Raw genomic sequence first — 72,089 nt, 5'->3', positions numbered from 1 at the left:
CCTCCAGAGGGGGCATTAGTTAAGGAGCATGGGAGAATTTTCTGGGGTGTTAGAAATGTTCAGTTCAGATGTCTGTAAGTTCACACACCCGAGAACACGTACACACACACACACACACACACACACACACACACACACACACACAGAGTATTTGACTTCCGATTCATGAAGAGGTCTGGGAGCGGAAAGGATGGAGGGTCTATTCCATAAATACAGACCAACTGGATCAATGATTTAAGAAAGGATACAGCCCGATGACTAGCCAGGGTCCTTTTAGTCTGTCTGCTCTGTAACTTCTCATTAGAAACACATTTTATCTTGATTCCAAGAAAAACTTAATTTATTTCATCCTTTTCCTTACCCTTTGAAAGGGACTGAGTGCTCTCAACAAGCACAAGTTAATTTAGAGGGCTGTGTTGGAGGGGATGTAATAATCTGCCCAGGTTTCAAGTTACTCAAACTCCAAATCTGAGCCTCCTGAGTCCCACAGGTTTTCCTGTTTATATTCAGACAGAGACAGTGGGGAGGTGCGGGCTGCAGTTCTGACTAAGCCAGGCCCAATTTCAGCCCCTGCAGAACACACTCGTTCTGGAAACGTGATTGCTACTCTGTCTCCAAAGAGAAATGATACCTGACTGAAAAGTTGAAACCTCTCTTCATGAATCTCCAGTTTGTTTGTTTTTATAAAAGGGAACCTTTCGGTAAGTGACTGAGACTGCACAAGGATCTTGGCAATCTGCTGAGCTTTCTTTGGCAGGACTCATGGAAGGTTCACCTTCGATGCATCCGATGCTCTCACTTTACCTTATGTAATCTTTGTATCAATCTGCAAGGTAGGTCTTATTGTCCCCATTTTCCTGATGGGAAAAGTGAAGCTCAGAATGATTAGGCCACCTGTGCAAGGTCCCTTAACCAGTATCCTCACCACTGAGGGCCTGCCTCCGTTTTCAGAAAGCATGGCCCCAAGGACCATTAACCTATGCTGCTGTGGGAGTTGTTCCCCACAGGGCTGTCATCCACACGAGCAAACTAGAAATTGATGCTGACCGGACTGAAGAACTGCAGCAAGATGGAAGGAAACATTCCAGTGCGTGGATACAATTGTCAGTGATCCCCATGGTCTGAAGAACTCTGAATTGACGAGCTTCGTTAAGTAAGATGAGCAGTGAGTCACTCAGGGGTCCAAGTAATTCCATGGAACAAGAACCGTGACTTATCATTTATAAGTCCTTTAAATATGCCAGATCTTTAATAAAATATATGTATATTTTTACTTCAGAGAGAGGAAGGGAGAGGAAGAGAGAGATAGAAATATCAACAATGAGAGAGAATCATTGGTCGGCTGCCTCCTGCATGCCGCAAACTGGGAATCAAGCCCACAACCCAGGCATGTGCCCTGACTGGGAATCGAACCGTGACCTCCTGGTTCATAGGCTGACACTCAATCACTGAGCAACAGCTGCTGGGCTGCCAGCCCTTTTCAAATGAGAGGTCTAGTCACTTTCACAGCAAGGAGTAAATGAAAATGCCCAAGAATAAAAGCACAAAGAAGACAAGAAAGGAGGAAAAGTACTAGCCATCTTCATGCGGACCTTTCTACTCATTCTATTTCTTAAAATCTTTAATTCATCATGGAGAGGGAAGAGGTACCTCCCCACTTTACAGATAAGAAAGTCAAAGTTCAGAGACAAGGAAGAATTATACTCTACTATAAGGAAATGGGTGCATTGGCATAGCATCATTGATCAACCTCAGCCATTCTTTTTTTGGTGATAGTGGATAATTTATCGTACCAACTTGAGCTTTGGGTTTCTGGCCTAATAAATAACGTATCATTTAGGATGCTATGGGTTACATGTAATAGAAAACTCAAATGAAAATGGCTTACACAATAAGGAACTTATCTCACCAAGTAAGAAGTTCCAAGGTCAGGTATCTTCAGGCTTAATTTATTCAGTAAGTCAATGACACCCAGGTTCTTCCCAAGCCTCCGTTCTGCCAATCTCAGAATGTCGGCTTTGTCTCCGTCTGGCTGCCCTCGGGGTCCTAGGATGGCTGCCACAGAACCAAGTGTGGCATCAGCATAATATTCAGAGGAATAAGAATTTGTTCTCAAACCCCATTTTCAAGAACTGAGTCACAGACCCCTCTCTAAACCAATCACTGCCAAGGAGAACTGGACTGTTATGGGTCACTCAGACCAATCAGGATTTCACCCTGAAGTAAATCCACACAGGGAGCAATAGATTCCCAGACAAAATCAAGTCAGTTACTCCCAAGACAGAAGTTTACTGGGTAACATTTGAGTGTCATGTAAATGGGACATATATAAAAAATTATTTGTTCCTTGTCTAAAAATTAAAATTTAACTGGATACCTTTTATTTTTACTTGCTAAATCTGACAGACCTACTTTAGAGTTGCCAAGAAGATTAAAGAGGAGAAAAATGTATGGGGAGGAAAATTCCATCTTCTGTAAGAAGTGGCCCTGAGTCTTTATTTAAATTTGGTGAAAAGGATGACAGGACTTTTATAAAAACACAAAACAAAACTGTGAGGGGGGTAATTAGGTCATTCCATTGGCGCTCTCCTGAATGGAATTAGTGCATTTACAGAAGAGACCCCAGCACTCTCGCGCCATCTTTCTGCCTCATCAGCACCCAACCACAGGGACTCTCTAACCCACACGTGTCAAACACAAGGCCCGCGGGCCAAATCCATCCCGCCAGGCCTTGCAATGTGGCCCGCACCGCGCTGTCATCACTGCACTCCGCTACGTTCCCATCACAGTGACAGTTTATGACTGTTCAGTAAACCATTCGGCCCGCGATTTAGGCTGGATTTTAGATTTTGGCCCCTTCTCTGATTGAGTTCGACACCCCTACTCTAACCTCTCAGACTTCCAGCTCTAGAACTGTGAGAATTAGATTTCTGTGGCTGACAGGCCACCCAATTTATGGTGCTTTGTTTTAACTCACACATACATTTACCTCTCAAAGTCAACCATACACTTCTCTCCGGCACCCCTCTCATCAACGAATACCACACTGCGACTTCCCTTGCACCCATCCTGAGAATGTCCATGCCAAGGGTGCTTTTGTACCAGAGCACCCACGCTGCCAGTCTCCACAGCACACTGTCCACCAGTGCCAACCTACTCCCTCCTCTTTTTGAAAGAAAAGAAAAAGAAGAAAGAAAAAAAAAGCCCTCCCTCGGCATGTTCAATTCACCATCAGCTCATCAAGCAGGTCCTGACATGTTTAAATATCAGTTTAGGTGTGTGCTGTTGTGATTTATAAAAATAAATATACATTTGTTCTTCATCCTATTCTGGGTCCAGAGCACAATGAAGGTGTCTTTTGTTATGTGAATAAATGTCTTTGGGAAAGCTCCTAGGCCACCTAAGAATGGAGCTTGCTCCCCTCCCCACACACACACACACACACACACACACACACACACACACACACACAAGCAACCACGTGATTAGAGGGTTAGAACTTTCAGTCCCTCCCTCTAGGGAGGGAGAGGGGCTGATGGTTGAGTCTTATCACAATGGCCAATGTTTAATCCAACCTCCCTGGGGAGTGAAGCCTCCTAAGAAACCCAAAAGGATGGATGAACAAAATGGAAATTTGGAAGCGTGGTGCACACAGAAACAAGACTTGTCTCACTTGAACTAAAGCTCCTAAACATGAATTTTACTGCCTCGGAGGGTTTGGAGTTTCTCAGATCAAGTTTCTAATGAAGCATTTCTTGTGCTTCTAAATGTTTTAGATTTGAAGGTTGTCAAGATCATCACCATGACAACTCGAATCAGTACTGCTATTGCTGCTTTGTTTCCTTTATGAGGAAAACCTAGTCTTAGGAAAACACTGAAGGCCTGACCCGCCCCAACCCTCCCGCTCCCCCCTCTGCCCCCATTGGCTGCTTTATATCATTCTGATCAGATATGGTTGAACAGGAGCATTGGGCTTTTTATTTTCTTTCTCACAGCTCTTCTGACAGGATCCAGGCAACCAAAACATTGGAAGAATTTTCTGAGTTAATGGTACTTGACAATATGAAATTGTACAAAATACTTTTATGTAATTTGAATTTCTTGAAAACCTCTGCAGCAGGAGACAGCAATTATAAATATCTCCCTTAAACACTAGGGGCTGCATTAAACATACAAAACAAGTGACTTAATTCTAAACAGAAAAAAATGCAGAAAAAGGAATTTTTTGTTTTGTTTAGACATAGCTAAAGAGATGAACAGTGGTAGAATAGATCACCATCATCTCTCACACTAGACGTGTCTCATGACTCTTAGCATGTAAATTATCTTTCACAAACCCAGACATTCGGCAAGCATAAAAGTTACATTTCAGAGGGCTAAGAGGTGGGCTCTGAAGGAAAACAATTTCACAAGAGAATCCTTATCTCGGTATATAAAATATCTGGAAATTATGAAAAACCGAGCATGGCTGAATTTAATTACAAGAGCGTTGTCTCAACCTGATTTATTTCTTAAGTAGGTTCTTTGTGTAGCTCCTTTGAAAGCCCAGAGAAACCATGCACAGCATGCTCCTCAGAAAACAGTGTATTTTTACAGCCAAGAGATTGTCTTTGTTTTCCATTTGCAAAGATGGGGCTTATAATCTCCTTTGCTTTCACAAGACCATAGTGTTCAAATGAACTCAAACTCAACAAATAGATTTTGACCACCAGCAGTGAGCCAGGCCGCCAGCGAGACTGTGCAAGATTAGAATGGTAAGACTCACCGCGAAGACCTCGAAGGGCAATGTGACCACACTGTGTCTGGCTACCCCACAGCAGGTCACATGGATAAGGCACCAGAAGTGCTGCCCTAAGCTACCACCTACTTCTACCAATGATATAAACACAGAGCAACCAAGGTTCTAGGGACATTTGGAATATTTTCGTGACTCCTAATTTTCATATACAGAGTGGCCAGACTATTATGATCTCTGAACACATAATAATCTGGCCATTCAATATATATATATATTAGAGGCCCAGTGCATGAATTTGTGCATGGGTGGGTCCAACCAGTCTGGCCAGGGGGAGGAGACATGGGCAGTTGGCCAGCCTGCCTGCTGGTTGAACTCCTGATGGAGGGGATAATTTTCATATTAGCCTTTTATTTATAGGATATACAATACATTGAGTGGCCAGATTATTATTCGTTGAGATCATAATAATCTGGCCACTCAGTGTATAAGAAGATCAGAGGCATTCAACTTCCTCATTGCAGAAAACAAGGCTTTTCTTTTTCTTTTTGTTATAGCATCAGCCATTAACTGGTATCTCTTAGTGACAGTGGGGAAAGGCGTGAAATGAGAATAGAGCCACAATGTCTAATAACGAGTCACCTTACTAACTGTAGATGAGAAGTTTCCATACAGACCCAGGGAAACTGGAGGATGAAGCTAGGCTGTAGAAAGATAAGATGCCTCAATGGGTCCATGACTCAGAAAAGAAATACATATTGAGAACAGACCCAGGACAGGACACACTTGGATTTGGATTCTGTGCCCCGACCCAGACCCCCTCCGGTAGTTTTTCTCAGGAAGCTGACCATTCTCCAGTCCCAGGAACGGGCTGATCTGTTTGTAATATCACAGCAGATTGGCCTCCTTGTTAGAGACCCTGAGCTCCTAAAGGCCGGATGCAGACCCTCTCCTCTCCTTTCCATGTTACACTCACAGCTGCATGCAGCTATCTCCTCCCTCGTGTGTATGATCAGCCAACTGGCTCCGGGGCAGAGCAGAACTTCTGCCCTGGCATACTGCCCACATTAGTGGAATAAATGCCCAGATAGGATTCAACTCTGCGTCTGCTTAGTTTGGCTCCAGTAGTGACAGGGGCCTCGGACCCACTGTATCCGCTTTCGCCAGGTCTCATACAACACAGAGGTCACCCACCGGAGGGGGGCGGGAGGACTGTCAGGTCACCCATCGGAAGGTGATGGGAGGACTGTCAGGTCACCCACCCAAGGGGGGCGGGAGGACTGTCAGGTCACCCATCAGAGGGGGTCGGGAGGACTGTCTAGGTCACCCACCGGAGGGTGGCGGGAGGACTGTCAGGTCACCCACCAGAGGGTGGCGGGAGGACTGTCAGGTCACCCACCAGAGGGGGGCGGGAGGACTGTCAGGTCACCCACCGGAGGGGGGCGGGAGGACTGCAGTGGGTTGCATGGAGGATCCACCAAAAACGCCCGGCCACTCGCAAGCTGTGAATGTGACCTTGTCTGGAAAAAGCGTCCTTGCCGACGTGCAGTAGCCGCCCCTTATCCTCGGGGGACACTCTCCAAGGCCCCCCAGTGGATGCCCGAAAGCACAGAGAGAGCCAAGCCCTCCTCCTGCTGTGTTTTCCTCTCCACACGCCTAGGGCAGGGTCTACCTTATACATGAGGCGAAGAAGATACTCCTAACCTAAGGTGACCAGCGTCCCGCTTTTTAACCATCTGTCCCGCGGCACTTTTCTAAAACGCCGCGGGACAAAATGTCTGGTCACCTTATCCGAACCACCACCAGGAATAAAACAGAACCCGAACAACAGCGTCCTGTGATGACAGCTGTAGGAACGCGGCCTCCTCCTGTCAAAACGCACTCACCCTGGCTGGCGCTGGGGATGCCGGGAGGTGATGGCCGCGTGCCGGACGGAGCGAGGCGGGAGGCATGGCCCCCAGGCTGCTCAGGGCCTTCTTCCCTCAGGCAGCGAGCGAGGTCCGGCTCCTCGGGGGCGTGTCCGAATTGCCTGCATCTCCACACTCGCTTTTTGAGGCCATTAATATGGAAAACACGGGTCACTTCGACGCCAGAGACCCGATCTGGTCACGGGGACTCTCGCTCAGGCGACAAGGCTGAGCCACAGCCCAGGCCTCGCGAGATTTCATCACGCTCCTCAGAACGGCGGGAGATTTAAAACTCACAAGTTCTTTCCGGAATTTTCCACTCAGTGTTTCCGGGGCCTCAGTGGGCTGCGGGCCCCTGAAATTGCAGCCAAGTGAGACTGCAGATCCCAGGGTGGATGGTGGGGAGCCGTCGCCAGGTGCGATCACCCAGGGGAGGAGGGCCCTGGACCCCAGCATGAGTGCGTGTCCTTGGAAGAGCGGAGAACGGGAGGTCAGAGTCGGAGGCAGAGACTGGGTGGAGCAGCCACAGGCACGCACGCCTGGAGCCAGGACCTCACTGAGGGGAGGAAGGACACTCCCCTGGAGACCTCGGAGGGGGCATGGCTCTGCTGACTCCTTGGCTTCCAGCCTCCTGGACCGCAAGAACCAGTTCCTGCTGTTGGAAGCCTCCCGTCTGTGCTGATCTGGTACAGCAGCCCCAGGAAACGAATCCAAGGGCCATGTGACTCTGAGAGGCAATTTGGGCCGAAACCAAAATGGTTTCTGGGAAGACCTCTGATCAGGACAAGAGTCATCACACTCTCCAAGCCAGCGGTGAAAGGAGAAGCTCTGACGTGAGAGGGTGGCCCAGACCCATGGGCGGGACATGAAGGGCAAAGGAGACTGCCTGCCCCCATTGTGTTCCTGCCAAAAGCTTCTTCTTTTTTTAATTAATATATTTTTATTGATTTTTTTACAGAGAGGAAGATAGAGGGATAGAGTCAGAAACATCCATGAGAGAGAATCATCGATCAGCTGCTTCTTGCACAGCCCCCACTGGGGATGTGCCCACAACCAAGGTACATGCCTTTGACCGGAATCGAACCTAGGACCTTCCAGTCCGCAGACCGACGCTCTAGCCACTGAGCCAAACCGGTTTTGGCAGAGTTGAGCTTCTTTTTTTTTTTTCTTTTTTTTTTTTTAATATATTTTATTGATTTTTGTACAGGGAGGAAGGGAGAGAGATAGAGAGTTAGAAACATCGATGAGAGAGAGTCATCGATCAGCTGCCTCTTGCACACCCCCTACTGGGGATATGCCCGCAACCAAGGTACATGCCCTTGACCGGAATCGAACCCGGGGCCCTTCAGTCCCCAAGCCGACGCTCTATCCATTGAGCCAAACCGGTCCCGGCAGAGTTGAGCTTCTTAATGGCTTCTCCCAACAGCACAAAGGAAGGAGCCAGCCTGCACCCTCTATATTTCCTGTACCATCTCTATGTATTGAGCCTTGAGATGCATGAGGAACTGTGATAGGACCTGAGGCACCAGGGTGAACAAGACAAGCCTATCTTCAAGGACAGTGTCTGGTGGGAGGACTAGATAGGGACCCAGACAAATGGGCTGCAGCGTGGTAAGTGTTATGGGAGCCCAAGGGTAGAGTTCCTGCTCTGGAGGGGGGCAACCTGGAGGCATAAGCCAGGCTTCAAACTGCATGTGCAAAGGCACAGAAACAGATCACAGTGCACAAGTGACCACAGTCTGTCCAGAATGTCTGCAAAGTGAGCAGGAATCCACAGGTGCTGGAATAGGAAGGCTAGACCTGGCCCCGGGCAGGTAGGGGCCTTGGACTAGGAAGTCTGGAAGGAAAGGATAGAGGGAGGCGGAAGAAAAGAAAAACAGAAGAGGAAAACAGGGACTATATTTTAGAGATGGTGGCAGAGGCAGGAGAAACTGAGAAATGAGAGGCTAAGCACTTTTGCCCAGGGCCCTATAATAAGTTAGGAATAGACTAGGACAATGGTCAGCAAACTCATTAGTCAACAGAGCCAAATATCAACAGTACAACGGTTGAAATTTCTTTTGAGAGCCACATTTTTTAAAAATATACTTTATTTTTTACAGAGAGGAAGAGAGAGATAGAGAATTAGAAACATCGATGAGAGAGAATCATCGACCAGCTGCCTCTTGCACACCCCCTACTGGGGATGTGCCCACAACCAAGGTCCATGCCCTTGACCGGAATCGAACCTGAGACCTTTCAGCCTGCAGGCCGACGCTCTATCCACTGAGCCAAACCGGTTTTGGCTGAGAGCCACATTTTTTAAACTTAAAGGTCTTCTAGCGCCACTTCTTCAAAATAAACTCGCCCAGGCCGTGGTATTTTGTGGAAGAGCCACATTCAAAGGGCCAAAGAGCCGCATGTGGCTCGAGAGCTGCAGTTTGCTGACTACAGGACTAGGGTATATATGCATTGGTAACGACATTTCCCAAATCTCAGTGGTTAAAACAAAGGTTTTCCACTCAGGCTCCCTTCCATCCATCACAAGTTGGCAGGGGACTTGGCTCCACAGCGCCCTCGCCTGGGGACTCAGGCTGATAGGCCCTCTTTTACAATCATTTGTGAAGTGACAGAGGGAAAGAAATGAGCAAATTGGGCACTGGCTCTTAGATTTCTTCCCAGAAATGCCACAGCCCTTCTGCCCACCTCCCATCAGCCAAAGCAAGTTGTGTGGCTGGGACTGACTTTAAGGAGGTGGGAAATGCAACCAGCCATGGGCCAGAAGAGGAAATTGGACATTTGGGGCAAACGCAAACCCTAATGTCTACCATTTTGGTGGAGCGACAATTTGCACCCAGGCCTCCTAAATACTCAATCCACACTCTGCTCTCATTCTCTCTGTCAACTCATCATTTTGGAGACAAAAGAAATAGAGAACAAGGGAAATTTTATTAATTGGGTTCTTCATTCCAGGCTACATGCAAATTAGCCTAACTAAATGACTTGCAAATTTGGTCTTAGGCCTCTCTCAGGGTCACTAATATATTGCCCCAAATATCTGTCACTCAAACTCTGGTTCTAATGCAGCCTATGTTCACAAACCAACCCCTATGAGGTGTGTTGCATAAGTTTCTACAAAATGACCCCCAAATCAACCAATATAAGGAAAGGAATTTTAGGTCATTTTTTCTTCGCAAATATTAGTTTGGATTTTCAAAAGAAACAATGGCTACTCAGAATATATTTATTTGGCACATTTGTTCCCAAGCAAAGTGAAGTCATGTTTAAATCCTCTACAAGATAGGCTGGGAGGGGAGAACAGCTTAATTTCAACAACAAAATTAACCCAACGTAAAATGCAGAAGAGATAAACCCTGCAGGAATATGCATATCTCCCATGTATCTCACTGTGTTCCTGTGAGGAGCTGAGAATTCGTTAATAACCCTCTTTCAATGAGAGGGAGTGAAATCCCAGCGTGGTCTGAAAGCCCAGCTTGAAGGCCTGGTTCAGTGACATCCCATGTGACTTCTGTGGGGCCTGGTGGGAGCAGCCTGGATTTGAGGATCTCACCCATCAGCGTTGGCATGTTCTAGCTGTCACTTTAGGCAACTCACCAACCCCCTTTGACATCACTTTCTCCTTCGTGGTGTGAGGGCCACCATCATGGGGTTGTTGCAAGGAATGAATGCATTTGACAATCCAAGAATAGTCCCTACATCAGGAAGGACAAATAGGTTTCAGTTATTGTGAACTCCAACTGCCTGGAGCACCGTGTTAAGGATTCTGGTGACAATGCATCTAGATTCAAGGAAAGCACCACTGAACTGGGGTGATGACAGGGATAGGGGCTGATGGCCTAGGAAAGTCTGTTCATTTCCTTTTCCCTTTCCCAACTCTACAGTATTAAAGAGAACCCTCTGTTATGAGACTTAGACCCAGTTCAGAAGTCTGTGCCAAAATGGGGCTTCATTGGAAGGATGCTGGAATATCTCAGAGAACTGAAGACTTGTAGGAACCAGGAGAGCAGTCCAGTGGGCTCAGGGACAGGAACCAAATCATTGTCAGGATGCAGATGCTCAGGCTCTCCCTCTCCCCTCTCGTTTCGTGTCTCCCCTCTCCCCTTTCCTCTGGAAATTTATTCATAACCGACCTACAGTAGTAAATCCTCATACCAAAGTGGTTTTCCAAGAGGGCTGGGGGTGACGAGTGAAGAAGGGGAACCATAAACAAATTCTGTTCATTCTTTTTTAAATTTTTTTTTCAATTACAATTGATGTACATTACACTGGTTTCAGGTGAACAACAGTGTACATTTATTATTAGATATTTATGTAACTTACAAAGCGATCATTCTGACATTTCAAGTACGCCCCCCTGGCACCATGCAGAGTTATTACAACATTACTGACTACATTCCTTATGCTGTGCTTTACATCCCCATGACTATTCTGTAACTACAGCTTTATTATTTTGAAAAGAAAATCTGTGCTCTCCTCGTGCAGGTTGAGAATTCCCAGAGAGAAAGGATTAAAATGTGAAATACCGCCACCCCGGGAGAGGAGCCTGCAGAGGAAGCAAGCTCCTCAGGTCCTTGGCAGCCGACCCCAGCTTTGAGTGTAAACATCAGGGTTTGGCCTAATGCCAGCACTCCTGGGACTTGGGTGACTTTTAAACACCAGCAACAAAGACTGGCTTGTCTTTTTATTGTTTTACTAGAGGCCCAATGCACGAAATTCTTGCACTGGGGGGAGGAGGGGCAGGGTCCCTCAGCCCAGCCTGCGTCCTCTCACAGTCCAGGACCCCTCAGGGGATGTCCGCCTGCCGGCTTAGACCTGCTCCCCACGCTAAGCCGGCAGTTGGACATCCCTGCCACAGTCCAGGACCCCTCACTCCGTATCACCCACGTTCTCACTGCTCCATAGTGCTGCCACTGAGGCAGGAGACTCCCAACACCACCGCTGCGTTTGCCAGCCATGCGACAGCTTCTGGCAGTGTCACTCCCCGTGTTGAGCGTCTGCCCCTTGGTGGTCGGTGCACGTCATAGCTACGGGTTGTTACGCTGGTCGGTCGATTTGCATATTAGGCTCTTACTATATAGGATGTTAGTGGATGTAGCAGGCATAGAGATGCAGCCCTCAGAACCTGCTTTAAGAATAGATTTGCTTTCTAGCTGCAAAAAGGTGATTATCTGGTACCTCTAGCTGTTAATTCCTACAGGGTGGGCCTCGTCTCTCCAGCCTGGGCCTCAGTCTTCTCAGGGCAGCCAATGACCGAGAAAGAACAGAGCATCTAACAGGGAGAGAAAGTGCGAGATGGCCCTCTAGTGACGCGGAAGGAAGAGACAGTTGGGGGCAAGCCCACAGGAATGCCAACTTTTTAAACTGCAACACCTACCACTCCAGTGGCTTCTTTTGAGGGTGGCATTCTTTGTCCCCCAAGTTAAAAAAGAAAAAGAAACAAATATAAAGAGGCTGGGAGGATTTCTTATTTTAAATGATCTAGATCACGTGTCAAACACAAGGCCCGCGGGCCAAATCCGTCCCGCCAGGCCTTGCAATGTGGCCCGCACCGCGCTGTCATCACTGCACTCCGCTGCGTTTCCATCACAATGACAGTTTATGACTGTTCAGTAAACCATTCGGCCCGCGATTTAGGCTGAATTTTAGATTTTGGCCCCTTCTCTGATTGAGTTCGACACTCCTAATCTAGATTCTAGAGAATGAAAAGACAAGCCAGAATAGGAGAAAGGAAATGTACAAAACACATATCTGATAAAGGACTTATATTCAGAACCTATATTAACCCCCTTTTTAAAAAATATATATTTTATTGATTTTCCACAGAGAGGAAGGGAGAGGGATAGAGAGCTAGAAACGTTGATGAGAGAGAAACATCGACCGGATGCCTCCTGCACACCCCCCACCGGGGATGTGCCTGCAACCAATGTACATGCCCTTGACCAGAATCGAACCTGGGACCTTTTAGTTCACAGGCCGACGCTCTATCCACTGAGCCAAACCAGTTTCAGCAGAACCTATATTAACTCTTAAAACTCAACAAGAAAACCCATTTTTTTTCAATATGGGCAACAAATCTGAACAGACACTGCCCCCCAGAAGGTATATGGATGGCAAATAAGCAGACAAAAAGATGGTCAATATTATTTCTCCGTACAGAAACTAATAAACAGACCACATGGTCACTGCAGCTGGAGCTCATTCCCTGCTGGTATTGCAAAATGGAAGTCATTTTGGAAGACAGTTGAGCAGTTTTTTTAATAAAATACTAAAGGCCCAGTGCATGAAATTCGTGCACAGGTACGGTCCCTAGGCCTGGCCTACAATCAGGGCCATCTTCCCCAGATGCCAGCAGCTGGCTCCACCCCCAGCTGCCACCCATCCCCAATTCCCTGTTCACCATCAGGTGATCAGAGCCTGCTGGCCGGGGAGAGGAACCATCCTTCAAACCGCCAGGCAGTACCCTTCAGTGTCAAGGTCATGAAAGACTGAGAAACTGTCACAGGTGGGAGTCGTTTAAAGAACCATTAATGACTAAATAAATGCAATGTGGTATCTGGATTTGATCCAGGAACTGAAGAACATTAGTGGAAAAACAAGTGAAAACCAAGTCAAGTCTGCTGTTTAATAAATAGCAGCATATCCATGTGAGTATCTGAGTTTTAACAGATGTGCTATAGTTTACATAAGGTGTTAACATTAGGGGAAGCAGAGGGAAGAGGATAGAGAGTAAATATGAAATTATTATATTGATAAAATAAAAAGGTTTAAAAAAATGTATAGGGAAGCCACAACAGCATGGTTGTACTTAAAATTAAGAAAGGGACTTACAGAAGATTATACACATTTTCTCAGTAATTGATTACCATCAGTTTATTTGTAAACATAGTATATGTGTCAATAATCAAATTGACAACACTTTATACATTTCATATTTAATATCATACCAGAAAACAATCCACTGTACTTAGTTACAATTTTGGTACTTTAAAATCTTTAAATACAAACTGTATTTGAAACACTGAACATAAAAGAGAAAGATTAATAACAGAAAACTAAATACATCAAATAAAAGAAACCAATATTTAAAAAAAAAAAAACACACAAAATCATCTGATTACATACTTAAAAGGGAGGAAGTCAGATGATCATCTTTTTTTAATAACGAAGTTGTGGTTCTTTAGACCCACTTGAGGTGAAATTGTGTCACACTAAATTCCATGTCCTTCCTGATTCTTTTTTTCTCTTAGTTTCCAAGGAATGTTTGCCATGGTTTAAGCTACATTACAGGGGGGAAGAAATGGGAGGTAGCAAAAGCCAATGAAATTACTTTAAACATCTGCAAAAAAATATTTCACAGATCATCTTTGGAAAATAATAAAGTCTGTATTTTACATTTACCTTTATGCTGAAATGGATCAATACTTGTAAGATTTAAGAGATGCATCTTTACAGGAGATAAAATATAAATGAGACAAAGCCAAATTCATAAAGCAAAGCACAAAGCAGCCTGCACATTTTGCTAACAGCTATAAAAATGCAGACCACCTGCCTGGCCTGCCCAGGCTAATGGTGCTTAGTGGTTAGTGTGCTAGGCTCTGCACCAAAGGGTCGCTGGTTCAATTCGCGGTCAAGGGCACATACCTGGATTGCAGGTGCAGTCCCCAGCCCTGGCCAGGATGCATGCAGAAGGCAACCTATAGATGTGTCTCTCTTACATAGATGTTTCTCTCTCTATCCTTCCTAAAAATCAATGGAAAAAATATCAATGGGTAAGGATTAACCAAAAATAAAATAAAATAAAAAAAGACTGCCCTCCTTAAAAATGAGGTTTTCAGCTGGGAACCAGAATCTTTCCTTATTCACAGGAGAAACCAAAGCGAGCCACATGCTTTTTCAGTACTTTCCCTAAAATTCATGATCATTTTTGGGTTCTATTTCTTTCTTCCATTATTTCTCAAAGGAAATGCAGCAGCAAATCACTCCCACATTTTAAGTTTTAAATTCACCAACAACTGAGTTCACTGCCAACAAGTACAAATAACTGATTCTTTATTAGTGTACATGTCACTACAATAGACTTAGACTGGTAATACAGGAATAAATAAAATAACTACAGTTAATTCAAACAAAGCAAATGAGATTAAAGAGCCCTGATCAAATGAAATACTTTCAACTTTTGGTTGAAAAACTGTAAGTTACATACATACCTAATAGCACTAGGAATGTCCAATATCAACTATTGGGGAGAATGAGTGATTCACAGTCATAAGAAATTATTTTAATAGTATGTATTTTTCCTTTTATAGACAATTATTAGATACACTGATTTCTACCTCATAAGAGAAAGTAGAAAACTAAAAGTTAACTGCATTTACCTAAACATGGCACTGACTTGCCACAGGTAACCTGCTCCAAAGGATTCAATTCTGTGGGTAGGCCATGGGCTAAATGCTATGTTAACAGTTTTTAAAAAGGCATATATTTCCAGAAGTATGTTGAAATCCACAAATGTCAGTTCTATAAATAATAAGAATTATCAGCAAAAATATTTAGGCTTTAACATTCCCAAATTGTCTAATGCCTTAAGTGTTTTAGATATATGTTCTTTGACCAGTTCATTTGGTTACAGTTTTAAACTAGCAAACCGTTATCCTAGGAGAAGAGCTAAACTAAACTATAACACTGTACAAACTTCCCAAGGTAACTTGAAAAATCTAAAAAGTGATTCCAATTATCCTAATATTTGAGACACTAAAAGAATCAATGACTCAAGAAACATTTTTAAATTACTCAATTTTCCTTTATCATTTCCTCCCCAAACTATTCACATAAATTTAAGATCCAAACTGCCTAAGAATAGGTCTTCAAAGTAGGCTTTTCACTAAAATATTTTGATCAGAAGACATAGCTTTAATGCTTCTCTTATATAATTCTAACCTAAAATCACAACCCTTGGTTTGAGAATATAAAATTCAATTTCATAACAATTAATTGGTAACACTACAAACAAAAACAAGTCACGGTGAAAATGTGCAGCAGCCACAGCTACAAGAATGGAAAATAAATTCTATTTTTCCAGAAAGACTCTATGAAAATATAAAGTCCAAAGTGAGTGACAACAGAAGTCCACATATAAATGTTTAAAAATAGAATGCTTTCCAAAGCTTCTCATGAGATGTCAATGTAGAGTCAGAGTAGGAGTTAAGACCTTCTAAATCAAGGGTAAGTTATACAGAACAATGCTGATTTACATACTTTCAACAATGTTCAACTGATATACATAATTTACAGACAGCCACAGGAATTCATAATGCCCCATCACATCATTTCTCAGGACTGGGTGTGTATGTTTCATAGTTTTGCTACTTGAAGTACCAAGAAGCCTTTGCAGAGGAAGAGTTCCCCTCTTCCCATGATCCCCTACAGAGTAAGTAACAAAATATAAAACTAAACAAGATTTACGTTTGATACCCTAACATATAAAATTACCACTGCAATATTCATAGTGACTGCTTATAAACCTAACAGTCATCATAAAGCCTATAAAGTATATCCTGTTTATAAAAGAAATGCAGATTGTCTCAAGGTAAAAAATACAGTGCAGGCTGCTACAAAGCTCTTGGTTGCATTGGGAAGTGCAACGATGAGGAAAACTTCAGAGACCATGAACGTGCTCCCCAAACTTTGAACATCGGGTAAGCATGAATTGCACGGCAGCGGCAGGATACTTTTTTAGTGGCTGGCACTATAAAGCTAATCTTAAGAAAGAAAAAAGGCAGAAAGTGTGAGCAACAAATGGTGTAACCAAATCATTGCATATGGAGACTAGCAATACGCAGTGAGGAAGGTGACCGTCCACTCCATTCTGATAAGATGCCATCTTTAAATACTAAGTTCTTTGCAGGCAGTGGGACTCCCAGATCTGCTTGGGATGACTGGGAGAGCAAACTTGAAAAGCTGGCCTCTGTGTGAATATCCAGTGTTGAAGCACCTTCCTAAAAGATCAGAAACAAGAGAAAAATTCTGTATTCTACATGTTACCAAACCACTTAGTATAGCTAGTGAGAAAAATAGACTTTGATTAATGGAGAAATGTTTATGGAATGCAAAGCACTAATGGAGATGCAAAGACTTACCTCACAAACACAAAATAATCAATGAGAGGTATTAGCATATGCAGAAATGACTACCACAAGTTAAACTATGCTAAGTGCTTTGAAATGAATAGAAATACTAGGCTATGAGACTATGGCATAAGAAGAGGTTAGTTCTCAGACAATCTCTAAAAACCCTCACGCAGCATTAAGCGCCAGGACAGCCCACCCACTCCCAGGGCTCTCACAGGCATATAACCAGACCGCCCCAAGAACTCCGAGCTCAAACATGCCCTGACATTTGCTCTCAGGTGCTGCACCACACGTGTCACACCTACCACGTCCCTTATTCCCCACATCAAGCTACTCAGGAATATGAGAATCTCTCGATTCCTCCCTTCCTGCCACACCCTCAATATTTTCCTCGCATTTAACTAATCACTAAGTTCTGTCAATCAACCTCCAACATGGATTTCAAAATAATTTACCTTAATCACCATACCCACTGCCAGTTTAGGCCAGGGGCCTCCAAAGTGGGGTACTCATTGCAAAATGGGATATGGTACTACGAAGATTTTTAAATCTTCTACCTACTTATTGCATTTTTTAAGAATTTCTGTTTGTATATGTTTTATAATATACAGAATTTATTGGTATAACATGTAATAAACAAACCTATATTGTGGATACCTACAAAATTGTAGTTTTGTGGATTTTTTTAATGAGAAAGGCTGCTACTGACATCTCTCATTTGGGCTAATAGTCTCCAAACTAATTTTACTTCTATGCTTGCCCATTTTTAATCTATTCTCTAATCTTTAAAGAAATAATGTAATTCTCTGTTCAAGTCTTTAATTCACTCAGCATAAACCACAAATGCTTTAATACATTCTAGAAGGCCATCCCCATCCCTCTGGCCACTGCCACCATTTCACGAGGCTTCTGAAACTCTGGCCTTCTGTTTTCTTGACACAGGACCTTTGTGCCTGCTAAGCTCTGCTGGAATACTCTTTTCCATCCTTTAGGTTTCAGATTATATAGCATCTCTACCTATTTGAAGGTCTAGCTTTGGAACCCATCAGATTTGAAGGAGCCCGACTCCTTCAAAGTACCTACTGAAATAGACGTTTACTTGACTAGTGTCTTGTAAAATCCTCTCAGCTCCTCTAGTGTCTTAGAGATCATTGTTTACCCAGCACCTGGTAAAGGGTCTGGCATGGAGGAGACACAAGTATTTATTGAAAGAATGAATGAAACAAAGCTCTAAAATATTAATTTCATAATATTAGATCAGATATTCCATTCTAGTTTATCTATAAATTAAATCTAGGATATCCTTTCCTCTGTTGGGACACAGGACACAAAAGGTCTAGAGCACTGGTTTTCACTACCACAACAGACAATGGCGCTCACTGCAGTTATTAATGGAGTACTGGACTCAAGAACCAGCACATCGTACGATGCATGGCCTGTAACAGCTGCTTTCCACACTCCTGCTGAATGAAGCACTGGCACACAACAGAGTCCAAGCTTTAGAGCCAGAAGACCTGGCTCGTGAACTCAGGTGCAAGTCAGTTTACTTCCTGAATCTTGATGTCTTTGTGTATAAATTTAAATTAATGCTTGTTTCATGTCTTACTGCAGTGGAGATTCAAAGCAAACATGGAAGTGTTTTGCATTTAAAGCTCTACACCAATACCATTTGGATCTTCTGGTTTATTACCTGGAATGAGTGAACAAAATTAAGGACTCGTAGAGAAAGTTTTCTACTGGAATGTAAGAGGTTTTGAAGGCTGAAAAAAAGGGAGGAGAGTTTAGTACAAACATAATGACAGGAGTTTAATTTTACTAATTTCAAAACATTTATATCGGCATATAAATCCTGATTAACCACATTAAAATTTTTTAAAAACCAATTTCAATGGTTCTCATCAATGAAATTTGTGCCTCTCTTAATAATAGGGAGTAACAGAACATAAAAAGACTATTTTGAAATAAAACATCATAAATTATCAAAAATTAAAATTTATTATTATAAGGTTTAAACTGCTAGCAAATATAAATGTTTACTAAATAAACCTTTTTAAATAAAAATGTATGTACTTGGAAGGATAAAGTCTGACATATTTAACATACATCAACCCACCAAATTAAATATTTTTCAAATATATAAATAGGTAACAATTATAGTGACAATCTTTAAAGATGTAGCATTTTTATTTTATTCATGTCTTATTTTATTTTCAGAGGACAGTTATTAAAAATTACTTGTCACCCTAGCCAGTTTGGCTCAATGGATAGAGATTCAGCCCTGGACCTAAGAATCCCAGGTTCGAATCTGATCAAGGGCACATACCTCCTCCAGTCAGAGCATGTGCAGGACACAACTAGTTGATGTGTCACTCTTACATCCATGTTTCTCTCTGTCTTTCCCCCTCCCTTCTATTCTCTCTAAAAATCAGTAGAAAAATATCCTCAGGTGAGGATTAACATAAGTAAATAAATAACTTGTCTAATGTGTACTTTTAATTTTCTGATATAAGCTATCAATACATTAAGCCAGTTAAATGATCAGTAAATATCACCTCTCCAAATTACCCACTATGACAATCAGATTCAATGATGATCTTTTCTAATTAACCCAGTCAGTCTCAGAGTCTTTACAACACTATCTCTTGGCAGCCATGACCAATGGATCAGAGTTGTCATACATGTCATCTCTGGTAGGTAAAAATGCTCATTTTAGGAAATGTGGAAATTAAAGACAACTTTGAAAGTCAGCCATAATTCCACAAGACATAATCACTATTAAAATAACATAACTTGAGTGTGTGTTTGTTGAGTAAGAGAAGTCCACAAAAAATTCTCTACAGACATTTACGTATTTTTAAAAAACCAGGCTCATACTCTCAGGAGCATTCTTGGTTTACCACACTCTCACCAAATTTGGGTAACTAAGTAAATCCTATCTAATAAAAAGGCAATATGCTAATTGACTATCACACCCTCACAAAGATGGCAGCGCCCACAGCCAATAAGGAGGGAGTATGCTAATTGACTGTCATACCCTCAAAGATGGCGACACCCAGTCCTCAGCCCCGTTGGGGTGACAGGCGCATGGCACGATGAGGCCTGCCCCCAGGCAGCTGTTCCACACACCTGCCAGTCTCCTAAAGCCCCCCAGCTGCCCTGGGCTAGCCCGAGGTGCAGGCAAGCCTCAGATGTAGGCTGCCCAGCTGCCCAGGGCCAACCGAGGCTCAGGTAACCAGGGCTGGCTGAGGCTTGCACTGCTGGCAGTGGCAGCAGCAGAGGTTTGATGGGAGTGTCATCTTTCCCTGATCACGGGATCACCTCTCGCCCCTGGGGGCTCCCAGACTGAGAGAGGGCAGGCTGGGCTGAGAGACCCCCTGCCTCCAGCGCATGAATTTTCATGCACCGGGCCTCTAGTATAATTATAATTAACCAAAACATGTGCCTAAAATGTTTGCACGTGCCTAATTTCTGAGGTATAGAAGTTTAATTTTGAAAATATAGCAAACTTTATTTAATAAACAAATATAAACAGGTAATTACTATGTTTATGTATAAAATAAAAGAAAGATATAGCAAATATTACTGACTTGAAAGTCTCATAGATGAAAAGACAACAATGAATATAAACACTTACCTCTCTTTCCTGCAAAGGCCATGGGTAGCAATTTTTCTACAAACTTTCCGGTTTAATTCAGAACTAAACAATGGAATTCCAAAGCACAGCTCGAGAGGAACCCAATCTGCTTCTGTTGTGGCAACTATAAAAGGACATGTAAACTTATTAGTCATGCATAAATTTATATATTATAACTGACGGAGGTTTCTTAATTTAGGTCCATGGATTTTCATAGATTCCTCTCACCCACCAATGGGCTGAGCAGAAGAAAGAACTCGGGAGAGGGAAGGAGTGTGAGTGAATCTCTAAAATAGGAAATAATATTTTTTGAGGATGTATATGCTTCTGAGAAAGCACTAGTTTTCATCAGATGTTCAAAGTGGACTTTTACCCAATCGAAAGATATCTACAAAATGAGAGAATTAACCGAAATATTTAACAAAGGAAAAATAAAACTTAAGTCACTATTCTCATGTCGTATTTTAATAGTATTTTACTATTCTAAATATACAAACATGTTTGCTAGAAAATTCTTATTACAAGATCCATTATGGACAAATGACATCCAAATGACTTAACAAAAAAGTTAAGCCCTGGCTGGTGTGGCTCAATGGATAGAGCGCCAGGCTGTGGACTGGAGGGTCCCAGGTTTGATTCTGGTTAAGGGCACATATCCAAGTTTCAGGCTTGATCCCCAGTAGGGGGCAGGCAGGAGGCAGACAATCAATAATACTCTCTCATCATTGATGCTTCTATCTCCCTTCCTCTCTGAAATCAATAAAAATATATTTTTTAAAAGATTGCAAATAATTTTTAAAACCTCACCAGAGTTTTGTTTAGTTGCTAAATCTGCAGTTGCCTCCTCAATGACCATTTCAAACGACTCTGTACTTCCATTTACATCTGAGCCAGAAGCCAAATCAGGTTCACCTTGTAATTTAAGGACAAACACAAATATTAAGAATCTAGTAGTTGGCATAAGTTGTCAATAAATCAGATCTAACATAAAACTGGATTCAGGCAACAGAAATGGCAATGGAAAACAATGAATAATCCTTAACCTTAAAACAGTAGGTCTCAACTGGGGGATAATTTTGTCCCCTAAGGGACACTAGGCAATGTTTGGAGACAGGTTTTGTTGTCATGAATGAGAGCAGGGATGCCACTGATATTTAATGATGCTAAACATGCTACAATGCACAGAGCAGCCCCACAACAAAGCACAGAACGTAAATAGGTTGTAAAAACAAGGATTCAAATGGCAGAAGAGAAGATTAGACTGTCAGCTCACTACTAAAGTCATTTCTACCCCATTGAAATTCGCAGTCTGATTACATAGTTTCTCTTCAAAATTCTTTTTGACTTCCCTTTGGACTTTCAGCACAGAAGATGCTCCTACAGCTCACCTACTTCTCTACTCTCACCTATTTCTGCCCAATAGATCCTTTCTTTCGGCTGCCACAAGCTACTCTATTCCCTGATTCCCTCTGCCTGAAAGGCTGCTACCTTCCACATAAACAACAATCATCTTTTGTGTAGGTAACTCCTCATTATTCAAAATTCAGTCCAAACTTTCCATTCCGTTAGAGGCCTTCTCTGACAGCTCAGCCATCCTACTGTAAGCTAAAGCAGAGCCCTATCTCAGTGTCCGAACACAGCACAGCAGCCTGATTTACTTGCTTGTCTCCCTCTCTAGGGTATAATTCCTCAGGTCTTACAAATTTAAATGTCTCCAGCATCTAAGCAGACGGTCCGTAAATGTCTGTGGAATGAATGAAATAAAACATGGCAGCTAGAGCAGATATGCCTTGAAATGACTGTTTAACTCCATAGCCTTCTTCTCTGGAAAATGCCCCTGTGATACTTGGCAGTCAACTGTTGAAAACTGCCTATTACTCAGCCATAAAATATCTACTATGTCAAAAATCAAAAGTTACCCAAATTCTCTGGCCAAAAGTAAATGGACCACAAATGGATACCTAACTCAGAGAGCCAACCCAATCCACTGGGTGGCTAGCAATAATTATTTTCTCACAATTTCAAAGTAAGAGGCTCAAGGAATAGTCAATTGACAACAGACAATTGAACTGAAATGTTTCCTAGAGTCATAGACCAGAGCTGGTACCATGGCAACCACAGCCAAATTACAAGCCAGAATTAGGTCAGAGCAGAAACAATTAGTAAGCATGAAAAGGTAATTGGAAAATAAAATTTTAAATTAAAAAATAAAGAAAAAGAGGCCCTAGCTGGTTTGGCTCAGTGGATACAGCGTAGGCCTGCGGACGGAAAAGTCAGGGTTCGATTCTGATCAAGGACATGTATCTCGGTTGCAGGGTCCTCCTTGGACCAGGTCCAGGTAGGGGCTCATGCAGAAGGCAACCAATCGATGTATTCTCTCACATCAATATTTCTCTCTGTTTTTCTTTCTCTCTTCCACTCTCTCCAAAAATCAGAGGAAAAGTATCCTTGGGTGAGGATTAAAAAAAGAAAAAGAAAGAAAAAGATATCTAAGGAAAACTAGCCATAATCAATATGCAGAATAGATGAGATATAAAGAAAGAGAATGAGGCCAGGAAAGCTAAGCAGAAAATGATTGCTTCAAGGACCAGGACTCAGACTGAAGTCCTGGTCCTTGCAGATAATAAAAAAAGAGAGAAGGGGAGAAATGGATATGAGATATTTTTCCAACGATTAATTCACAGAACTTGGAAACAACTGGGCAGAGTAGAAAAGGAATACGGTGACAGAGATAGGACTCTGGCCCGGGTAACTGAGACAATGGTGCCTCCACAGAAAGAGAAAGGTCAAAAGGAAAGAACTGGAGACAGCTTTACTGAGAGACTAAAACTTTGAAACCATCATCACATAAAGGAAGTTAAGTTAAAGCCTATAAACATAGATATGACAGTAAAGAACTAAAACCTGATAACCTTTCTGTATTCCAACCCCACCCAGGTCATCACTTCTGTAGTGATGCACTTAATGTTCTCTCCATTTTGAACAACTGATACTTGTCCAAATGATGTCACAGAATATTTTCTCATACTTCAGTGAAAAAGCATTAAGTGTTAAATAATTCAACATCCCCACAAAGGTCTCAGTGCTTTTAAATAATTAGGTTGTGATTAACTAAATACCAGTGATCTTAATTCAAAACCCAACTATTGACTAACCTCTCTCATCAGAAGCATCACTGAGTTTTCTGCTTGCAAGTTGGCTCGAAGCATTCAACATGGTGATATAGCCACAAAAATGCTGCAAGTCCACCTTAGTCCTTAATATTTCCAATGCTTTATGAACACCCATATTGACACGAGTAAACTCTAAGAACAAAGAGTTGACATCAAATGATAAGTGAATAGTTTTGTAAAATATCACAACATGAAACACTTAAAAATATTTTTATTAAACAATTCTTAAAATTACTTTTATACTTTAATCTATCAAGATTGATTCCAATGAAGAAATATCTGTAAAAAAAGGATGGTATGTGTGTGTGTGTGTGTGTGTATATATATATATATATATATATATATATATATATATATATAATGTTTATAGCCTTCAGAAGGTATTTGTTAGATCAGAAGCAAATAGTCCGTGGTAAATTCTCTAAGTGTCTATTTGTACTTTTATTCTCCATCAAATGCTTATTTGGTGGGCTTCTACCAGGAAATTTATTAAATTCACATATTTTTGAAATTAAAGCTAATATACTTGAAATTACCGTATTTTTCGGACCATAAGACGCACTTTTTCCCCCCCAGAAGTGGGGGGGAAAAGTCCCTGCGTCTTATGGTCCAAATATAGCCTACACATATACTTTAAAAAAAAAAGTTTTTTTACTTGCCCGGCTCTGTGTGGTCTCTGTGTGCTTGCCTGGCTCTAAAATGGTTCTAAATGCTGCTGTTTACTTTACAGGGTTGATTACATGTGTTTATGACTGTGATGTTGGGTTTTAATGCACATAAAATATTTTAGGACACTATTTGTTTCAGAATCTTTTTTTCTTCATTTCCCTTCTCTAAAAACTGGTGCGTCTTATGGTCCGGAGCGTCTTATGGTCCGAAAAATACGGTATGTCCTAATGAATTATTTAAGTTTTAACTCAAGTTCTTACCCATGAACTTACAAAAGAGAAAGATGCTCTATATCCAAATATGGAGATTTCTCTTTTTTGTAATTCACAATAATATCCCAAGGCAAGGGAACTATCAATTAGTTCTTGAGATTTTCTACATTTTATTGTCCTATGGTCTCTACCCTGTATCCTCAGGTGAACATTTCCCCCCACAGGATTTATAAAGTATCAGAGGAGTAAATAGCAAAGTTTAGTTGCAGACAAGTACTTATTTCTGAAAAAATGGCTATTTTGGGGAAGAGAGAACTCTCTTCTCTACATTTTGTACACACTCACAACAGCCAAAAGAAAGCACTTAATTTCAGACGTGAGGCTCCCCAGTCTGGCTGTGAGAAAAGACGACAATATCTATAAAAAATCCTATCTATGCCTTTCCTTGCTTTAGGGGGTGGGGGCAGTGGTGAGCAACCTTTTGAAAGAACAGTAAATATGGGGTAACTTAGGTTAAATTACTTGAACCATTCACTGCTCTCTTGAATTCCAAGCAATGAGATTCTAAAAAACAGAAAAATAGGGTACAGAACAGCAGTTTTACATGGAGCAGGAAACATAAGTGCTATGTAAATATATGCAAAATTTTAATCAGTATTTTTCTTCATAATGTATATATTTTCTTAATATTCAACAGAGAAAAAGTATATTCTCTATTAGACAAAAGGAAGAACGAACTGGCTGTTACAGAACTTCTCTGCATCTTTATCAAGTACGAGACTGCACAGCCAAATCCAGGAGCCAACATTAACCAGGACTTTCCCCTTGGTGCTAACCAGCTAATTTAGCTCAAACTACAATCCACTCAAATCCTCTCGTCAGCAAAAATAAAATTTAACAGCAAAAAAATACATGCAAGTGCTCTATAAACTGTGAAGTTGGAGACAAATGTTTATTAGGACCCATTTCTACAATAATTTAAAAAGCCCCCAAAAGAAAACCAGTGTGTAGCATGAGGGGTGACCAACTTTCTAAACATCTTTCAAAGCATAAAATCTTCCCTATTACTTGCTTCAAATAATAAGCAATAAAAAGAAAAGGAAAGACTAAACATTCGGAAAACCTAGTCTTCCCCGTGGGTAGACACCTATGTATTTTCTTCATCTCCAAGACACTCGCATTCCTCCATAGGCCCTACGTGATTCTTACACTATTGGTTCTTTGTGGGAAAAGGCATATGACAGAAAACTACCTTTGGCCAATATTCTTTAAAAACAAAATGGTAACATTCTAGAACTTCAGAAATTTAAGCATTCATTTCCTGCAAAGTTTTCCACCACACCGGTGACAAAGATTAATGATAAAGAAATCAAATAGATACAAATCAGAAGTGAGGTACCTCCTTGTAGTTCTGTCTCATCAAATGGAAATGGTATGTGGACAGTTTCTCCTGTCCCGTGGAAGCCATGTCCCTAAAGGTGAAGAAACAAAAGTTGAAAGGTGTATGAGAAAACGACATTTCCAACAATTGACATTAAAGCACTAAATAAGACTGTGCCACGTGGTGGTATGTTCCATTAAAGTGCTTTAAACAATTTTCTATTTTTCTCCAGCAAGCAAAGACAATCTTAAATATATATGAATCTATAAGGTAATGTGTCTCAAATAGAGTGCATGGGCTAAATTTTAAAAAGGAAGGTAATTTAACAGGCAACTCAGGCATCAGCCAAGTGGAGACTGAATGAAATCAAGTGTTGGTCCCTAAAGACCACATATTATATATGAAATGCCAGGAATAGGGTCTAGAGAGAAGAAATAGATTAGTATTGTTTAGGATGTGGGGGCTGGGAGAATAAGGGAGTGAGAACTAAAGGTGCAGATTTTTGAGATGATGAAAATGTTCTAAAACTGAATATGGTGGCCTTGGCTAGTGTGGCTTAATGGGGTGAGTGTTGTCCCATGAACAGAGAGGTCGCCCATTCGATTCATGGTCAGGGCACATGCCAGGGTTTTGGGCTTGATCCACAGTAGGGGTTGGGAAGGGGCAGCTGATCAATGTTTCTCTCTCCCTCTCCCTTCCTCTCTAAAAATCAATAAAAATTATTAATTAAAAAAAGGTGATGGCTGCAGGTATGTGTAATGACAGTAGTCTGCTTTATCCATGGGGATACATTCCAAGACCACTAGTGGATACCTGAAACCAAGGATGGTACTGAACTCTAAATATATTATATATTTTTCCTATTTATACATACATACCCACGATAAAGTTTAGTTTATAAATTAGGTCCAGTAAGAGACTAACAATAATAACTAGTAATAAAATAGATTATAATAATATAATATAACAAAACTTATGTGTATGTTCTCTCTCTCCCTCTCACTGATAATCAAGTCAGCTACTAAGTGGCTATAGCAGGTAGCATACACAGGTGTGGATATGCTGGGCAAAGGGATGATGCATTCCCCACGAGGAATGGAGCAGGACAACTCCAGACTTCATCACACTACTCCGAATGGCATGTAATTTAAATCTATGTATTACTTATTTCTGGAATTTCCCATTGAATATTTTCAGACCATGGTAGACCCTAGGTAACTGAAACCACAGAAAGTGGAACCACGCAAAAGAAGAACTAATATATACTGAAAAAAAAACAATGAACTGTACAATATAAATGGTTGAATTGTATGCTATATGAGTTCTCTTAATAAAGCTATTTCTAAAAGAAAAAATACAGCCACAAGGGTAACAAAAGGTGAGGCTAGAATTCAAAGTTGAGTCTAACTTCAAAGTCCATGTTGCACTGCCAGCCAAAGAACAGACTGAAACCCAGATCTGATTCTTTATGTTTCAGCTTCACAAATTTCTAATTACTGACATCTGATTGCAATTCAGCAGATAGACAAATTACAATTTTTAAAAGAAAAAAACAAAATGGATTGATTCAAATAAAGTAACTGTACCTGAATCAAAACCGCCGAATGTGTTAAAGCATCGTTCAACATTGTGAGCACATTTGATGTAGGTACTACCCCAGGATCATGACCCCAAGATGTTATTAGTAATCGATCATAACCCTATGGGAAAGAAATGAGTAAGATAAAATGGCACTTAGAAATATGGACAAAAAATTAAGAAAGTTATCTATAATGCCACTTACTAATTTCTAATATGTAACTATTCTAATATATAACTATATAATAGAAATATTAAGATGTTATTAATATCTTCACCCAAAATAATTAAAACAAACAAACCTCACACAACATACCTGGAAAATATCTGGCAGTTTTCGAAGTCTTGTACCTTTGGACAGCAAAAGAGATGGTGGTCCCTGCCCAGTGACATGGTAAATGTACAGTTTAAACCAGACAGAACTGACTTCTGGGATAGCTGGTCCAATATGCTGTAACAATAAAGCAGGTAAAGATGAAATATTTGGCTAAAAAAGCCAAATTTCCCAAGTAACCAAGCATAGTCATATTAAAAGCTAATTCCTCATATAAATGGTCATTGCTATTATCCTTATGAAAATCACTTTTAAATACTCTGTCCAAATAGTTTCACTTTTGTGCTGGAACTGAGAAAGTACATCTTATCCCTGCAGTTAGAGGATGGACTTTCAAGGACCACCAAGTTCTGAATCTGGGCTTCATCCCCCCAGCCATATCACCCTCTAACATTACTTAATGCTCTCTATTCTCTTTTTGCTCTTTTATAATGTAGCAATAAAACATCTACCTTATAGGGACATTGTAGTGTTGTTTAAAAAGTTTAAAATAGCACCTGGTATGTAGTAAGCTTTATATGAAAATGTTTTGTCATTATTAATCAATCACAAGCAATTTCTCTCAAAAGGGACTGTCCTCCCATTCATTTACAGTTCATGAACTATTATGTCTAGAGGTTGCATTAAAGAATAGGAGTATGGAGTGGAGTGGTACTGGAGATAGCAAGCGAAGAATTATAAAAAAAAAGTTGGTGAATGCAAACCTATAACAACTCCAGTTGAATAGAGGACAAATGTGGGGTTGGGTGTGCTCTGAGGCAGCTAGATCAGCACAGGCAACAAAATCACCCCTATAAAAAAAATCCCTTCCTTTCTTCACCATTAAACCTTGCACGGCTAGGAAACCAGGCAGGATGTAACACTGAAAAAGAGTAACACAATCCCCACTCTTTGAAAATGCTACAGACCCAATGCCCTTGCCAAGTATACAAATCCACAGAACTGACTTATTTTTTAAAAGTAAAAGCTGGAAGTCACAGTAAATTTTAAAGATAACCAAAATTCTACTTCCTTTCCAGTACAATTGTTTCTTTTCCATTTATTCAGTATCATAGCTCCATTTCTAAAGCATTCTATTTTTCCTATATAAATTTATCTTATTCCTCAAGGCAATCCAGACTCCCCTCTCAGAGCATCCAAAAATATTCTCTTTAGAAGACTTCATTCAAGAAGAAAACTTTAATCTGTTGTCTCAAGTCACCAGATGATAAATAAATAAAATGTATCCATTATACTTCACAAATTGAACATAACATCTTACAACAGCATAAAATACAAAACTGCTTTCTGAGTCAGCAATTTGAATCAGGTATCTGCAAACTGAGACCTAACCCAGAAAGACTGTTAAACCTCTTCTTCAAGTCACCGCGAGTACGAATGAACTGACAGCCCCGGCCTTCTGCCAAGTGGGTCTTTACCTGAGGGGTGCAGCTGCTGATGGGCCGAATCTCATTGGTGAGAGGAGCCATGGAGACAAGTAGTGTGTAATTTTTGTTTAGAACTCTGCTGCAAGTTGCAGGGTCCAAACCAAGAAGGCTTTCACAGCGTAAGAGATCCAGAGGAAAACCTGGATTATGGCCAAGCACACAAAGAGAACGAAAGACTGACAATATGAAACAAAAATGCCCAAGACAGAATACTGATTACCTATCTTTATGGACCAGCAGTCTAGGCACATATTTCTAACTGCGGATCTCCTATTCCTAAACTAAATTCAGAACTTGGCTGAGACGCTCTCTGTAGAGACTGGGAGTTGGGGGAGGGAAGGACACAGCTTTCCGGTGGCACTCAGGCTTTCACGGTGCCATTGAACCGGGGTGGCTGGGATGAAGAGGAAGAACGGCAAAGCAAGCACTTTTTAAAAAGGGAAAGGTAGCCTAAGGGAACACCAGGAGATAGTTGTCTTTGGATCAGGAATAAAGACTATTAGCTTTAAATCTTAAAAGTATCTTCTTAGCGGTCCCTTAGGACATTTGGAACTTTTAATATTCTATCTTTAAAAAAAAAAAAAAAAAAAAAAAAAAAAAAAGGACTATTTTCTCAAAAAATAGGCAATGTCATAAAAGACCAAAAAAAAAAAAAAAAAAAAAAAAAGGTTATGGATTTGAAAGAATGAGTGAAATTAAAGAATTCTCAAAATCCCATGATGCAACTCTTGTGAATGTCCAAGGACTTGAGCCAAATGCTTACATTGGTGTTCAAGCCATTCCACCTTTTAAAAACAAACATTCCTGGATGCCATTCCTCAACATAGAACCCACTGAATCAGAATCTGAAATTTTGGTACCATCAGTTCAACTCTGGTTGGGTGCACTCCCCACCTATCACAACACTGAGAGTGCACCCTAAGGCAACAGCCTCGGGAATTCACCAATTGATAAAAATTGTCACTACTTTTACTCTTTAAAAAGAGGCTATCTGTTCCCGGTCTATATCCTAAAGTAAAGTACTTTAGTAAATAAACATTCCAGTAGCATTTGAATAAGGAACTCCTATTTACTGTTTTTAATGCAATGGAATCTTTCATTCTTGAAATTTTATGCTTCCTAATACATTTACCGCAATTTTGCATCAGAACCAATGAGGGGTGAAGAGATGCCTATTCTAAATTCCACCCAGCTACTTAAACAATCGACACTCCCAACACTGTAGGTACTCATCAGATTTAAATACTACAAATGTCAGTGGCACATAAGAGAGGAGAAATAGTAAAATAAGAAACAGTTGACAAGAAAAGAAATTCACATGACAAGCCTTTAGTTATAAGTTCAATATACTTATAAAAATCTATTAAGTAAATGATGATTAAATAATAGGCATGACCTATTTAATTTCTTAGAAAGAACTTCCATAGGATCATGTCTTCAAAATCAAGTATATAACTCATACCATAACTGGGCTGGTCTGGCTGTGCAGTTTGTGCAACTAGATCTTTATTGTGACGAAGAAATAGTATCGTGTTTCTCAGAGTAAGTGCATGGTCAAAATATCTCTGTGCTTCCCCTTCACCAGTGCTCTGAACCTAAACCAAGAGAAAATAAAATTTACAACAAATATCATTCTTATGCCATTCATTCTAACATACCCTATATAATAAAAGGCTAATATACCAATTGACTAAACAGCAGAATGACAGGTCGCTATGACACATACTGACCACCAAGGGGCAGATGCTCAATGCAGGAGCTGCCCGCTGATGGTCAGTGTGCTCCCAGAGAGGGAGCACTGCTTAGCCAGAAGCCCCTCCTGCCTCTGTGGCAGTCGGACATCCCCAAAGGGATCCCAGACTGAGAGAGGGCCCAGGTCGGGCCGAGAAACCCCACTCCCCCTCAAGTGCATGAATTTTGTACACTGGGCCTCTAATAACTATATAAGAGAGATATTAAGACATTACTAAAAATTATTAAATAAAAAATTTTCCCAAACACTACTGAAACAAATATTAACCTCAATCTCTACTAATTTTCCATTTCACTACATCTTTCAAGAGAACAGAATTACCCCAACAAGGAAAACTAACAATTTTAGCAAGCTAATAATGCTAAATCATAGCATTATATAAATTGTATGTCTCATGTATGATTCAAATAAGTATTTAAAAACCTCTAAGATATACATTTGGTTTCATTCAGTAAAGTACGCCAGTCCATAGTTACCAATTAAGCCTCTAATTCTCATCACCCTCTTCACAATTTTGCATCACTCATTACAAGGGACAATAGGTATGTAATTCAACGTAATTGTTCACCATTGCTAAAAAATACAACTTGAATTCATTCAACAAGGATTTACTGAGTCCCTCTAATGTGCTCTGTGCTATGACCTGTCTACGAAGTGAGAACAGAGTGCTGAGAACAAAGCCCTGTCTTGACTGGGCTTACATTTCAATGCATGTCCATCTAAATTCTCTAAACATCCGATTAAATAACACAGCATTCATGATTAAAGTACAAAAGGTACCATAATTACTAGTCAGGAAACAGATTAGGTACACGAACTTTTTGCATTAAGAGCAGTAGACAGAATAAAATATCCAGGTCATGGAAACAGAAAGGCAATCAAGATTCAGAGCTCAGCGAAACCAGTGCTGTCCTCATAGGAAAAAAGGTGGTTAAGAGCAAATACAGGGTGGGCTAAAGTAGGTTTACAGTTGTGAGTACATGAAGCACAGAGTTTATTCTTTTTTTTAATAAATCTTTATTGTTCAGATTATTACAGTTGTTCCTTTCCCCCCCCCATAACTTCCCTCCACCCAGTTCCCACCCCACCCTCTGCCCTTACCCCCCCTGCATTGTCCTCATCCATAAGTGTACAATTTTTGTCCAGTCTCTTCCCGAACCCCCCACACATTCTTCCCCTCAAGAATTGTCAGTCCACTCCCTTTCTATGTCCCTGATTCTATTATATTCACCAGTTTATTCTGTTCATCAGATTTTTTATCCACTCGACTTTTAATTCACTTGTTGATAGATATGTATTTCTTGTCACTTTGTTGTTCATAATTCTTTTTCTTCTGCTTCCTCTTCTTAAAGAATACCTTATGTAAAAATTATATATTTTATATAATATTGGTATGGTGGTGATAAAATCCTTTAGCTTTTTTATTACCTGTTAAGCTCTTTATCTGACCTTCAATTCTAACTGATAGCTTTGCTGGGCAATCTTGGTTCTTGCTATTCATCACTTTGAATATTTCTTGCCACTTCCTTCTGGCCTGCATAGTTTCTGTTGAGAAATCAGCTGATAATCATATGGGTACTCCCTTGTAGGTAACTTTTTCTCTTACTGCTTTTAATATTCTCTGTCTTTTGCCCTTGGCATTTTAATTATAATGTGTCTTTGGTGTGGTCCTCTTTGGATTCCTTTTGTTTGGGGTTCTCTGCACTTCCTGGACTTGTAAGTCTATTTCTTTCACCAGGTAGGATAAGTTTTTAGTCATTTTTTCAAATATGTTTTCAATATCTTGCTCTCTTTTCTGGCACCCCCATAATTCGGATGTTGGTATGCTTGAAGTTGTCCCAGAGGATCCTTACACTATCTTCATATTTTTTTAATTCTTTTTTTCTTTTTGCTTTTCCGGTTGGGTGTTTTTTGCTTCTTCATATTTCAAATATTTTACTTGATTCTTGAAGTCCTCTAGTCTGCTGTTGGATCTCTGTATATTATTTTTTTTTAATATATTTTATTGACTTTTTTCAGAGAGGAAGGAAAAGAGATAGAGAGCTAGAAACATTGATGAGAGAGAAACATCGACCAGCTGCCTCCTGTACACCCGCTACCGGGGATGTGCCCACAACCTGTGTACATGCCCTTGACCGGAATCAAACCTGGGACTTTTCAGTCTGCAGGCCAACGCTCTATCCACTGAGCCAAACCGGTTTCGACTATATATTATTCTTTATTTCAGTCAGTGTATGCTTAATTTCTAACTGTTTTTTTTTCATATCCTTGAGGGACTCACTATATTTCTCAGAGATTTCTAGAAGATTCCTGAGTAAACTAATAACTGTGGTTTTGAACTCTAAATCCAGTAGTTTGCTTTTCTCCATTGCTCTCATTTGTGACCTGTTTGTCTCTGCATTTTGGTGGCTTCCCTGTGTTGATAGAGTGGCTTTGTGTGCTAGGTGTCCTATAGGGCCCAGTGACTCAGCCTCCCTAATTACCTGAGGTGGACACTCTTGGTGTACCGCTTTGTGGGCTGTGTGCACAGTCTTGTTGTAAGTAAGCCTTGATTGCTATTGGTATCACTGGGAGGAATTGACCTCCAGGACAATTGGCTGTGAGGTTCAGTTGTATCTACGATGGAAGAACTTCTGTGCTCAGACACCCTTATAAGGCAAGACTTGCTTCCGTGGGGCTTTGGCGCTCACTGAGTCTGCCCCCAGAGTGTGTCTCTTACGGATGTGAAGAATTGTAATCTAGATGGTCTCACTCTGACCACTGGGTACAATGGCTCTTGGATCTCCAAGGAGGTACAAAGTCAGCCACTGCATGAGGCCACCCAGCAGGAGCTACAGAGAGATCTGCAGATTTTTCCTCTTTATTTGGGGTTTGGAGGTGCCCAGATGAGAACTAGCTGTGAAGCAATGCAAGCTGCTGTCCAGGTTTAGGCCTTCCTTTGGAGGCTCTGGGGTTCTCTGACCCAGCTGCAGTGTGTTAGGTTTTAGATTGCAAAAGGCCAGGCCAGCTGAAACCAGTTTGGCTCAGTGGTAGAGCATCGATCTGTGGACTGAAGGGTCCCAGGTTCGATTCTGGTCAGGGACATGTACGTTGGTTGCGGGCACATCCCCAGTGGGGGATGTGCAAGAGGCAGCTGGTCGATGATTCTCTCTCATCAACGTTTCTAGCTCTCTTTCTCCCTTCCTCTCTGTAAAAAATCAATAAAATATATTTAAAGAAGAAAAAAAAAAAAAAAAGGCCAGGCCATTTATATGCAAAAGCCTCTGTGCACAGGTTGGGTGGAGTTGTAAATTGCGTGGGGTTGTAAATTGGGTGGGGTAGGAATCACCAGGATGGAGCAAACAGCAATGGCTGTCTGTCAGCCCTGCCCAAAAGAGGTCCCCTGGTCTCTGTGTCCCTCGGCACCGTGCAGGAACAATGATTGCTGTAAGCACCTCTGAGAGAAAGCCAATGTCAGACAGTCCAGTTTCTCCTCGTATGAGTCTGGGTCCCCAGAGTCTCACCTGGAACTGGAATTCAGAGCAGTTGGGAGCTTGTATCTCCCTCCCGACTGAAAAAGACAACAGCGTATCCAGGCACCCTTTCCGCGGGTGCCTCCATACCTCCGCACTTCACCTCCATACCTCCTCCCAGTCTCAGTGTGCTTTTCTCTTTCCTTTTAGTTGTATAAATTCCACTCAGCCAGCCTTCCCATGGTTCTGGATGATGTCCGTTTTGTCTTTTAGTTGTAGTTTTTTGAAGTGGTTGGGCAAGGCAGATTATTTTTGTAAGTACTCAGATATTTACCTATGCTGCCATCTTGGTTCCTCCTCCAGAGTTTATCTTATATTCTTATTTATTAATTACTAGAAGCCCAGTACACAAAATTCATGCACTCGGGGGAGGAGGTGTCATCGTCCCTTAGCCTTGCCTGTGCCCTCTCACTGTCCGAGAGCCCTTAGGGAACGTGTGACTACTGTGAAGGTACAGAGGCTACCGCCACCGCCACTACACTTGCCAGCCATGAGCCCGGCTTCTGGCTGAGCGGTGCTCCCCCTGTGGAAGTCACTGACCCCAGGGGGCAGCTCCTACATTAAGCATCTGCCCCCTGGTGGTCAGTGTAAGTCATAGCAACTGGTCATTCCACCGTCGGGCCAAAACTGGCTCTCCGACAATCCCCAAAGGGTCCCAGATTGCAAGTGGGCGCAGGCCAGGTTAAGGGATCCCACCAGTGCACGATCAGGTCCATGGGGGGATGTAGGAGGTTGGCCAGCTGGGGAGGGGTCACAGGAGGGCTCCAGGGTGTGTCCGGCCTGACTCACTCAGTCATGACTGGCCAGACCCCAGCAGCAAGCAAACCTATCAGTCAGAGCATCTTCCCCCTGGTGGTCAGTGCACATCATAGTGACTGGTTGACCAGTCTATTGTCTTCCCCCTGGTGGTCAGTGCACATCATAGTGACTGGTTGACCAGTCTATTGTCTGCCCCCTGGTGATCAGTGCACATCATAGCAAGCAGTTAAGTGGCCTTAGCATACCATTAGCATATTACTTTGATTGTTTGGACAGATGAATGGATGACTGCACACTTAGCATATAAGGCTTTTATTATATAGGATTGTATTATATGCCACACAAACAACTGTAAACCTACTTTTGCCCCACCCTGTATGACATGATATCCAGAAACATTGTTCCAAATTTAAGATAGGTTGGAAAAAAACTTCAAATGAAACTGGTTAAGATATTTTAGAGAGTCCCACATACATGCATAAAGGCTATTTTAGAAAAATGCAATTTAAAAAACTACATTAGACTAAGATTTCTATACCCTATTTCTTCTTTATATCAAATTATGCTGTTAAATGAGATAGAAAAATCATTTTTAAAATCACAAAACTTATTCATCTACTCAATTATGTTTAAATCTCAGTGACTACCACAGTGTTCAGATGGGAAATGAGGTAGGAACAAGAATATACCCAAAATCTACATAGATCAATAACAAGCAAAAGTATGTTCCAAATGCCCTGAGAGCCCATAGTCAGCAATCTAGACTTACCTTTTCCAGTTCTACAAGAAAGCTATCCAGAGACTCATCTGAGAGTTTCCCAACTTCAAACATGGTGACTGCATGGCTTTTCAAGTTCTGCAATAAAGCAAAAACAAAAACACTAAAATGTATTTCAGTGCCTTATACAAGTCACTCAAGTTCTAGTTTTCCCATTTTATGCTGCGCACAGCATCTTATATTTATACTAGAGGCCTGATGCACGAAATTCATGTAAGAGTAAGCCTTCCTTCCCCCCACTGCTGGCACCAGCTTCCCTCTGGCCACTGGCAGGCACCTGGGACCCGGGCTTCCCTCACATCCCAGGCTTCGTCCAGAAGGTCGTTTGGTCTAATTAGCATATTACATTTTTATTATTATATAAGATAATGCTTTCCAATATATTTAAACTTAAGGGTGAGTGAGGTGAGAGTCTGATTCTTCTAATTACAAAAGTAACAATCACTAAAAAGTTACTATACCCTAAGAAATATAAAACAAAGGCAGTTATGTTTTCAAGAATAAATCTAGTACTTATAAAAAAGATAGAGCATTGAATTATTTTATATCTAATCTTTACTTGAAACATTTTTATATTTGAACAAGAATTTGACTTACTGGTGAAAGATTTCCCATCATTAAAAAGGCAGTGAGAGTTGAGTCAAACAGAAATGCAATACGCTTTGTATATCCTGTAGACAAACTTAAACTGCTTATACTGGCTGTGTCGGCTGGGGGGAAAAAATCATAATTTAAGATTAAGTAAATGAAAAGTATACTTTGCTTATCATTTGGAATGAGAATGTATTTAATTTTACCTTTATTTAATAATCAGAAAATACATAATTAAGTATAAGCAATATTGTCAACCTAAGAGGTCCCGGTACTATCTCCAACATAAACCACCAAAAAATAAAACAAAAAACCCCCACATATTTTAAAGGCACTCACTTTTGAGGTCAAATTTTTGAAAAGCAATAATGAACCAAGACTTGGTAACTGCCAGATGAATAAGACCAACGCCTAACCTCTTCAGACAATCACTTGGGGGAGAATTGGGAGCCCATGCGGTGCTCCCCTCCCCCCGGACATAAAACCAGGCGCGGCCTCTCCCTCATCCCCTATGCTTTGCCTCCCTTTGTGGAAGCCAGTGTGATGGCCTTCCCTCACTCACCAGCTAGCTGGCTCTTATTCATCCTTAGTCCAAGTATCATCTTCTCCCCGAGGTTTGCAGAGCCTCTCTAGGCAGCAAGAGGGCTCTTCTTGCTCCCACAGCAATGCAACACTTCTCACATTGTGATTTCTGTGGCTGCACTGCCTTCTCTCTCCCTAGACTTAATTCTTAGAAGGAAGGTACTCTATTTTTGTCAATTTTATACCCTTAAGACCTAGATCAGTGCCTAACATATTGGTAAGTACTCAAAGATTGCATCTTGAATGAGTGAAATCTAGAGCAAAACTTATAAGTGTAGAGAGTCCACTCTGGGGGTGAATGTGCTGACACAGCCGTATCTGTAGAGAAATTCCAAATTAAACTGAGGGACTGCTGACCTGGATCCTCCTGACTGTTTGTATCAGTGTCAGTAGCCGAAGACACTTCCTGTACAGGACTCCTGCTTTCCCCGCCATCCCAGGACAAGAGCATCCTCTGTGGATCTAAAGTACTCCTATTGATGAAGAAATCATTCAATTTTTAAAAATCAAAGGATTGTATAAAAGTGGCTAATGAAGTCAGTACTAAAATTATAAACACCCATCTAAATCCAGACATTTTCAGGCCTAGAATTGAGACGTAGCCCCAAAATGCTGTGCCTCATAGAACAAGGGTTCTGAACCAAGACACATGGACAGGCTTCAGGGAATTCGAGAAGCCATTAAAATTATATGTGATATATTGTATATGCTTTTTTCTGGGTAGATTCTTAATTTTTTTCAGATTCTAAAAACTATTCATCACACACACATACACACACACACACACACACACACACACACACACAAAGATTTTTTAAAAAGACCACTAACATACAGGGTTCACCTGAAATGACAGAATAAGTAAAATTTTAGTATGTAAAATTATGTTTTTTCCAAAAGAAAATTCTAATATCTCATACTTAATAAATGAATTACTTTAATCTGTTTATAGACGGAACATTTCTCCACGATGAATGAAGTTGATCCAAATTTATTACGTGTCCCTTCTTATGGGCAAAGCCCAATCGGCAATACATTGAAACAGCATTCTGAAAGAAATAGGAAATGAGCATTAAAAATAAACCAGACATCAGGATCTTTGTAGACAAAATAGTACTATAGACTATACCTATAGTGATCTTCAAGCATTTTCACCCCATAAGTAGAAAAAACAATTTTCAGTAGGTCTGTTCGTCCACTTAACTTCACGTGTCTGAGAGGGAAGGCATCCAATTTTCCGGCCTGGCCCTCCTTAGATCTATCCCCAGTATCAGAGATGTTGCTTTAATTATCTCATCACAAGACACCAATTAGCCTGCTTCCTGCTCAGCACACAGTGTGGGTGCGTCCTCCCTTTCACTCCATGGGGGCCCTTATCTCGCTCTTTTCTATCTTGTGAGCCAGTCGTCCAACAGCTAAAAAGAATCTCACTGCCTGTTTCTTGGTAGCATATCAAAACAAAAATCTATCTATCTATATAAAAGACCAAGTGACCATCACAACTGAATGACCAGTCGCTATGATGTGCACTGACCACTAGGGGGCAGACGCTCAATGCAGGAGCTGCTGCGGGGTGGTCAGTGCACTCCCCAGCCAAACTTCCATGCCCTTTCCCCTCAATCACCAGCCAGGCTGAGGGACCCTTCCCATGCATGAATTCATGCACTGGGCCTCTAGCATTTGATAAAATCCATTTAGTAATTACACTGTAAGTAAAAAGAATATAAAAGTTACATACCTTCACCAGGGATAAGTCTATCTCAAGGACATTTGCAAGCTGGAAAATAAAATAAAAAACTCTTTTACATTGTTAGAATTATCAGCATATTACACGGTTGCAGTAGACACTAACTATAATCATCAACATTTTAAATTATGAACAGCTGGAACACTGAATAAATTTTGAAATCAGGACTTTCTTCTTTCCATATCTCTAAAATGTTTAGAGTAGTATGAATTCAGGTAATAACCTTAACAATTTAAGATACCTTCCTCTTTAATTTTATCTCATTTAAAATAAGAAAGACCTAAGAACAAGAACAGTCTACAATCCTTTTAGTATATAGTTATGCGATACTTAAAGACGGGTTCATTCTGAGAAATTCAACATTAGACACTTTTGTCTTGTGCGAACATCACAGAATGTACTTACAGCAACACAGAGGATACAGCCTCCTACTGTAATTGTGTGTGCTGTACCTACACTGCTGGCAGTACAGTGGGTTTGTTCACAGCAGCATCACCACAAACATGTGAGTAATTGAGTGATTGTAGTTTAAGCCCTATAGTTGGCTTTTCTTTTTGTAATTAAGTGCCTGGTTTAAGCTTTGATTGCAGGGGCTTACATTCCAAGGAAGTCTAACTGGAATAAACACATTGCCAAGCACTGGACTGGATAAAGAGCGGCACCACCTCCTACCAGCCCACCCTTCCAGACTACTGTATTTTAGATCTTAATTTCTTGACCATTTGGGCTATTTGTTTTTTTCTGCGCCCCCTCCCCAACCATCCCACCAACCAACAGGTCCTTGTACAAACTTGTTTCTTCAAAGTTTTCTTTTGGATATTGCTGAAGAGCATTTTGCAAAATTGTAATAAGAACCACAAGGGTAGGCCCAGCAGTAACACTGGTTTAGAAAGGGGCAAGTCTGTGGAAAGTGCACACGACTAGCTGACAGCATTACTATCCATAGATGGATACCAGCACAAAACAGTTCACTGTGCTATGTGTGACTTTAGGAAGGCTGCCACATCACTAGGCAATAGAAAATTTCTCAGCTCCATTATAATCTTATGTGGCCACAGTCAAATACGTGGTGTCTCTCTCATGTTGTCTCTCATTTTGGAACAAGACTGTAAAGTCATATAAAAAGTTATTTACCAAGTTTTATATATGCAGAAGTAACTTAAGAATAGTGACTAAAGCATATTAACAGTCCATGATCTATTCATGAACAAGTTTTTAAAACATTTTAACCATAGCATTAAATTTTACCTACTTTACACAAACTTAACTTATGATCTTGAGGTTAAATTCTTCATAAGATGTTGGTACACTCACCTCTGCAACATTAGTATGCTCATCTATTGAAACAAATATCTTATAGAGCAGAGTTTCAAAATAATCACCTTGCACTCGATTCATTACAAAACCTTCAAGAGGAGGAACTAAAATAAACAAAAATAGACATTTCTTAGTTAATATAATTTTATAAAACAAGACTGTGTAATTCAAATAGCTATTCAAAAAGAGAAACCTCTCACTTAAAAGACTAAATTCATCTTTTGATTATGGTACTTCAACCACGCAACAACAAGACTCCTAAAGTTAAGGTCATGTACTACCCTGTCTACACAGAGAAGACTGATGGTAGAGCATAAATCCTAAAACAGTAATTAATCCCCATGGACCTCTCAGCACTAGAGGCAGAGGAAGTGCTGGAGGTCACAGGCTTGGTAGCAAGGCCAGGGACTGCATTCAGAATGGGAAGGCAGCAGAGAGGACTGGGCTAAAGCAGAAAACCAAAGGACTGACTTACTAGGTTACCCAAAAAACAGATGGATGGAAAGTATTGGCTCTCTGCCTTTCTCCCATCATGCCCACTCCATCCAGAGAAGAGGGAAACACATCTGTGTGACTGCCACCCATCTTCTACCAGCCATCACTGGTGTAATTTGCTCTTTGGGGTTCTCTATTCTGTATCTTCCTCAGTGGGAAGAAAGTCAAGCCTTCCTCAGCACAAGACACTGCCCAATCCTGGCTCTCCACACTCACTAGTTCCCTCTCTTTGTCCAGATGCTGTAATCCAATGTAGTAGAGTGTTCTGCCCAGGCGATAACAGAGGTACTATGTTTCCCTTTACCCCGTGGGCTCATTTCCCTTGAAAAAAGTCCTGAGAAAGCAGAAGTGCTTAGACCATAGCAAAATTTGGATCTCCCTGTGTCCCTTGACCCTAACACCATCTAAATTATTCTCCACAGAGAAAAATCAGACAAAATTCAAGGGGCCAAAACGAAGACACCATGAAGAACCCACAATGTACATTTCAGGAGGGATTGTTCACTTCAGATCTGAAACATCATCTTCTAAATTAGTGCTACCCATGGTTCCAGTCATCTAAATACTTTTAAGGATCTAAGGTTTCTTTATAGAAATATTTTAGAATTCTCATGTTTTATATAATTAATTCTTTTACTACACTTCCAGTTGTGTAACTATTAGTAATAACAAATATTTATTGAACACTTACTAAGTGCCAGACAACTGCCAGGGACTTTACATATACAATTTCATTCAATCTTCTTAACCTTATGAATTGTTCAATACCATACCCCTATTTTAAAGATGAGGAAACCACAGCACTGCGAGGTTAAAAATATACATCTAGGCAAAAAGAATGAGGGAGTTCTATTTGATAAGATATAGAGTAGTCTCCAATATATACTGCTTTTTTTTTTTAAAGTATGAGCTAGAATACATAATCTGTATAAAAATAAAACCACACACACAAAAAGATATATACATATATGCTATCTGCTTAGTATACTTTTGGAAGATATATAAAAACTTAACAATGGCTTCTGACTGGGGTGGGAAGCAGATGTTTTTATATTCTTTTGTAAATTTAGAATTTTATATCATAATTATTGCCTATTCAAAAAATATTAATAAAAATAAATATTTTTTAAAAGCACCTAGGAATAACCAAGCAAGTTATAAAGAAAAGACACAATGAAGGCCTGGCTATAACTAATATTAAAAGTTACTCTAAGTCACTGTAATGAAAATAATATGGTCCAAGAATAAAAACAAATAAGTGAAAAATAAAGGATATAATTAATCCAATATAGAGGGAAATTAAATATATGACAAAAGTTATACTTTCATTCAGTGGTAATGAGTTATTGAAAAAAATATGCTAGCATTTATCCAAATCTTATGGGTTATCCAATTGAAGAAAATTTAAGTTGGGCCCTTATTTTACATCACCTAGGAAAATAAATCCAAAACTAGTTTTAAAAATATATGACAAAGGTTCTTAAAAATTTTTGAGCTGTTTATATAACCTAGAAGAACTCTATCTAAGCATAACAGAAATCTAAAAGCTCTAAGGAAAAGGTAGACATAAAATGTACAAGTATAAAATGTGATGATGGAATAAATGGATTTTATTTAGTAACAGACCCTTTCATAATTATTCTTGTCGAAGTATTTCTCTCCCCACATTTATTTGTTCCACCATTAACAGTACTTGTATTTTTGTTGAAACATAGCTGGACTGCTTCCTTTGAAGTCACCTTCAGGTGTCTTTTGTGCTGAATTTGATGACTTCCATGTTATCAAACTGCTTTCCTTTCATGGGTTATTCCAATTTGGGGAACAGCCAGAGGTAACATGGTGACAGCAGTTATAATAGCATGGGTCTTGTCTGTACCACCAAAACTTGCCAGATACTGTGTGAGCCATGGCAGAACATGACACTGTAATAGAGAAGCCATCCATTCAGCCCTTCTCTGATGCTTCCTTCAAAACTTAGAGATAACCTGAGCCAATATAATATTCAAACTATCAAAATGGACTGAAATGAACCAATAAAAGACCAATCTCTTTAGGTGGATCTCAGATGAGTCAGTCAGTTTATCAAATGAGAATAGGGACCACAGTAAAGCTTTCATATTTTCCAATGGTGACAGGAAGCCACTACCATCTCTGTCTTCCAGAAATTAATTCCTTGTCAAAATCTTTCAATTTTAAAATTAGTATTTGTTATAGCGTCCACTATACAAACCAGAATTAGTATTTCATTGAGTTTTTTAGCTGTCTCCCAAGCTTAAAACAGAATTCAAGTCTATACAAATGCATTATTAAAGAATCATAACACATGCTAACACAAATGAAGATCAGTACACACTACTGCATGATAACCAGTCAAGATTTAACACGAAAAGGCAGAAAGAAAAAAAAGGCTAATATGAAAAAGAAAAAAAAAAGGATTCAATACTGATATGAGGAAGTATTTTTGTAGAAGCTCTATAATCAGCCAATTGTTAATAATAAGGCCATTCCCTGGAATTTTTCTTGACACTTTATAATTGATCACAAAAATATTAAATACCCTAGTATGATAAAAGATAACACAACAAGAATGCTGGAATATATACTTGTAACATATAAATTAAATGTAATAAGTGCTCCTACAAATTGGTAAGAAATCTAAACTATAGAAAAAGAGCTCCATCCTGTGTTCAAAAATGTTAACCACATCACTATTCTAGCAAAACCATGGAAATAATCTAAATAACCAGCAATATGGTGATGATTTAATGCACTGATATACCCCATAAGTGTAGAATGAAATACACGAGTGCCTCAATATTGTTTTAACTTGGGTAAAATAGAAAGGGAGGAGAGGATAAAGATTAAAAAATGGCAGTGACATGAAATATAAGGCACAGATAAATGGAAATGGAGAATACACAAGTCTATATTATTGAATATATATATAAAAGCTGTGATGTACTAAACAAGGACTAAAATGTGACCTAAATTTATAAAAACAATATTCTGATTTAGGATTGTGAGAAATTTATCTTAGATTTCTATTACTTTAATATAGTATGTACACCAAATACTATAAAAATGAAAATAAGGAATAGAGAGTAATGAGAAAAAAGTGTTTCTTTGCAAAATTGTAACATCAAAGACACAAAGAATTTAGAGTAATAATTCTGTGCCCAGAGCCATTAAAAAAAAATAGAAAAATATTAGCATATGCTTACCTGCTATACAACTGTCATCGGATATTGGTACATCCAGATAAATAAATCCTTTATTATATAAACCTATAGAAGCAAAAGCACCTTCTTTTAGATAGAGTACTAAACATTTAAAAAAAAAAAACACCTGATTCCTAATTTTCTGTAGTAAAAATTCATTTAACTGAATACCATGTGAAAAAGTAAAATAGAAGAATTATAGTTTTCAAGTCTCACCTCCCCTCATATGCACAGAACTAAAAATTTTTCTATGATCCATCTGTATAAATTTCTAGTGGATGTAACTAATTATAGCCACAGTGGAAAACAATGGACTATGGTCACATTTCACACAATAAGGAAATATTACTATTTTTATCTAATTAATAAGTAATTGCCATTAATTATTGAAACCTTAAAACACGTTTTTATGTTGACAAAAGACCATTTCTACTAACCACTTACTATGTACTACATTGTAATCTAGTGATCCAGAGAGCTGAGGGCCTGCATCGATGATCTTATCAATAGCGCATTTCTCAGGCAAAGTGCATATCTAAGAAAAGAAAAATATTTTTAATTAAGTTCTGTCCAAATTAACTAATCCATATCTCCTCAGATCTATTCATGTTTAAACCAATGATTAGATGCCATTTGTTTAGTGAACATTTTTTTTTTAATTTACCACTTCAGAACTCTAACAAAAAAGGTATACACATAACCATCAATTAAGGTACCAAAAGATGCTACCAACAGAACTCAGAAAACAAATTAACTATAAATAACAATATTTGCTGGTAAGCAATCAATGTTCACTAATTTACTCACCTTCTTTGAATTGGAATCTGATTCATTTATGATTCTGAACCTCTCAAAAATAAAGCTGATTCAAACTCCACATGATTATTCTAAGTAAGAAGTTCATTATCTTATTTCATAGCTTGACAACTCTATTAGGAAATACTTATACTGAAACAAATTCTAAGCCTTCCACTCATTTGACTTATCTGTCCTCTGGGGTAAAATGAAATACAAACAAATAAAAAATCTACATGCTCACTTACTTTTTTTCAGCCACACAGAGATATGACCAACCTGGTCATATCCATCATCCTATCCCTTCCCTGTACACCATCTCTTCTAAAATCCATAAGGCTCATATCAAATGCCATCTGACCACCAACACCATTTCCTTTCATCTTGATACTATCCCCTTATCAAAGTACCACCACTTCACACAGTAATTAGCACAGTAATTAAGAACACAGGCTCCAGAGCAAACTGCCTGGGTTAAAATCCTGAACCTTTACTACCCCTATTAAAGGCTTGGTACATGAAATTCAAGCACAGGAGTGGGGTTGGGATCGGACCTAAAGTAAGACATCCCTCTCACATCTGGGACCACTGCCTCCTAACTACTCACCTGACTGCCTGATTGCCCCTAACTGCCCACCCCCCACCAGACTGATTGCCCCCTACTGCCCGCCTCCCCACAGCCGGCCTGGTTGCCCCCCAACTGCCCCCCTCTGCCGGCCTGGTCGCCCCTCACTGTCCCTCCCCCTGCAGGCCTGGTTTCCCCACACAGCCTGCTGTTTGGTCGTTTGGTCACTCTCACTCCGCCCCCCCACATCCCCCGCCAGCCTGGTTGCCCTACGTAGCCTGCTATTAGGTCATTACTGTGAGGGCATCCTGAACAATTTGCATATTACACTTTTATGAGTATAGATGACTTGAGCCATCTCTTCAATTCTCTGTTCACATTCCTCATATGTGATATGGGGTACAAATCACACATACCTCCGAGGTTGTTATGAGCAACAAATTAGACAACATAAAAGCACTGGAATAGTGCCAGGCACATTTAAGTACAGAGCAAGTGCCAAAAGTGTTAGCCAATAAGACTGCAGCATCACATCAGTTTACCTGAAACTGCTATCTAATTAAAACTCCCATATTGCACATGAATCAAGTCCCTCATTATTAAAGAATATCTTGGGAACCTACCAATATTCTAGTCTAATAAGGTTATTTAAATTTTTTATTTTCTTTAAGAAAACAAAATAGCGTTACTTTTTCAAAAATTAGAGAAGTACAATGAAAAATAGTTTTAAAAATAAAAATAATTTATAAGACAACTACCTTTATGTCGTCTTCTGTGATATATCCAGCCTGCACCACCCACCACGCCTCTATGGCGATTTCTACCGGCTTTACTGGGAGAAGATCACGAGCTGTTTTCCTTCTGAAAAATTTCTGCAATAGTACAATTTGCAATTGGTCTAAGTTTACCACTTTCTTTTTTATCAATCCTATCTGAAAACTGTTTCTAACACACTAATAACTTTCAAAATTCCCATTTCTAATATTTGTTTTTCTAGATACACTGAATGCAGAAAATAATCTCAAATTATTTTAAAATAAATTACCAGTCATTAAATCTGGATCTAAATCCAGACAAAAATAAAGCTCAGGATGTGAAAATGCATTTGGAAAAGTGTACTCACTTTACCCACTAAGTGAACCCTGGGATTAGAATGAGCAAGAAAAAAGACCAGCAGAACAAAATTATTTTAAAAAATAGCCCAGCCGGTGTGGGTCAGTGGTTAGTGTCAACTTATGAACTGGGAGGTCACAGTTTGATTTCCTAGTCAGGGCACATGTCTAGGTTGTGGGCAGGAGGCAGCTGATCAATGCTTCTCTCTCATCACTGATGTTCATTTCACTCTCCCTCCCTCCTTCCTCTCTAAAATCAATAAGAATAAAAAAATAAAAATAAACAAACTGTATGTTCTATCCCTTCAATTGTTTTACTTAAATAATCATTTAAGTGACAGCCTAGAGCCGTGGTCTGAAAACCGCTCTTTGGTCCCTTGAGGGTGGCTCTTCCACAAAATACCACAGCCTGGGTGAGTCAATTTTGAAGAAGTGACATTAGAAGAAGTTTAAGTGTAAAAAATATGGCTCTCAAGAGAAATTTCAATCGTTGTACTGTTGATATTTGGCTCTGCTGACTAATGAGTTTGCCCACCACTGGCCTAAACAATACTAAGTTTTTGTACTGTTTCTGTATGAAGCATATTTTACTCGATCAAAGAAATTACAATTCATTATTTCTAAAATTAAAAAATTAATCAGACTGTGATCAGGAGGACAAGAAATGAGAAAGCAAGGGAAATGACTAACTTACTTTTGACGATCTACACTGATTCATCAGATCGATGTACTGGTTTCTTCCTATGCCAAGAAGCCTTAGACCTGGAAGGAAGAGCCTGTCCTTTAATCACTTTCAACACACCTTGACCTGTCAGGACACTCAGTCTTTTAGGGGAAAAACCTTGGCTTTTGTTCATCTTTTGATTATTGGTTGGCAATATCAAATTAAAGGGAATTCTTCAAACAGAATATAAAAGAAAATGAAACTCAGAGAAATGAATTCAAATAAACACTACTGACAATGCTAAATGAGAACATTTTTAAAAGCAGAAGTCCTCCCAATTTCAGGAAGTCAAAGTGTACTTATCAGCAAAAGTTTCTTCTTATACAACAGAACTATGTCCCATTTCAAATATTATACACTTCATTAAAATAAGCATAATAGAACACCAGCAAATTGTTAGTTATAATTGTGTATCATGCTGTGAAAACATTATATACAAGTTTGTTTTACACAACACAGCCCACGTATCGGAAAGAACTTCATTCTCTAGAAATATACAGACTAATTCCATTTTTCTGATTTTAACACTCCAAAATATTCTTCTTAGACATTTAGACTAAATCTTACTCTTGACCTGTATCAACAATGCTTGCTATTCTCACCTTTCAACTGTTTCAGGTTAAAAACACACATTACGATACTGACACAACAGCATGCATACACAAGGTCACACTAAACATTACACTTCAGCATGATTAAATACTTACAGTCAGCAGCAGTAAAGTTGGGCAGGGAATCATAACTTTTCTCACTGTTCATAATATCCTTTTTAAAGAAAAAAAAAATTTTTAATGTAAAATGTCCATAGATAAAAACATGTGTCTAAACATGTAGTTCTATAGCAAAAAAAAAAAAAAAAAAAAAAGGAACAATAACTATTACATGAAGCACTGAGATCAGAGTTTGGCAACCTAAAGCATGTATGCCACACAGCGGCACTGACCACCTGGCCTCCCCACCTAATAACTGAAGGCCAGGCTTTGGGGTCCGGGTTCCTCACAGCACTCTCTATGAATGCCTTGTAACTTCTGCCCTGTGGAAGCTAAGCAAGGAATACCTCTAGGAAAGCTCAGGATTCCAACCTCTCTATACCTCATGCCTTATCCTAGACTCTTACCCTAAGAAAAGGCCACACAATGTGTCACAGCTCCATCAACACATATCTAAGACATGTACTACCAGCAAAGCATTTGACCACACAGTCATCTCTGCTCCCAGAAGTCCCAATCAGCTGTAGAGTTAAACTGAGGATCCAGCTCCTTCCAACTCCCACCTGCTTTTTAAACCAACTGTTTACTGTGGAGATAACGCCCCTTTTCAACCCAAAAGCTATTCCCAATGGTGTAAGAACAGAAATCAGCAGCAAGCCCATGGACATAACTGAAAGCTGGTAAGTGGGACAAAACTTCCCTCTCTATCTCCCCAACCCTGTGGACAACACCAGAAATATGGCCAGAGAAGCAACAATGATTCTAGTCACTGATTAGCAGCCACCTCCATTATGCTACTCTGGTTCTCAGGAAAGGGACTGACAGAAACCAAGGCTGTCAGGCCTCAAGCTTTACTTTGTATTTCCTCCAAAATAAGGACACAGGAGACAGGGGACGTAGAAGTGCCCAAGAATAAGGACATAAGCAGAGGGAGCAAACCTCACTATTACTGTAGGTGCCTAACTCCTTTAGTTCTAGGCTTCTCTCTGTTCTTAAAAGTGGCGAATGAGCACAAAATAGTAGCACTCAACTATTTGTGTATGCAAGCAGCAAATGAATACTAGATAAATGATGCCAATCTTTACAAAAAGCTCAGTTTTAAAAAGTATATATCTGGTATTTACAGTTGTTCAACAGAGGCCTAAAGTCTGCCTTTGGAAAAAGGCTAACAGTTTAACTCAGAAGCTAATAATCTGAAGTTAATAATTACAAAAAGATTAGCAGTCTGACACATTATATAACACTAGATCTATATCATCATTTATTGTTCTATAGTTAATAGCTAAATGCATTAAGTTTCTCTGAGCTTAATGTTTAATCTGTCACCCACATTTTTAACTTTAGTCATGCATTAAATGAAATAAATGTTATACAAACTCTTGCTAACAAATTCCTGATTAATGTTATCTACCTATATATATATATAAAAGACTAATATGCAAAGTGTCCCTACAGGAGTTCGATGGGGAGTTCTATAGCTCGGTATGATGTGCGCTGACCACCAGGGGGCAGCAAGGAATGAAGGCCCTGGACAGCTGCCGAAGGCCCTGATCAGCCCTAATTGCCGGCCAAGCCTAGGGATCCTACACATGCATAAATTTCAGGCCCCAGGCCTCTAGTAATATCGGGTCTAGTAATAATTAATGTCGTTTTTAAACATTCGTTTTTCTTGCTTGGCGTTGACTTGTATTGACATAACCTTCAAACACGTGGTATCTACAGAACGTGTGAAGTGCAATTAATAAGTTTTGCTTGAAAAAGTTTGTGTTTGGTTTGGTTTTTGTTGCAAAACTAGGGCTAAGAAGATGGCAGATGAAGAGCATATTCGGCACTGCATGCTTTACGAGTTCCAATTAGGAAGAAAAGCAATGAGGCTGCAAAAAACATCTGTAGTGCTCTTGGTCAAGATGCAGTTAGCGCCAGAAAATGCCAGCGTTGGTTTGAGAAATTTCGCGAGGGAAATTTTTCATTAGATGACAAGAGTGGTCGAGGCCATGTGTCCAATTTTGATCAAGAAGCTCTTCAAGCTCTTTTGGTGCAAAATCCTCAAATTACCCAACAAGAGCTTGCGACAACTTTAAATTGTTCACAAAAAACAATTTCCAATCAATTGCGTGCTCTTGGCAAAGTCCAAAAGTTTGGAAAATGGGATCCTCATGAGTTGACCAACAACAACCGTAATCAAAGAGTCACAATTTGCAGTTCACTCCTCTCTCGTCAAAACCGTTTGCCGTTTTTAGAGCAAATTGTTACCGGAGATGAAGAATGGGTGCTGTATGTTAATTTGAAAAGGCGGCCTCAATGGTTGGACAAAAATGAGGCTCCGCAGCCCACGCCAAAACCTGACTTGCATGCGAAAAAAGTGATGTTGTGTGTTTGGTGGAATTTTAAAGGAATTCTTCATTATGAACTTTTACCATCTAACCTAGGGGTGTCAAACTCCATCAGAGAAGGGGCCAAAATCTAAAATCCAGCCTAAATCGCGGGCCAAATGGTTTACTGAACAGTCATAAACTGTCATTGTGATGGAACACAGCGGAGTGCAGTGATGACAGCGCAGTGCGGGCCACATTGCAAGGCCTGGCGGGACGGATTTGGCCCGCGGGCCTTGTGTTTGACACATGTGATCTAACCAAACCATTACAAGTGCAGTGTATAGTGCCCAATTGGAAAGGTTAGCCCAAGCTTTAAGAGAAAAAGAACCCGCGCTGATTAATCGGAAGGGCGTAATTCTTCACCACGATAACGCACAACCGCATACTGCAAGAATCACTGCTGAAAAACTGCGCCAGTTGTAATGGGAAGTTCTCCCTCAACCTGCATATTCTCCTGATATTGCCCCTTCCGATTACCATTTGTTTCGTTCTTTGCAAAACTTTCTTCTTGGAAAAAAATTTAATAATGAAGAATGCCTCAAAAATGCATTGACCGAATTTTTTGCATCAAAATCACAAGAATTTTACAACAGAGGGATTAAAATGTTTCCTGAGCGTTGGGCACAAGTAGTAGAAAACAACGGCAACTATATTGTTGATTAAATTTTGTTGTATTGTTTAAATAAATTCGATTTTAAAAAGTATTAGAAAACCACATTAATTATTACTAGACCTAATAGCATAAAAAAGAACAGCCCTAGCTGTTTGGCTCAGTGGATAGAGTGTCGGCTTGCAGACTGAAGGGTCTCAGGTTCAATTCCAGTCAAGAGCACATGCCAGGGTTGCAGACTCAGCCCTCAGTGGGGTTGTGTAGGAGGCTGCCAATCAATGATTCTCTCTCATCATTGATGTTTCTCTTTCTCTCTCTCTCTCTCTCTCTCTCTCTTCCCTTTCCTCTCTGAATCAATAAAAAAAAATACATTTTTTTAAAAGAACAAATAAAAATAGATACATACTGTGAAAATATTGATAATGACAACTACAGTGGAACCTCGATTCTTGAACTTAATTAGTTCTAGAAGGCTGTTCAAGATACAATTTGTTCAAAAATTGAATCATTTTTTCCCATTAAAAAAGTAAATTGAATTAATTTATTCCAGACCCCCAAATGATTCCACTTCAACCTTGCTAGTATACACTACATGCCTAATGTACTGTTTAATTTATAAACAAACACTTTCTTAAAGTTATCAAACCAACCCCTCCGAGCCTTACACAAATCACTGTCAGCACTCTTTCCAGGGCACCTTTCCGGAGGTCAGTATGCCGCATGCCTCTCGCTGTCCCTGGCTAACTGCTTTTTATTTATCCAAGTCAGCAACAGCTTCTCTACCTCTTCAATTGCCTGTGATCATTGTTTCTTTCACACCTTTAGCACTCTTGATGGTCTGTTTATGTTTTAAAATTGTGCTAATTGTTCATTTAGCTAGCAACAAAAACACAAAAATATTCACAGCACAATTTCGTGAGATACTGATGGTAAACTGACTCATACTTGCATTCTCTCCTTTGTTTGTGGCCTGAGAGATGCTTTTTGTCACGCTGATACATCATGAAAGGTTTGTCACATCCAAAACCAAAGTTTGTTCAATCGAGACCTTTTTCTGTGAACAACTTGGTCACAACTTGGCCGAGAACTGAATTGTTTGAGATGGGAGACTTTCGAGATGTGAGGTTTGACTGTTCTTCTACAAGTGTGGCTAAAACAGTTAACTTGTAACCATCAGATCTTCTTACACTATAAACTCAGAAAAAAATGTCCAATGTCACAAAAGCTGCAAAGCTGGTCATCTGCAAAGTGTGTCTGACATGTGGTCCCATCCCATTCCTAACGGTACAGATAAACAGTAAACTCACCTCCATAATCCCAGTATAGTATGAAAATGGTGTTATCCTCAGGCCCTTTACCATAATATCTGATAAATGGTAAGGGTACAGCATGAGATGGTCTCGACTGTACTTTAGTAGTTCCTCATAGTATCTGCGTTCATCTTTCTTGACATGTTTAACTGAGGAAAAGAAGGAAATTCTTGGTTTTTTCACATGTCTTATACTTACATATAATTACAAATGCAATGAGAAATACTTTACAAATCAATATTAATTAAAAAGTATATAAACTGGAAGAAAATAAATAAAATAAGTTGGAACAAAGAAACATTATACCATAAGAAATATATAAGTACTATGCACAATATATATAAATAAAATGTATAATAGAACAGATAAATACCAAATCAAAAAGTAAAGAAAGTAAGCATGGAATATCTCCCCAAAAAAGGTATAAAACATAATCTATAATCTATGCAAACCCTTACTATGCCACTTTACAAGATAGCCAAACTGAATGATAGTCTTCTATAAAATGAAGTCTATTTTTAAAAATTATTTGTTGCTTTTGTGATTTAAATGTAAAAAGACATCTGACTTCCATGGAATGAGTTTAAAAAGAAAACCTCTCTCTGAAATACTGTATTTAAAATAAGAAGAATACCTAGAAGGGAATACTGGCAGGACAATATATTAAACTGATCAGTAACCTGACAAATAAAAACATAAAACTAACTGTTTTAAAAGTATTCCAATTATTATAGAAGTTTTCATTAAAGTTATATTATTTGGAAAACTTAGAGACAAAAACAAACTCAAATTAAAAAATTATTACAACTAATATACTTCTGTTCTGGCATGTTTTCTTACCTAAGGTAAAAAGAGGGCATTTGAATCAAGACTAATATTCTATAGGTCAAACAAATCAACTAACAATACTCTGAAAACTGCAAATTGTTCGGTGGAATGGGTCAGTATAGTTTCTTAAAGTCTGCACATGGAATAATTTCAGTACTATAAAATATGTATTGAAAATATAGGATTTATGAAATGATAATTCAGCAACAGTCAATTCCATCTCAATGTAAAAATATCTCTACTTACCTAAGTTATTTCTATATCGTAACTGATTGCGGATGCTGTACAGGACAACCTGCTTTTCATATTCCCTCTGTGAATTTCCAAGACTCTAAAAAAATGTCAAATAGATTTAAAATAGCTTCTAAACTATAGTACTTTTTTCCCCATAAGATTTTAAAACAATGTCCCCTAACTTTATCTGGAATTAAACTTTCCAGAATGGAATAAAAGACTTTCTTAAATATTATACTACGAAATTTCTGCTATGGTTTTAGTGCAAACTTTCAATGTGTTTATTTCAAGTCTGCTATTCTAAAAGGACTTACGAAAATTACCTGAAGTATTTCACATAAAATAAAAGAGCAGTTTGAGAGCATAATTTCACTTAACAAAGCACTAAATTCTACTTATAAAGATTTCCTTACCTGCCTGTCCCCAATTTAACACCGTTGGGTGAATGGATGGATGGTTTCTTGCACCTACATTTATTTAAATTTAAGAATGACAACAGACCCTTTCTGATATTTTTAGCTGAGGGATATGACTATTAAGATTTCTGGAGAATGTACTTTCAAATGTACCTCTAAATTTAAGATCACTTCTTTAAAACATCATTTTCTTATGATTTTATTAGAAAACATTTAGACACTTTAAGAATTCCAGTATATTGGAATGATCAAAAAACTCTTTCCAGCTGTGCACTTAGTATTTTAGGCTCAAAGTTGGTTCTCATGAAAGCTAAGAATATGTTTGCCTGATTATAATCAAATCATATTCAATGTGTAACCATAAATTTAATTCAATATGTGATTGCTATACCTCTTCTAATTATTAGGTATAATCCTTCCGATGTGCTATAAAATAAAATTAGACATCTCAGGAAACTAACAACAGAAAGATCAGAGGGTTTAGTTATTATACTTCCTACTCACAGGTTTTTAAAAGCCCAGGTAAATATCCATACACATACTTTCATTTAAGTCAATCTTCATAAAACAGATGAAACTCACATCTAATAAACTGGCAAATAATTGGAACTATTGGTGGATAGTATCTTCAGAAAAAAGAGGTGATGTGAGAAAACTAAAAATCTTTCTTCCTGCAACTAGATTATTTATCACAGCTTAAAACACAACTCACTCTATTGTCGGAATGTATGTGCTGATAATGTAACTCCAGAAGAAAAAGTGTAACTCAAGCCACTCATATAAAATATAAGGGTCCATTATTTATAAGCTAATTAGAAAGTGCAACATCTATTAAACATCTAAGACTTTGAACTAGGCATTAATGACTGGTCCTGATCAATTCATGTGTGTGCACACACATACCTGAGAAATACATTCACAGTTGATTTTCCTCTTCACTGCCCACTACATAAAATATAACTGCTTTGTGCATAAAGATTCTTTGGCTTCTCTCCTACTCCTACCCCAAATTTCCCATCACTCACATTTTAAAACACTGTTGCCACTACAGGAGGCAACTAAAGAAAGCTCATTTTACTCTCAGAGAGCGCTGACCCTGCAGAAATACTATGGAGTTGGGCTGCATAGAAAAGGACCCTAACAGATGAAGGCACAACAGAGGCACTGGCCATAACATACCCACCATCAGATGTTCCTACAAACCCCACCTCAATGTGCAACTCAAAAAAAAAAAAAATAAGTACAATTTTTTTTTAATTGACCCTTTTGGGATTATACAGAACCTCATCATAAGATTTAAAATAAAATAACTATGAATTGGTTTGAACAATGAATACAAGATACTGGTAAACTTACTTTTCAAATCCTGAAATAATGGCCCTATCCACAACTTTTTATGTTTTTTTTTTCAAGTCTAGTATGACCCATAACCCATAAAAATATTTCAGCTCATCCATATAAAACAACCTTTTTGAAACAATAGTTTGAAATAAACAATTTTTTAACAATCTGAATCCCTTTCCTCCAGCTTTCAGAACCGGAAAATGAGTCATTTTCAAATTAAACTTATCAGAAGTTGCTGGAAACTTTATCAAAGTACTTAGTATTTCTCTAATGCCAAATCCAAATCCTTTCCACAAGGAATACCTCCCCCCCCCACCCCGCCCCCTACTTTTAAGTTGCCTGAGCTTTAATTCAACTCCTGGGGAAAGATCTCAGGCTAATGCCATCATTCATTCACTCCAAAAATATTTACTAAAACCTAAATACACATAGGTGCTAAAAATACCAAAGCAAAACAAGTATCGAAATGAGGAAATGCTCTATAGTGGGCTAAGTGCTCTCGGAGTGGAGAAATACAGTGCCGTGGTGACTGATCTGAGGGTCAACTGATCCAGATTTCGGTCAGCGACCCCTTCCTGGAGGAGTTAGTATCAGATTTACCAAGAAGCTACCAGTAAGTCTCCAGGAGGCGAGCAGTGGGAGAATTGGGGCTGTGTTTTAGAAAGCTCACTCCAGTGTAGTGTGAAGAATGGCTGGGAGGGTCCCAACCTGAGAGCAAGACACAGAGAGAGAAAGCTGATGCAGCCATCCGGGGGGAGCCGGCCTAGGGAAACTCTGCAACGAACACCGGTGTCCCTGTTCAGGCGGGATTTGCAATGCCTTCTGCAAGTGGAACTTATCCTAAGCTAAACAGCTTTTCTCTTCAGTGCTCTTACCAAAAAAGTTTTCAAATTTAATATCACATTTGTACCTAATTTTAACAGTGTTCTGAAATTACTTTTAATAGTCATGCTTAAGGTTTAGAAATGTTTTTACCAATATTAATTAAGGCCAGTTACTCACGTTGGACATAACCTTCCATTATACTACATTTATTTTTGTGCGAGAAAGAGCGGAGGAAAAAATTGGAAACAAAGGAAAGGACTGTTGGTTCTTCCGATATGCCACAAAACCCTTCACTCACTCTTCACAGGAGAAACTTATTCCCTCAGATTAGACCTTTCTTTTTCCAGGTCAAGCTAAGTACTACCAGGGCGGCCACTGACAACCAAGACTTCTGAGTTCCCTAAATGTATCCTTCCACTTTTCTACTTTCTTGAAATCTTGAAGTGAAACTATTTTCTCTGCCACACGATGGATATCCAAACCTTAAATTATTCACTTCCTAGAACTAAGTCTCCAAGCTGGGAGAGGAGGCAGAGTAATAATCCTTACACAATCGCCACCCCTCTCCCGAATTGTCCAGTGGGACTGCCCAGCACCAATGGAAACAGAACTTCACTCTCAGCCCAGTGGAAGGCCCATCTATGATCGGAGAAACAGTGGCTCGTCTATAGCACGTACGCTACCTTCGTATGATTTTACACCACCTGCCATGTTCTATGTCTATTCACCTACGACCTTTTTTTACTAAAATGCAAGCTCCATGAAGCAGGCTCTGTCTTCAACAGGTCATGGCATGCAGTAGGTGTTCAATAAATACATTAAACAACCGACTAAAAATTAACCTCAAGCATTTGAGATTTAACTCTCAAAACCTCTCTTGTTGAAACGTCTCTTATAAACCCATCTTGTTCATGAGGATAAAGTCAAACAAAAAAAAGGTAGAAAGTCCCTTCAAAATCTGGCTCTGACTGCTTCTTCAGCTCACCTGCTACCAACCCCACGCACACAGAAGACCCAGATCCCTATCTGCGCCTCCAACACCCGTGACAGGAGGTCAACCGCTTCTCTCCAAACACGCTTTCACTCGTCCTTCGGAAACGACCTGCCCGCTCCCTGGAAAACCTTTATTCCCGCCTTTACTCCTCCTTTGAGGCCCCCGGTACACATCCTCGCGACACTCCCTGGACCATGTCTCTCTTCCTCCTCCGGGAATATGTTTATATAAACACACAGGTAGGTCAGAGTTGCTGTCTCCTGTAAGGTATTCGCTGGCTTCCCGTCCCTTTCCCGCGCCCTAAAGCTCCGGAGGTCAGTGTTTTCAATCTGTTTCGCGGGCGCCTCGCCCGATGCTTAGGTAAGTGGAGGCTCCCAGCACCAGCGCCAGGCGAGCCCAGGGTGCGATCCCATCCCATCCCACACCTTTCAGCCTCGGCCTGGCTGCCTCGGCGGCCCCCGAGCCGTCCCCGCCTCATCCCAGGGCCCCTGGGGTTTCCCCAGACCCCGGCGGGGGGACGGGCGGGAGTCAGCCGGGCGCCGCCAGCCCCGGCCCCGCGGGCGGGCGCAGCGAGCGTGTGACGGCGCGGCGGGGCCCGGCCCCCGCGGGCGGCCGTACCTGCCTCACGTTGGCCGGCAACTTGCTCCAGGGGTAGTTGTGTCGGATGTGGAACTCCACGTCTATGTTCATGGTGCCCCGAGCCCCGGCCGGCGGGGGCGCCCCGGCCCGCGGCTGGCACGACGCCTCCCGCCTCCCGCCTCCCGCCCTCGGCCTGTCCGGGGAGCCCGCGCTCACACGGCCGACGGCCGGCTCAGCCCCATGGCCAGGGCTCCCGACGGCTCGGCGGCGCGGCCGGGGCCAAGGGGCACGGGAGCAGCAGCGGGGGGACGGGCACGGGGAAACCTTGGCAGCTTCAAGTTTCTTCCTAGTTTCGCCCGCCGGAAATGGCTGTGGGCGTGCGTCACTTCCGGCCGCTGGCGCGAGGCCGAAGGGGCGGGGCTCCAGGCTGGCCTCAGGCCCCGCCCCCTGCACTGCGGGGCGGGGCTTCGAGGTGAGGTCCAGGGGTGCCCGGGCACCTGTGCCCCTGCCCAGGCCCTTCACCTCCCGCAGTCACTCTCCGGATGAACCCAAATAGGCGCATGGGTTGGCGCTGCCGCTGTTGGGTGACCCACTTGCCCCCAAATGCGAACCCAGGTGGCCCAAGAACCGGCGATTTCAGGAGAGATTTGAGAAGGGGCCATGGCTGGTTTAAAATAGGGCAAGAGCAGGGAGCCCCCAGAGGTCTTCTCCAAGCCAGCCCCAGGCCTGGACCTCTGGGCACCGCCACCTTGTGAGTTCCTAAGTCAGAGCTTGACCCACAATTTTAGTGAGAAGCTGGGAAGTAGCAGAGCAAAGGTCTGGTGACCTTTCATCCCTCCCAGGCAGGAGCTGAATCTTATGGAAGAGAAACTTTGGGACCTGCTTCAAACAAAGATCCAAATTCTGGCAATGTAGAGAGATCCAGGGAGCTGAGAATTTAAACAAGCTGGTGCTGGTAAGTGAGGGCGGCACAAAGGGGACCCGGGAGATAAAGACCCTTGCAGGCAGTCTCTTGGTTACTGCTTTCTTCTGCTCTCTCCATACAGATGCCTCCAGAGTCACTTAGTAAAGGCAGAAATCCAGACTATCGCTTAGTTTCAGTTCTAGAGAGATGCGTGGAAACCATTTCTTCCAGAATTTGTTACACTGGCTTAGCAAACAGCATTGTTACCAGCAACAACGAGAGACAAGCTCAGTATTTTTGTAACTATTTTTCAGTTTTAAACAATATTGTTGTTTTTTATATGTGGACACTTGTATGCTCAGGAATTTTTATAAGATACCTAGTCCACATCTCAGCAGCTGACCAGTCTGACTCGTGTCTGATCGGTTGAAACAAATGTAGTCCACACTCCCCTTGTATACAATAGATGTATTGGTCTGAGGTTATCCTATATAATAAAAGGCTAATATGTAAATATACCTTGCATAGGTGTATTGGTCTGAGGTTATCCTATATAATAAAAGGCTAATATGCAAATATACCTTGCATAGGTGTATTGGTCTGAGGTTATCCTATATAATAAAAGGCTAATATGCAAATATACCTTGCATAGGTGTATTGGTCTGAGGTTATCCTATATAATAAAAGGCTAATATGTAAATAGACCGAACAGCAGAACAACAGAACAACCAGTCACTATACTATGATGTGCGCCGACCACTGGGGACACAGTGGAACATCATGGGTGTTGGCAGCAGGCAGCAGAGCAGGGGATATACTGGGTGTCGGCCCCGATGGGATGGTGGAGCAGGTGAGTGGGGACGCCAGATCGAGGCAGAGTGCTGGTTGCTGTCATTGGGGCAAGCCTCTGGTGGTTACTGAAAATTCTTTACTCCTGCGCACTGCAGTCCCAACCATTGCTTGCATCCACTGCCGGCACCAGCCCCAGTTGCTTCACACCGTCAGCAGGTGCGAGCGGGGTCAGCACCATCAGAGAGTGGGAGTGGCGGTATTGGGAGCAGAGCTGCCAGCAGACAGGGGACCGGGGGCCATGGAGGGAGAGGCTGGGCAGGGGCTCAGAGGATGAGCCAAGACTCACCCCTGTGCCCACAGCAGCCTTGCAGCCCACAGTTCCTTTCAAGGTGCACGAATTTGTGCACTGGGCCCCTAGTCCAACTATAAGGGCCCACCATGAAGTGCTTTGAATGCTGTGTTTACAGACCTTCGTCATCATAGCTAAAGTTAAAAGAACTCTGACCATGAGGCGTTTATTCAACAAATATTGATTTCCTCTCTGCTATGTATAAAGCCCTTGACTTGCAATAGGTTGGTGTTCCTCACAGCCTTAGGAAGGAATAGCGCTACTCCTATTCCGATTTAACCGAGGAAGAAACAGCTTGGCAGGGCAGCCCAACATGCTGGTGAGATCACACAGGTGGTAGTGACAGAGCCAAGCCGAAACCCAAAGCTGCCTGATGGCAGAGCCGTTCTTTTAATTCCTCCAGCCAGGCTCTCCCTGAACTGCCCTGCCTCTGGTTCCAGTTCAGACAATGTTCACTTGAAGTCAACAACACAAGACTCCCTCAAAGATCATGTTTAATACTTCTAAGTATAGAACCCGTATTCTTCTGAAGACTAACTTTGATTTAATGCAATGTAAGTAACAACAAAAATGAAAGTCAACATCATTATTAAACAACGATTTTTAGCTAATTATAACAGTTAAACAGACAAACATCTGCTACATTCACCTTTTTTTAATCAACAAATATTGAAGATAGTGTAGACACATCAAGAACTACAAACGTAGATGGGACATGGTGGAGATGAACTCCAGCGGAAGCCGTAAGACACAGACCTTGAAAAAGAAAAGATCCTGACTTCGTAGTTACAATAGAAAGAATGAAAATAGGAAGACTCTAACTTAGCCGAGAGAGGCAGAATTTGAAGAAGGAAATGGTAATGGGTCAAAGCTAGGTGTGGGAAGAATTCAAATGACAACCCCTCGGAGTAGAATCTGGTGACAGAGTTTAGCTTACGAAGACCAGGGAGCTCATTAAAGTGCTGATCTGCCTCGTTCCCCCCAAGGTGACCTGTCTTTGAGAAAACAAAGCAGTTCAGAGAGACAACAGGTCAACCTACAGGGGTCAGGACAGGACTGCTCCCTCAAACAGCGGGAAGCACAAACAACTGATCGTTGGTAAACAGTAATGAATATCCTTTTAGGTCCCGGACTCAGGCCCCGGCTATTTCTGCTTCATTTGCCCTTTCCTTTCCAACTTCCAGAGGGGTCAGAAGCTGCAGAGTGTGGGAGCCCCTTTCCCAGCAGCTGCCATGCAAACGAGCCTTGTGGGTGAACGCTGTGTTCAAAACTTCAAGGGCAACGAGATTCAATCTTATCTGACTTGACCAACGCAGACTAAGGAAAGTTACCCAAATGGGCAGGCTGCCCTTGGGACAGACTACAGCACTGTTTCATTCCTGAAATTCCAACAGAAACAGTGAGCAGAAACAACCTGACTATAGGGAGCTTTCTGGTGATCTGATTTCACAGATTCCAGAATACTGATTGTTTTGTGTGTTATATAGAATAACAACCCCCCCCCCCCCCCCCGCAAGATGTCCATGTCTCAATGCCTATACGCCAAGACTATGTTCCAACACATGGCAAAGGAAACATTTCAGATGTGATTAAATTAAGGATTTTAAGATGGGGAGATTATGCTAGTTCAGTGGTCAGCAAAGACATTAGTCAACAGAGCCAAATATCAACAGTACAGCGATTAAAATTTCTTTTGAGAGCCAAATTTTTTAAACTTCAACTTCTTCTAACGCCACTTCTTCAAAATAGTCTCGCCCAGGCCGTGGTATTTTGTGGAAGAGCCACACTCAAGGCGCCAAAGAGCCGCATGTGGCTCGCGAGCTGCGGTTTGCCGACCACGGTCCTAGATTATCTGAGTGGGTTCAATGTAACCACTGAGTCCTTATGAAAGGGAGGCTGGGGGGCCAGAGTCAGAGACGGAGATGTGACAATGACACAGAGGCCAGAGTGACTTTGGGCCACAAGGCAAGGCATGTGGGCAGTTTCTTGGAGCTGGAAAAAGAACGAGATTTGCCCCCAGAGACTCACAAAGGATCACGGCTCTGCCAACTCATTTTGGATTTCTGATCTCCAGAACTCGAAGGTAAGAAATTTGGGTCATTTTAAGTCACTAGATTTGCAGCAATGTGTTACGGCAGCCATAGGAAATTAATACACTTCCCCACCAATAAACTACTCCAACACCCCAACAGCTGAGGCATTAAATCTCATAATCAAATCATTATCATTTAAATGTAAATCTCTGTAGGAGCTTTTTAGCCTTATTGTGTGCTTTTTTTGTTTGTTTGTTTGTTTGTTTGCTTGCTTGTTTTGTGGAATTTTTTTCTGAGGGGATGGGTATGTATGAACTATCAGATCCTTTTCTGAAAGTTTGAAAGAGGAAGAACTCAGGGTGTGATGAGGCCAGAGAAGTACCTGTAGAGGAGGCGATGATGTCTAGAGAAAAGAAAGGGGAGGAAGCCACTGGAAACATTTTCTATTTCACAGTTTTGCCTGGGCTTGACCTTGGCCCTGGGTTTCCCACATGCATTGCTCTCTCTCATGAACCAATTCACTGCCTCCTGATGCTCAACACCATTGTTTCCACCTGACAGGGTTTTGCCCTTGCTGTTCCATTGGCCCTTTTTTTTTTTTAATTGTTTTTATTGATTTTTAGAGACAGAGGGGAAGGGAGAGGGAGACAGAGAGAGAAAAACATCCATTGGTTGCCTCCTGCTTGAGTCCTGACCTTTTGATGCATGGACCGCACTCAACCAACAGAGACCTACATACTGGGCAGGATGCTGTTCTTTTGACCTTGAATGCAAGCTTTTCCTTAGAACTTTGCATAGCGGGCCTCCTTTATTCCACCAATTGTCATTTAGCGGGGCCCTCTCCAACTACTTTGTCCAACCTCCCCACTCCTCCTCCTCCTCTGTTTATTTCACCTTTGTTTATTTCCTTTGCTGCAAGGAGTCACTTTCTGACATTATCCTGTTTGGTTTCTTATCTGTGGCCTGTCTCCACAGCAAGAATGTAATCTCCGAGGAGGAAGGACCTTGGCTGTCTCGTTCATCCGTCTATCTCCAGGATTTAGACTCTTTCCTTGCACAAAATAAATGCCACTGAGTGTACTGAATGAGTGAACTAGTTATATGACACCTGAGCTCTGAAAGGTCACCTTCTGAGTTCTCTTCCCTGACCACTTTATTCAAAAGTGTAACACAGCTCCAGTCCTCCTCAGCTGCTTGCCCTGCATAATTTTTCTTCATAGCACGTATTACCATTTTATTGGGTTTAATAATTTACATCATTTTTAGAATTATTTATCCTCCCTGTCAGACTGGAAGTGCCGTGAGGTAGGGGTTTTGTCTATTTTGTTCTCTGCTGTGTCCTTAAGCTTAGAATAAGACATAGTAGTCACTAGGTAAATATTGAATGAATGAGTGAATGAATGAATCAGTGAATGAATAGATGGGGCAGAGAGAGTAGAATTCTCATAAAAATCCAGATTTGGGAATTCTCTTGAAAATGTGGAAAACCCCACAGCATCAGACCCCTTTCCCAGAAGACAGGAGCTGAGAATGGGCCGCTGGCTAAGACAGAACAGGGATTTTCTCAGGGTCCACATTCTCCTTGACTCGCACCACCTCTGTATGGACGCTGTCTGTTGTGAAAACCATCTCGCTTGCTCTGGGTTTATTTTGGAGCAGAGAAATATTTCTGTGCCCTTGTCTCTGTTCCATCAATTGTCATTTAGCGTGGAAATGAAGGCCAGACTAAGGTGCCCAGCCATCCATCCTCTCTTGCACTATACATTTCAAAAACACATTTGCAATTCCCTAAACATGCCACACTTTGGGTCTTTGCATACAGAGAACTCCTCTCTGAATGCCTTTCCCTACTTCTCTACCTGGAAAACTCCTCCTCCTAAATCTGTGAATGGAATCCTGAAGAATCAAGAGGTGAGGATGGAGAGGTGAGAAGGGGGAAGGTCACACGGGACCATTTTTCCTGCATAAAGGAGTTTACAGGGGTTTTTCTTTTCTGCAAATGGTAGGAAGCAACAAAGAATTATAAGCCTGTTTCAGAGAGAGGCAGAGAGATCCTCTTGCCATAGAGCCTGTGAAAAATTAATACTATATATTTATGTATAATATGGAAAATGTGAAAGTCCCGCCATCTGAAGTCAGTCTGTGTTTAGAACATTTGTAGCCTGCAGTAGAAATGAACTCTCCAGGGTCAAGCCGCATCACCTCCACTCAAATGCTGAACCACTGCAATACTCAAGGTGCCCACGAGGGGCTGATCTCACACAACATTTCTTGACCTAAAACGGCAAGCTCTCCATACCCCGCCCCCAACAATCTCCGCGCTCCCCCCCCAGCCCCCTTTCTATTGACTTTTATCCAAACCATTCTCTCGGGCCTTAACGTCCTTGAAATTCTTTCTTTAATTTGTCTTTAACATCTGACAGCACCAAATACGGGCAGTTCTTCCTTGAAAGTGATGCCTTCAGGACTGCTGGGCAGGGGTCCAGCTGAGGTTTATACAATCTCACTCAGGGTCATCATTGAGAACTGAAGTTTTGTGTGTTTTTTTCCTCCCTCTGGTAGCTCAGGTAGGTGGGACAAATCAGTCAGCTACAAAGCATGATTTATTCTTGAATATGTTTTCACAGTATCCATGATGAGGAGTAGAATCACATTTTGAGTGAATGGAATCTGTGCATTCTACAGGGGGTATTCAATTTTTTATTTTAAAAGAGAGTAGACTACACAGGTAAAAGGAACGAGGTTATGGAAACCTACAGAAGCAAGGAAGCAGCTGGAGAGTTCCTCTATTTTTTTCTCCATTATTTTATTAATTTAAGTAAGTGGATAAAATATACAATAAAAATGTTAATGTCAGGTGTTTTTGTTTTGTTTTTAATTGGGGGAGAAGGTAGTCTTAGAAGAATGAGAATCATTCAAGAAGTTTTTAAACTACCAATATCCAGGCCTCACACCAGAGCAATTTTTCAGAATTCCTCAGGTGGGATCCAGGTATGCATTTTTTTTTTTTTTTTTTTTTTTTTTTTTACTTTTGTTTTTTAGAGAGAGTGGAAGGGATTGGGGGTGGGAGGGGGGTGAGAAACATCGATATGAGAGTGACACAGCAATCAGCTGCCACCCACACACATCCCGTCCTGGACCAAGCCTGCAACCCAGATACATGCCCTTGATGGGGAACTGTTATCTGAACCCTTCAATCATGGACTGATGCTCTAACCACTGAGCAACCGTCCAGAATAGTATGCATATTTTTTAAATATACCTAGGTAATTCAAGGCACAACAAGGGTTGACAACCACTTACTAGGCTTCTTCTGGCGCTATGTACTCAATAAGCATTTGTTGAAATGAATTTGTAAAATGAGGGGTTTGAACAAAGATATCTTCTAATGTTCTTCCTAACTCTATAATGATAATTATGCAGACAACTATAATACATTTTTGCACATGAAAAATAAATCCCCCATTCTAGGCTTTTTTTTAATACAAGAATTAAGCTGGCATCTATCCGTTCAACATTCATGTAGACTAAGGGAGTAATTTCACCACCCCTTGATGACCATTGGAAGAGCCATGAAATAAATAAAGAATTACACACCATTGGACTAATATGGAAATTATCTGAGTTTGTGTTACACATATGGCATTGGTCCATCTCAGATCTTTTTAGCTTATTTGGGTGCATTGTCACAGCGGCTTAGAACTTGGCTGAAATGAAATCTTTTTATTTCCTTCTGCATGATGTCATTCAAACTTTACACTGCTAGCAACACGTAATCTCTTAACGGTCTAACAAGAAATATGAGTTTGTCTACCAGCGTAAATGTGATCCGGAATTAAAGTCCGGCCTAGTAGGACTGTGTCGTGACCTCTATCAATGACATCTGAGTGAGACAGAGGATACTTCCTTGGCAACACTACAGCTGATCCCGGGGAGGGGTAAATGGGCTCTTTCTTGGCCCAGGTCTGTGTAAGCATTTGTTCCCTTGCTTTATAGAAATGTAAAACCCTCCTTTGTTTAGAATTTGGGAAGATTAAGTTAAATGTCATTAGAAGCCATATCTTTTCAGAATTTGTATAGCCTTAATGCATAGTAATTTTTGTTGTTGTTCCTTTTTCTCTTTTTCTTTCAAAGAATACAGAAACCAACTGAATTGTGTAGCCAACTAAATTGTACACCTGGTAAAAGGTAGGCCCAGGAAAGCAGAAGACAGGAAAAAATAAAAAACAGCACCATCCATTTGCCTTTGAGGAGATAACAATTATTAAAAAGAAAGGTGAAGAGAAAGGTTCACCTTTTGAAATAAAAAGTAGGGTATTTTTAGTTTGAGTAAAACATAGATTTAAAAACCAGTCTTTGTTTTCTGAATTATTTTTGTTCCCATTGGCATATCTTAAGGAGAAACAGGGGAGGAAACTGGAATCTTTAAGGTGGGACATTTGCAGAATAGAAACCATTGATTGACCCGATGAGATGACCGTATTTACACAGGAAGAGTTTCTTAATTGGTGGATTTAAGGCTCCACTCCTCCCACTCCCTCCCCTTCACACACACACACACACACTCTCTCTCTCTCTCTCTCTCTCTCACACACACACACACACACACACACTCACACACACACACACACACACACACACACTCACACACACAGCCCAGCAGGGTGAGACTGTGAGGAGGATAAGGTCCCACAATTTTCTTTGTCTGTATAAATACAAGTTACATGTGAACATTTTCAGCCCCAAACAACGGTCAGCTGTAATCTGAGCTAAGACTTATTTTCTGCACATTGGAGATAAGGGGCAATACTGAAGTGGAGGGATAGTCCCACCCTATGTTCCTTCTAAGAGAGCATCAGGATCCACACAGTACCATCCATCCTTGGGTAGTAAACCTTGGGTAGCAGGGCCTGTCAAGAGGGGAAGGCTGGCAGGTTCCAGGGGCTACTTAGAAAGAAGAATAACCAAGAAGACTCAAACTGTGACTTACCAAAGGGCCTGTATCTAAAGGGAAGTGTGAATCCTTGGACGAGTTTAAGATCCTGTGGGATTCTTTTAGGCAGATAACCCTGAGCTGGGCTCCAAAGAGTATAGGGTGCAAATATTGCTTGTGGACTCCATCCATGAAATGGACACGAAAGATTGTGATTAACCCCCAATTGTGAAAGGAGCACAAAGCAGGTAACATTTTGCATTAAAGAGAGTCCCAGAGGAAAATCTCTCCCTCTGTAATAGAGGGAGAGGATAGAAGACTTGCCACCTAGATCCCTCCACAATGTGATTCCTGCAGCCCCACAACAGAAATAGAGTATGCAACTGATTTTGTCTTACTGTAAAATATTGATTTCTGGTTCTAGAGAAGGATTAATTTAACAAAATGATACATTCTTTCAGCAAAAATATGCTAAGTGGTTTCTAGGTGCAAGATACTAGGCCAAGTATCGGGGGATTCAGAGATGAATAAAGCAATAATTTACTGTATAGTTGGGTTGGGAATCCGGGTACTTAATTCAATGAAACATTAACAACGATGATGGGTACAACAAGATGATGTATGAGTCCAGTGGAAGAGAGTGGCTCTTCTGATTAAGGATTCTAGAAACAAGCATGGAGCAGGTGGGGTTTTGCTGGGCTTTAACGCTTGGATAGGTCTGAAGGGATTTGATGGGAAAGGCGTTTTGACTGGCAAAGAATGAATGGTAGAGAGATGCCACAGAGGCCAAGGTACACAAAAGTAAAAAGGATTAGCTAATGCTCTTGCTAAAGTCTGATTTAATAACCAAACGCCCCACCTGAGAGGTGATGTGTCCTTTTATAGTTCATTAAAATGTTATGATATATTAATATTTTATGGTCATAATATTGATTTTGTAATTAAAATTCTAACAAAAAACATATTTATACAGGAAAAAAAATGAACCTAGTTTATTTTACATAGAGCACCGTCCCCCTCCAAAAAAAAATTCTTCATATGATTAAATACCAACTCAAGAAAAAAATGTGGACTGGCTTAAATATTTAAAGAGACTGAGGTCACTTATAGTTTCTTGCCAAGTATAGAGCCACTGGATTCTAGAAAAATAATGAGAAGCTGGTTGTTCATAATAATGAACCACAAAGTTAAAGATTTACCACATACCGCATTAAAAACCAATAGCTGGTACAAGCTGGTACCGTGTGTTTATTTCTGAAATGAGAAACTAGACACACCTGCTATTAGCAAATAATGACATGATACTGAGAAAGAATGGCCGGGAAGACATACCAGAGCTGCTTAGTCATGTCATTTCATTAGGCCGGCATTATCGATATTTCTGGGCTCCTCTGAGGATTCTGAGGTACTTCGGAATTCTCTAGACCAGGAGTTCTCAACAGGGGGCAATTTTGTCCCCAGGGAACAACTGGCAATGTCTGGAGACATTCGGGGTTGTCACAACTGGAGAAATTATGACCAGCATTGCGTGGATAGAGGCCAGTTATGCTACCTAAAATGCATAGACAGCCCCCCCACCATCAAAAAGAGAATTACCTGGCCCAACATGTCCGTAGTAGCAAGGTGGAGATCTCTCCTCTAAGCTACAAGCCTTTTGACACAAAAACGAGTTCTCCAAAAGCATTCATCTCCAAACTCCTGACTCCAAATCCCAAATCAGTTCTGAAGATTTTCTGTACAATCACTGCCCAGAAATCCACACCCACCCTAGTTCTGAAGTTGTCAAATGGAGAGCAGTGACCTGAATTCAATTCCTCATGTGACAATTTCCTGAGGGACCTCTGGTTGTTTACCGACTTTGTGCCTTAGGCTCCCCAGCTATAGAATTGAGGAAATAATAGTCACTAGACCATAAAGTTGATGAGATGGTTAAACAAACAAACAAATGTGAAGTGCTTAGAATAGGGTCTACCTGGCCCATAGAATTAAATAAATGTAAACATATTGTTATTATTATTACTTGTCACAAAGAGAAATTTAATGATTTTCATTTGTCTAGATCTGTGGTCGGCAAACTGTGGCTCACATGCGGCTCTTTGGCCCCTTGAGTGTGGCTCTTCCACAAAATACCATGACTTAGGCGAGTCTATTTTAAAGAAGAGGCGTTAGAAGAAGTTGAAGTTTAAAAAATTTGGCTCTCAAAAGAAATTTCAGTCATTGTACTGTTGATATTTGGCTCTGTTGACTAATGAGTTTGCTGACCACTGGTCTATTTCAATTCCCATAAGTTCAGTTATGTGAATAATAATTTTATTTCCAAGTATCATCTAAACTACTACTTACTCAAGATTTTTCTTGCAATTATCATACTCTTTAGAAACTTTTTGAGTCCTTCACAGATTTGATGCCTTATTTGTATTTTTCTAATATTTGTAAAATGATGCAAGGTTTTTGATATCATCTCATGTGCCCCACAAAAACGAGTTCTCCAAAAGCATTCATCTCCAAACTCCTGACTCCACAATTAGGTAGCCTTCTGTCATACATTTGGCTATTCAACATCTAAACATTGTACTAATCCTGCTGGAGAGGCAGAGTCCATCTCTAATCAAAGAAGCTCTATATGTCAAGTTTGCTCTTTCCCAGCTGCCTTTGCAGTTAAGACATGAGCATGTGACCTCAGCACCAATCAGACATGCTGGTGCCTGAGTCTGCCTCAGGAGCTGGTCACCAAAAGCAGCAGGCACTGTGTCAATAATCTCAGTCTCAACAAGATGAGCTCCCATGGCCACAGAGACTATGCCTTGGGAGACTAGGGGGCAGAGATTTTCTCACTGGCCCCAGATTACCCAATATCAAGTAAATTCCCAGAACTGCAAACGCAAATGCTAGAGAGAGTAGGCAAGTCATGAACATGAGTAATGTGATCCAGGTCAGGGGGTAGTGGTGACTGTGGGAATGTCAGACTTCATCTAAGTGTGCCCATGTGTTTTCATGTGGGGTCATAAGTTCTAATTTTTCTAAGTTTTCTAAGAATTCTAACTTTTTGTGAAATTGATGGGCAACCAATTCAAACTAACAAATGGAAACTCATCGTGTGGGGCAACATTGATGGGCACATGCACTCAGTCCTCAGGCCACCTGTACGCAAACAGCAGGGTATTCCTAAATCCTCTCACCTTTCACCTGCTCCACAGTGGAAGGTTCAATTGAGAGAAAAGTTAAAGCAATTGTCTTACTAATATTTAAGTAACTAATAATATTAAGTAATAATATTATTAGTAATAATATTAATATTATTAAGTAATATTGTGACTTAATGTCAATGTTATTAAAGAAACTAGTGGCCCGGAGCATGGATTTGTGCACATTGAAAGAAAATTAATTAGAAGAAATATTTTTATATTGCTATTCACCCTTTCTCTATAATAGAAGTGTCAACCAAATTTACAATCAACAATGGCAGATGGGAACACACACATGCAATTGGCACCAACAAGAGCTTTGTATGTATAATGCATGTGTGAGTCAACATTCTTTTTTAAATTGCCAATGCACATTTTAAGTACTGGCTGGTTGGTTGGACGGATGTGTGGTTGGTCACTTAAGACTTTTATACATATAGATAACATTACTTAATATTATTAAGTAGCAATAAAAGTCAGTAACTGAAATATTACTAAGACTTTAGAAGTTCCACATTTTCCACTTGCCTTCCATGTAGAAGCCTATTCCCTGAATAAGTTTCAGGTCTGTACTTTTGCTCATGTTTAATCTTCCTTCATCAACTGTACTTTGCCCAACTACTTTTCCCTTTAAACCATATTCAAGAGTCGCCTTCTTCTAGAAGCCCTTCATGATTTCCTCTCCCTTTTATTCCTCTCCCACTCATCTACCTTAGGTACTCCATGGCACTCCGGGATAATATTCCAAATATTTTTAAAAAATAATCTCCTAGCCCCAATTCTCTAGAAAACATAGATAAAGCTTGCATGCTAACATTTTATCAGGGGGTACAACCCCAGGGCAGCAAGAGCGAGGAGAAACAACATGAATCAGGCAAGGATAAAGAGCAAATAAAAGAGACTATGTTTCTGAGCAGGTCACAGCTTCTCAAGAAAACACAGTTCATTGCTTAGTCCTGTGACACCTCTCAAGAGGCAATATGAAACTAACTCAAAACAGTTACGTGGGGTAAGAGGAGTGAGCGGTCTGTTGGCTCCATCCCGTCTCCAGCCTCCCATTGGTAACCTGAGGCATAGATTCCCCAGCCCATAGGCAGCTTCCACAATGAGATGATGAATGCATGTCTTCTCAATAATGATGCAATCAATGACAGCAATAACGACTTTGTCACTTTTTTTTCTAAATATATTTTATTGATTTTGTACAGAGAGGAAGGGAGAGAGATAGAGAGTTAGAAACATCGATGAGAGAGAGGCATCGATCAGCTGCCTCTTGCACACCCCCCACTGTGGATATGCCCGCAACCAAGGTACACGCCTTTGACCGGAATCGAACCCGGTACCCTTCAGTCCCCAAGCCAACGCTCTATCCATTGAGCCAAACCGGTCTCGGCCGACTTTGTCACTTTTATCTTTAGCATTTTCATAGTGCTCAGCACATAGTAAGGGGGTAAGTGAGTGTAGCAGATTTTATGAAATCATCTAGTCTTGGCAAGTGGAATGAAGCACAGAGGTGGGTAATAATAACCTTGAAATATCAAGCCCATCTTTCAACTCAATATCACAGCTTTAACAAATCTTTAGTTGTTCATCAGGGTTCTCCAGAGAAACATAACTAATACATGCAGACATTTATATTATATGACTTGGGCCACACAGTTATGAAAGCCAAGATGTCCCACAATCTGCCCTCTGCAAGCCAGAGATCCAGAAAAGCTGGTTAGTGTAATTCAGTCCAAATTAAAAAGCCTGAGAACCAGAACTCCAATGTCCAAGAGCAGGAGAAAATGGCCATCCAGCTCAAGACGAGAGAGAGGAAGTGGACGTTCCTTCACCTCTTTGTTCTGTTTAGACTCTCACATGAATGAGGACGAACCTTCTCTTTACTCAGGCCTACTGGATTAAATGCTAATCTCTTCTGGAAACAACCTCCCACCCCCCATCGTGAGGGCAAACCTTGTCTTTAGCCATCCCTACTGGATCAAATGCTAATCTTTTCTGGAAATACCCTCACTGACACACCCAGAACTCATGTTTTACCAGCTTCTGGGCATCCCTAAGCCCAGTCAAGTTGACATATAGAATAACTAGCACACTTACCAACCCAAGGCACACTGATCTCTGGCCTTCCTCTCCATTCCAACCTCTCTCTGGCCTCTCGGGTTCTGCAGGACAAGCTTACCTTCGGTGGTGGCTCTAGACAAAATTCCCCCAGAATAAAAATTCTGCAGTGAATATAGTATCTATCATTAGGCACCTGCAGTTTTACTATTGCCTATGTAATGCAGTTGATTATTCTACAAGGTTTTTTTGTTTGTTTTTTTAATATATTTTCATTGATTTCAGAGAGGAAGGGAAAGGGAGAGAGACAGAAACATCCACGATGAGAGAGAATCTTTGATCAATGCTTCTTGCACACTCCTCACTGGAGATCAAGCCTGAAACACGGGCATGAGCCCTGATCAGGAATTGAACTGTGACTTCATAAATCGATGTTCAACCACTGAACCACACCAGCTGAACTACAAGAAGGTTTTTGCATC

The 72,089-nt window shown here is 40.7% G+C and overlaps 1 protein-coding gene across 3 annotated transcripts; it reads right to left on the bottom strand.

Annotated features, from left to right (window-relative positions):
• Positions 1–13,490: 13,490 nt before the first annotated feature.
• On the bottom strand, positions 13,491–57,729 carry FAM91A1 (family with sequence similarity 91 member A1). Of its 3 annotated transcripts, XM_036437212.2 has the most exons (24): positions 57,390–57,728; positions 53,205–53,289; positions 52,128–52,279; positions 47,833–47,890; positions 47,096–47,163; positions 46,048–46,161; positions 44,374–44,464; positions 43,933–43,995; positions 40,214–40,320; positions 38,891–38,929; positions 38,089–38,201; positions 37,510–37,625; positions 36,577–36,689; positions 35,971–36,057; positions 30,640–30,772; positions 29,169–29,317; positions 27,733–27,867; positions 27,425–27,538; positions 25,857–25,929; positions 23,559–23,708; positions 21,211–21,315; positions 20,404–20,527; positions 18,460–18,529; positions 13,491–16,637 (listed from the first exon to the last, which is right to left on the bottom strand). In XM_036437212.2, exons 1-24 carry the CDS (start codon positions 57,459–57,461, stop codon positions 16,452–16,454), a joined length of 2,517 nt encoding a protein of 838 aa, XP_036293105.1. In that variant the 5' UTR covers positions 57,462–57,728; the 3' UTR covers positions 13,491–16,451. The 3 variants fall into 3 exon arrangements, with proteins under 3 accessions (XP_036293105.1, XP_045437463.1, XP_036293107.1); XM_045581507.1 differs by lacking the exon at positions 23,559–23,708 and having other exon boundaries at positions 57,390–57,729; XM_036437214.2 differs by lacking the exons at positions 43,933–43,995; positions 44,374–44,464; positions 46,048–46,161; ... (3 more) ...; positions 53,205–53,289; positions 57,390–57,728 and adding an exon at positions 42,451–42,471.
• Positions 57,730–72,089: the final 14,360 nt, after the last annotated feature.

Source organism: Pipistrellus kuhlii, unplaced genomic scaffold (genome assembly GCF_014108245.1).
Source record: "Pipistrellus kuhlii isolate mPipKuh1 unplaced genomic scaffold, mPipKuh1.p scaffold_m20_p_14, whole genome shotgun sequence".
Classification (NCBI taxonomy): Eukaryota; Metazoa; Chordata; class Mammalia; order Chiroptera; family Vespertilionidae; genus Pipistrellus; species Pipistrellus kuhlii.
This window is presented reverse-complemented; position numbering and strand designations above follow the sequence as displayed.

Excerpts from the sequence above, each read along its gene's own strand:
- FAM91A1 (XM_036437212.2), bottom strand. The coding sequence starts at position 57,461 with ATGAACATAGACGTGGAGTTCCACATCCGACACAACTACCCCTGGAGC. Across the intron at positions 37,626-38,088 it reads CCGTCTATAAACAGATTAAA|GAGTACTTTAGATCCACAGA; the intron begins GTAATTCATTTA and ends CTTCATCAATAG. Across the intron at positions 27,539-27,732 it reads AACTGCCAGATATTTTCCAG|GGTTATGATCGATTACTAAT; the intron begins GTATGTTGTGTG and ends TCTTTCCCATAG.